Genomic DNA, 60,948 nt, shown 5'->3' on the forward strand with positions numbered 1-60,948 from the left:
GTGTTCAGTTTTGGTCTCCTAATCTGAGGAAGGACGTTCTTGCTATTGAGGGAGTGCAGCGAAGGTTCACCAGACTGATTCCCGGGATGGCAGGACTGACATATGAGGAGAGACTGGATCGTCTGGGCCTGTATTCACTGGAGTTTAGAAGGATGAGAGGGGATCTCATAGAAATATATAAGATTCTGACGGGACTGGGCAGGTTAGATGCAGGAAGAATGTTCCCGATGTTGGGGAAGTCCAGAACCAAGGGTCACAGTCTAAGGATAAGGGGTAAGCCATTTAGGACTGAGATGAGGAGAAACTTCTTCACTCAGAGAGTTGTTAACCTGTGGAATTCTCTACTGCAGAGAGTTGTTGATGCCAGTTCATTGGATATATTCAAGGGGGAGTTAGATATGGCCCTGACTGCTAAAGGATCAAGGGGTATGGAGAGAAAGCAGGAAAGGGGTACTGAGGTGAATGATCAGCCATGATCTTATTGAATGGTGGTGCAGGCTCGAAGGGCCAAATAGCCACTCCTGCACCTGTTTTCTATGTTTCTATCTGTGTGAGTCTATGTGTGTATCTGTGTGTGTGTACATCTGTGTGTGTGTGTGTGTATCTGTGTATGTATATCTGCATATAGCTGTGTGTGTATCTGTGTCTGTGTGTATATCTGTGTCTATGTATCTGTGTGTGTGTGTGTGTATGTGTGTGTGTGTGTGTATGTGCGTGTGTCTGTGTGTGCGTGTGTGTCTATGTGTCTGTGTCTGTGTGTGTATCTGTATCTATATCTCTGTAAATGTGTGTCTGTACCTATGTGTGTTTATATATAGAAAGTAGATGGTGGTCTTATAGAGGTATACACGATTGATAAGCATATACCCAGAATATTACTTTAAATTAAATTGTGGGATTAGAACTAGGGGACACGATTCAAACTAGTAAAAGATAATTTTAGGTCTGATATCTGGAAATTCTTCATCACACAAACAAACATAAACTTCATTGGCTGTAAAGTGCTTTGGGACATCCTAAGGTTGTGAAAAGCGCTATCGAAAAACAAATCTTACTTAAATGCAGAGTAAAACCCTTTAAACTCTGCCTCAGCAAACTGCTGCAAAGTCACCTCACTATCAGTGTGATATTTCTCACACCAATCACCCTGTGACTTCTCGGGTGAAGATTAGATTGCTAATTTACTGCCAGCTAACACTGAGTACGGGAAACTGCATTTCGAATTCACATGGGACCCTTTACAGCCAGAAAACTCTTAGCCCATCGCTCCAGGCTGGATTCCAACCTTGGTGCAGGAGGTAAAGATCGGGCTCTAAACCCCATAACATCCAGTCTCCAGTTTCCACCTTACACTTCTAATAAAAAATAGCAGTCAGTGTCCCATTGCATTGCACAGCATGATCCTGTCATCAGGTGAAGCAAGGGTTAGAGGTGGAGGATTAATTGGGCCAGCAAGAGTGGGAGTCTTCCATGATCAACCTCTACGTTACGATTCAAAAACAACATCACTTTGTTCATAGTACTTGTAGCAGCACTTGTGTGCTGAGAGATTTGCTTGGTATTGTCACTGGTGGCAATGAACACCTGGGCTATCACTATGGCCTTACTCAAGATTGGGGGCTCTACAGTCAAAAGTTTGCGAAGTATGGTTTCGTGGCCAATACCAAGTACAAAAAAGTCTCTGAGCATGTGCTCCAAATGTCCTTCAAATTCGCAATGTCCTGCAAGGCGTCTTAGCTCGGCGAAATAACTCACCACTTCCTGGTCTTCAGACCTTTTGTAGGGGTAGAACCGGTACCTCGCCATCAGAACGCTTTCCTTCGGGTTCAAATGCTCTCAGACCAGTGTGCATAAATCGTCATATGATTTCTCCGTGAGTTTCGCTGGAGTGAGCAGATTCTTCATGAGGCCATACGTTGGTTCCCCCACAGACGGTGAGGAGGATCGCCCATCATTTGGCAGCGCTCTCTTCCCCATCTAGCTCATTTACCATGAAGTATTTGTCGAGTCACTCCACAAATGTTTCCCAATCATCTCTCTCCGAGAATTTCTCCAGGATGCCCACTGTTCTCTGCATCTTTGGGTTCATTATCTGTATCTCGTCACCAGTTGTTGTGTATGGAGAAAGAGTCAGACTGAACACTGTGAGCTCAAAGTAAAGTGTGACCTTAGTCTTTTATTGCAGGTCTCCAGAGTGTCTCTCCAACTTGTGAAGTCTCCTTAAATACCTGTGCTCCCAAGGGATTATGGGATCCCTTGGGACTCTGGGAGATGAGCCCTCTGGTGGCTGTACAGAGTAAATACAAGTATACATATATAACAATTAGAATCAGATTATAATCCACTCAAGAGGGCAGAATTAGAGAAGCGCAGACATCTCAAGGGAGTTGTGGGGCCTGAGGAGATTACAGAGATAGGGAGGGGTGAGGGCCATGGAGAGATTTGAAAACAAGGATAAAAATTTTAAAATCGAGTCGTTGCTTAACGGGGAGCTAATGTAGGTCAGCGAGCACAGGAGGTGATGGGTGAGCAGGACTTGGTGCGAGTTCGGACATGGGCTGTCGAGTTTTGGATGACTTTAAGTTGACGTAGGGTAGAACGTGGGAGGTCGTTCAGGAGTGTATGAAACAGATGTTCAGAATTCCCTAACAGCACTAAATATTTATTCTGTTTCACTTATCAGCAGGAATTTCTATAAAGGCAACAGGCGTGTTTATTCTGCACGGGCGACATATGTCGAATTGATGCTGCATCACCTGTGAAATATGCAAATCTCTTTCACTAGCCATTCAAATGTCTACAGTAGAGTTGTAGGTTTTGGGAGGTTCTGGAATTCTACGCCTGTTCTCCTGTGTCCTGGGTCAAGTTCTGGACTCAACTTTAGCCGTGAGTTCAGATCCCATCGTGGGAAGTGAATCCAATAAATCTGGGGATTTGTGGTCTGGGCACCAGGCAAAATGAGCATGAAGGCGGCCGGATTGTCGTTAAAACCCAACGGGTTCAGTGATGTCCTTCAGGGAGGGGATCAGCTCCGCTGGGCAGGCCACATTGTCTGCATGCCAGACACGAGACTCCCAAAGCAAGCGCTCTAATTGGAACACCTTCACAGCAAGCGAGCCAAAAGGTGGGCAGAGGAAACGTTATGAGGACACCCTCAAAGCCTCCCTGATAAAGTACAACAGCCCCACCGACACCTGGGAGTCCCTGGCCAAAGACCGTCCAAAATGGAGGAAGAGCATCCAGGAGGGCGCTGAGCACCTCGCGTCTCATCTCCGAGAGCGTGCAGAAATCAAGTGCAGGCAGCGGAAAGAGTGTGTGGCAAACCAGTCCCACCCACCCCTTCCCTCAACGACTATCTGTGACAGGGACTGTGGCTCTCGTATTGGACTGTTCAGCCACCTAAGGACTCATTTTTAGAGTGGAAGCAAGTCTTCCTCGATCCCGAGGGACTGCCTATGATGATGATTCAGGGAAGGGAATCTGCCGTCCTTACCCGGTCTGGGTCTACACGTGACTCCCGTCCCACACAACATGGTTGAATTTCACTGCCCTCAGGGGCAACTAGAAATGGTTGTCAGTGACACCCACATTCTCAAAGCAAATAATAAAAATAAAAATGGCCAAATTGCAAACTCCAGCCCACAGTTTCCTGTCAGTTAGTATGAACGGGCGGAGAATCACAGGCTGGGGTCCCGCAGTGAGGAGCAACAGAAGCAGACTATTTTTGCCCTCTGGCTGTTAACTTAAACGTTCAACAATCTATCGGTTTGTCACTGTAATCCATTTCACAATGGTGTTGATGCAGAATCTTTGTGTTTAGCGATCGGGGAGGTGGGCACTGTTGACCAGTACGAAAGACTTGCATTTATATCGCGCCTTTCACCATCGTAGGACATTGCAAAATGCATTATAGCCAATGAAGGACTTTTTAAAGCGTAGTCAGTGTTGTAATGTCAAAAACGCGGCAGCCGACTTGCGCACTGCAAGCTCCCACAAACAGCACATAAGAAATAGAAGCAAGAGTAGACCATTTGGCCCCACGAGCCTGCTCCGCCATTTAATAAGATCGATCTGATCATGGACTCAGCTCCACTTCCCTGCCCGCTCCCCATAACCTTTTATACCCTTATCGCTCAAAAATCTACCTATCTCCGCCTTAAATATATTCAATGACCCAGCCTCCACAGCTCTCTGGGGCAGAGAATTCCATAGATTTACAAATCTCTGAGGGAAGAAATTTCTCCTCAACTCAGTTTTAAATGAGCGGCCTCTTATTCTGAGACGATGTCCCCTAGTTTTAGTTTCCCCTATGAGTGGAAATATCCTCTCTGCATCCACCCCTAATTATCTTATATGTTTCGATAAGATCACCTCTCATTCTTCTAAACTCCAATGTGTAGAGGCCCAACCTACTCAACCTAGCTTCATAAGTCAACCCCCTCATCACTCGAATCAACCTAGTGAACCTTCTCTGAACTGCCTCCAATGCAAGTATATCCCTCCTTAAATACGAAGACCAAAACTGTACGCAGTATTCTAGGTGTGGCCTCACCAATACCCTGTATAGTTGTCCGGATAATCTGCTTTAGTGATGTTGGTTGAGGGATAATTATTGGCCCCAGGACACCGGGGAGAACTCCCCTGCTCTTCTGCAAAATAGTGCCGTGGCACCTTTTACATCTACTTGAGAGGGCAGACTAACCTCGGTTTAATGTCTGATCTGAAAGACAGAATCTCCGACAGTGCGGCGCTCCCTCAGTACTGCCCCTCCGACAGTGCAGCATTCCCTCAGTACTGCCCCTCCGACAGTGCAGCGCTCCCTCAGTACTGCCCCTCCGACAGTGCAGCGCTCCCTCAGTACTGCCCCTCTGACAGTGCAGCGCTCCCTCAGTACTGCCCCTCTGACAGTGCAGCACTCCCTCAGTACTGCCCCTCCGACAGTGCAGCACTCCCTCAGTACTGCCCCTCTGACAGTGCAGCACTCCCTCAGTACTGCATCGAAGTGTCAGCCCAGACTTTTGTGCTCAAGTCTCTGGAGTGGGACTTAAACCCACAACCTTGTAACTCCGAGGTGAGGGTGCTACCCACTGAGCCATTGTTGAGCAGTTGAGAAACTTGCTAACTTGATTGTTGGGTGTAATTAACTAAAATCACATGTTGGCTAACTGATATCTGTCAACCTTTTTATAGTACTACAATCAACTGATCTGCCATAGTTTGTAAGGAGCCAGGAGAGGCAGAAGGACCTGGACAATGTTTGCAGGCAGGACAACGGCAGATGGAATTGAATACGGATAAGTGCAGGTTGTTGCACGTCAGGAATACACAGGAGCAGGAGAAAGCCATTCAGCCCCTTCAGCCTTTTCAGCCATTCAACTAAATCGTGGCTGATTTGGATATTAACTCCATTTATTCATTTTTGTTCCATATTCCTCGATACACTTGCCCAACAAAAATCTATCAAACTCGGTTTTGAAATTTTCAATTGACCCCCTGTCTCAGCAACATTTTGGGGGAGAGAGTTCCAGATTCCCACTACCCGTCGTGTGAAGTGATGCGTTCATAATAAAGAGTGGAACTGAGTACTGTGTGACCTTAGCTCCTTTAATAAGACTCCAGAGTGCAGGTACCTCGTGGGTGGCCTGATTATATAGCGTGCTCCCAAGGGATGCTGGGATCCTTTGGGACTCCAACAGGTAGGGCCTCTGGTGGTAGTGTAATACAGGTTGCCAGGGGTTAAATACATAACATGAAGAAGTGCATCCTGACATCACCCCTGAACGGCCTGGCTCTAATTTTAAGGTTCTGCCCCTTGTTCTGGACTCCCCTCACCAGAGGGAATAGTTTCTCTCGATCTACGTCATCAACTCCTTTAATCATCTTAAACACTTCGATTAGATCACCCCTTAATCTTCTAGACTCGAGGGAACACAACCCGAGTAATTAAATTGAGGGATGCGCTCATTACATTCCTGGTGTTCTTTGATAGATTTCACTGTAGCTATTTGTAGTTTCCGTGTGTCTGGGTGAGGAGGTTTGAGTCCTGTCTTTCCACTTGCTCCGATATCGCGGTAACTTCATGAAGCCCGCCCAGGAAACGCACGAAGAACATCTTCCCATGTATTTCAGCAGCGAGCTCTGTCCCGCACCCTCACACCAATCCTTCGGCTGGATTTTCCGGTCTTTTGCGCTCGGGGTTTTGCCCCGGAGCGGCGTGAAAGGCGGCGGTGAGGACTCCCGTGTCCCGCCGCGATCCTCGGGTCGGGTTTTAGCGGCGGCGCGGAGCAGGAGCGGCGGGAAGAGCAGTGCCGGGTGTGCAACGCCCCTGGTTGGCCCCTGCCCGACCCGTCCGCCCGGAAGTGCGCCCGCAATAACCGCCTGGGACACCAGAGCGGTGCAGCCAAGCCGGCAGCGGAGAGTGAGGTAAAGTACTCCGACGGTATGTGCGAGCGCTTGTTCTTTTTAAATGTTTGTGCGCTTTGTGTTGTGGTGAGCATGGGCAATGCTTGGGAATATTTGTGTGTTTTTTTTTATAGATTCCCCCCGCCCTCTCTCGGAGCGCTCACGGCCCGGCACTTTAGCTCGGGAGTTTCCCACCCTTGCGCCCCGAGAGGTGTACAACGCCTCCCTTCACGCTGCGCCCCCAGACGCAGAGCCCACCTACTGTGGCGCAAGGTATTCCCGGACGCTAAACTTCCCGCCCCGCTGCCATTATCGCCCGAAAACAGAAACCCCAAAAATCCAGCAGTTGTCTTCTCAAGGCGGCAGAGTAACACAACTATAGATTTTGACTCACAATTTTAGCTGCAGAAGATATTTATTAAACGGTAATAAAACATATAGTAGTAACGCAGTAATATATTTTTACAGTAATTATTAAGCATAATAGTACAAAATAATATATACATTATAACTGCGTAATATTGCGGTGCACGGCTCGCTGCTATTTGGCCTGACTATCGCCCGTCAAAGGCTTCAGACAGAGTTTCAAAAGGGAATTGGATAAACACTTGAAGGGGGGGTAAAAAAATCACAGTGGGGGAAGAGCAGGGGGAGTGGGACTAATTGGGTCACTCTTTCACAGAGCCGGCACTGGCACGATGGGCCGAATGGCCTCCTGTGCTGATCATTCTACGATAAATACCTTCAAAAATGTGACTGATAGCCAAGCAGCTTTGAATAACAGCTAAGTTCAAAAAAGTACATATTTGAACAAATCCCACAAGGCACTTGCTGTTGAATTGAAAGGCATGGCCCCATAGACATCAGGCACAAAAGAAAATGACGGAAATTCATAATCATTGTGTCAGATTAGGCTGGGATATGATTTCTAATCATGAAGTTGCTTTTAACTCCTTATGTATCATCATCATCATCATCATAGGCAGTCCCACGGAATCGAGGAAGACTTGCTTCCACTCCAAAAGTGAGTTCTCAGGTGACTGAACAGTCCAATACGGGAATTACAGTCTCTGTCACAGGTGGGACAGATAGTCATTGAGGGAAGGGGTGGGCGGGACTGGTTTGCCGCATGCTCCTTCCGCTGCCTGAGCTTGATTTCTGCATGCTCTCGGCGATGAGGCTCGAGGTGCTCAGCGCCCTCCCGGATCCACTTCCTCCACTTAGGGCGGTCTCTGGCCAGGGACTCCCAGGTGTCAGTGGGGATGCACCTGAACTCCAAATCATAGTCAACATCTTCACCGAGGCATACGAAAGCATGGGCCTTACACTAAACATCTGTAAGACAAAGGTCCTCCACCAACCTGACCCCGCCACACAGCACTGCCCCCCGGTCATCAAGATCCACGGCACGGCCCTGGACAACGTGGACCATCTTCCGTACCTCGGGAGCCTATTATCAGCAAGGGCAGACATCGACAACGAGATTCAACACCACCTCCAGTGCTCCAGCGTTGCCTTCGGCCGTCCGAGGAAAAGAGTGTTCGAAGATCAGGCCCTCAGATCTGCCATCAAGCTCATGGCCTACAGGGCTGTAGTGATACTCCTTATGCACCATGGCAGAGTTAAACAAGCCAGTATCTCCTTATCTGAGGAAGGATATGCTTGTATTGGAGGTAGTGCAACAAAGGTTCGCTAGATTGATTCCTGGGATGAGAGGGCTGTCTTAAGATGAACGATTGAATAGAATGGGCCTGTACTCTGGAGTTTAGAGGAATGAAGTGATCTGATTGAAGCACATAAGATACTGAAGTGCAATGACAGGCTGAGAGGATGTTTCCCCGGGCTGGAGAGTCTAGAACCAGGAGTCACTGTCTCAGGATAAGGGGTCGGCCATTTAGGACTGAGATGAGGAGAAATTTCTTCACTCAGAGGGTGGTGAATCTTTGGAATTCTCTGCCCCAGAGGACTGTGGATGCCCTTCCTTTGAGTATATTCAAGGCTGAGATCAATAGATTTTTGGTGTCTAAGGGAATCAAGGGACATGGAGATCGGGCGGGAAAGTGGAGTTGAGGTCGAAGATCAGCCGTGATCTTATTGAATGGTGGAGCAGACTCGAGGGGCTGTATGTCCTAATCCTGCTCCTATTTCATATGTTCTTATCAGGCTAAATGTTAGATCACATTACCTACTTAATGAGTGGCGTGTGCCAGCTGGGAGAGGTCAAATGATATCTGAGTGAAAAACTCAAAATGAATCCTGTCTGAACACAGTAAACAGAAACCAGTCAAGTACGAATCTGAATCAGTCCAGTTTTCTTTCAATTCATTCTCGGGATGTGGGCGTTGCTGGCAAAGCCGGCACTTATTGCCCGTCCCAGAGGCCACTTCCGAGAGCAGCTGTGAGCCGTGGAATGCCCGGCCAGAGAACAGCGATCGGAGCGGCATCCGGGCTAAAAGGGAAGCCAGCAAATGTTTGAAAAAGACAAATGAAGAGGGAGTGGGTTCTGGGTGGAGGGTGGGGTGGATTGGGAGGAGGGGACTGGGCAGAGGAGCAGGGTGGATTGGGAGGAGGAGCACGGTTGGATTGGGAGAAGGAGCGATGGGCCGAATGGCCGGTTGTAGCAGGCAGAGCTACAAATTGATGAAAGGCACGGTGATCAATGCTTCAGCCCCACTCCCTGTCCCAGTGATCGTGCACCTTACCCTCAGACTGCTGTCCCCTGCTCGGGTGCCATGAAACATTCATCTTATTTGTTGTCACAGAAGCAGTGGCCAGTCTGAGCAAGGCAGTGAAATACAAAAGCATATTTTGTAACACAAAGGGTAAAAAAGTAACTCCCCCTGCACGGTGAGCTCACTCCACCCTTTTCCAGCCACTGGCATTTTTCCCAAACTTGTAGACCAATCGCCGCCCATCCACTCTCTCCAGAATTCCCTTTTGGTAGTAATACCTACACAAGTAAATTAAAAACAGTTAGGAATAGAGCAGTTCATCTTCCTGTGCACAAATTGGCTGCATTGCAACAGTGCCCACCAGTGTTCCCTTTAATCTTTATTTTCAAATCCCCCCATGGCCCTCGCCCCTCCCTATCTCTGTAATCCCCTCCAGCCCCACAACCCCTCGAGATGTCTGCGCTCCTCTAATTCTGCCTTCCTGAGCATCCCTGATTATAATCGCACCACCATCGGTGGCCGTGCCTTCAGCTGCCTGGGCCCCAAGCTCTGGAACTCCCTCCCTAAACCTCTCCGCCTCTCTACCTCTCTTTCCTCCTTCAACAGGCTCCTTAACACCTACTCTCTTTGACCAAGCTTTTGGTCACCTGTGCTAATTTCTTCTTATGTGGCTTGGTGTCAAAATTGTGTCATATAACACTCCTGTGAAGCGCCTTGGGACATTTCGCAACCTTAAAGGTGCTATATAAATACAAGTTGTTGTTGTTGCTTAGCTGTGCAGCCGTCTTTTAAATGGGAAAACCTGCGCATGCGGGACATTGGCGATCACACTTCGAAAGTGCTTCATTGGCTGTAAAGCACTTTGGGATGTTTTAAGGTCTTGAAAGGTGCTATAGAAATGCAAGTCTTTCTTTTTTTAATGATTTATCAGTTAAATTAAGGTTTCACAACAATTTGCATTTATATAGCAACTATAATGCAAGGCGCCTTACAGGAGCATTAGCAAGGAACATTTGACACCAAGCCATATAAGGAGATATTAGGGCAGGAAAGAGGTAGGTTTTAAGGAGTGTCTTGAAGGAGGAAAGAGAAACGTAAAGTTTGGGGAGGGAGTTCCAGAGCTTGGGGCCTCACAGGGTTTTGAGGTGCAGACTTTGAGAGGCGTATTATTTGAATTTAAATTAGAATGTAATGCTTTTTCTATACTGACCCTTTAATGGGACGTTCTCCCACAAACAGGGAGAATCTGACACATTCTACTGATAATTCCACATTGTTTTTTTGTCAGAAAAGAAGTTGTACTGTCCACTAATTCGGATTAACCAACTTTAAGAGGAGTAAGGTTGTAATGTTTTATCATCATCGATGGTCCCTCGTATCGAGGATGACTTGCTTCCACGCCAAAAAGGGATGAGTTCACAGGTGTTTCAATGAAGGACCTAATATTCCAGATCCCGAACTACATCCTGAAGGGTGGAAGATGCCTGTGCGTGGATTTTTTTAACATGTGGTGACCATTGCACACCAGCCACCACACGGGCTTGACAGAGCCAGGTCTTGGTCCAGTGGCAAGGATTAACCAAGGCGACTGGAGACCAGCTCTGCTGCACGGACCTAGTGCGCGCACATATCGCAGTGTGTGGGCTGGGCCCGTGCTGCCCCTGGGCCCTCGCCTCTTCTGGCCCCGAACTCACACCTCTCCTGGGCCCCGATCACGTCCCTTTACAGTCTCTCGTCACTCCTTCGCCCTGACCTCGCCGCTCCTGCTGTACCTGCCCACACTCCAATCACCAAACTGGACAGTGTGTAATGTTTTATGGCAGTGGGATGGGAACCAATTCAGGGAGACAGAGGGAATCAAAATGGAGACAAAAGCAAAAGACAAAAAGGAGATGAGTAAAAGTGGAGGGCAGAGAAACCCAAGGCAAAAAACAAAAAGGGCCACTGTACAGCAAAATTCTAAAGGGTCAAAGTGTAATAAAAAGGCAAGCATGAAAGCTCGGTGCCTCAATGCAAGGAGTATTCGGAATCCAGGAGAGGGCTCTGAGCTAGTTAGAGTAGGTGAGAGCTCAGATGAACAGGACCCCAAGAAAGAATGCAAAAGGCAGGAGGCAACAGGGCAGAGTAGCACTGGGGTAAGTGTAAACCACAAGGTGATAGGAAGGAACAATATGTATGAATATAAAGGGGCTGGAGGAGGGGTCAAAACTAAAAATCATGGTTTAAAAACTAGTATTAAAACACTCTACCTAAATGCACGCAGCATTTGAAATAAAATAAATGAGTTGACGGCACAAATCATTACAAATGGGTATGATTTGGTGGCCATTACAGAAACGTGGTTGCAGGGGGGCCAAGACTAGGAATTAAACATACAGGGGTATCTGACAATTCGGAAAGATAGACAAGGGAAAGGAGGTGGGGTAGCTCTGTTAATAAAAGATGAGATCAGGGCAGTTGTGAGAGATGATATTGGCTCTAATGAACAAAATGTTGAATCATTGTGGGTGGAGATTAGAGATAGTAAGGGGAAACAGTCACTGGTGGGCGTAGTTTATAGGCCCCCAAATAATAACTTCATGGTGGGGCGGGCAATAATCAAGGGAATAATGGAGGCATGTGAAAAAGGAACGGCAGTAATCATGGGGGATTTTAATCTACATATCGATTGGTCAAATCAAATCGCACGGGGTAGCCTTGAGGAGGAATTCATAGAATGCATACGGGATTGTTTCTTAGAACAGTATGTTATAGAACCTACAAGGGAGCAAGCTATCTTAGATCTGGTCCTGTGTAATGAGACAAGAATAATAAACGATCTCCTAGTAAAAGATCCTCTCGGAATGAGTGATCACAGTATGGTTGAATTTGTAATACAGATTGAGGGTGAGGAAGTAGTGTCTCAAACGAGCGTACTATGCTTAAACAAAGGGGACTACAGTGGGATGAGGGCAGAGTTGGCTAAAGTAGACTGGAAACACAGACTAAACGGTGGCACAATTGAGGAACAGTGGAGGACTTTTAAGGAGCTCTTTCACAGAGCTCAACAAAAATATATTCCAGTGAAAAAGAAGGGCGGTAAGAGAAGGGATAACCAGCCGTGGATAACCAAGGAAATAAAGGAGAGTATCAAATTAAAAACCAATGCGTATAAGGTGGCCAAGGTTAGTGGGAAACTAGAAGATTGGGAAAATTTTAAACAACAGCAAAGAATGACTAAGAAAGCAATAAAGAAAGGAAAGATAGATTACGAAAGTAAACTTGCGCAAAACATAAAAACAGATAGTAAAAGCTTTTGCCGATATATAAAACGGAAGAGAGTGACTAAAGTAAATGTTGGTCCCTTAGAAGATGAGAAGGGGGATTTAATAATGGGAAATGTGGAAATGGCTGAGACCTTATTTATTTTGCTTCGGTTTTCACAGTGGAAGACACAAAAACCATGCCAAAAATTGCTGGTCACGGGAATGTGGGAAGGGAGGACCTTGAGATAATCATTATCACTAGGGGGGTAGTGCTGGATAGGGTAATGGGACTCAAGGTAGACGAGTCCCCAGGTCTGGATGAAATGCATCCCAGGGTATTAAAAGAGATGGCGGAAGTTATAGCAGATGAATTCGTTATAATCTACCAAAATTCTCTGGACTCTGGGGAGGTACCAGCGGATTGGAAAGCAGCTAATGTAACGTCTCTGTTTAAGAAAGGGGGCAGACAAAAGGCAGGTAACTATAGGCCAGTTAGTTTAACATCTGTAGTGGGGAAAATGCTTGAAACTATCAAGGAAGAAATAGCGGGACATCTAGATAGGAATAGTGCAATCAAGCAGACGCAGCATGGATTCATGAAGGGGAAATCATGTTTAACTAAATTACTGGAATTCTTTGAGGATATAACGAGCATGGTGGATAGAGGTGTACCGATGGATGTGGTGTATTTAGATTTCCAAAAGGCATTCGATAAGGTGCCACACAAAAGGTTACTGCAGAAGATAAAGGTACGTGGAGTCAGAGGAAATGTATTAGCATGGATAGAGAATTGGCTGGCTAACAGAAAGCAGAGAGTTGGGATAAATGGGTCCTTTTCGGGTTGGAAATCGGTGGTTAATGGTGTGCCACAGGGATCGGTGCTGGGACCACAACTGTTTACAACTGTTTACAATATACATCCCAAAAAGTTAGTTTGCAGGTGCAGCAGGTAATCAGGAAGGCGAATGGAATGTTGGCCTTCATTGCGAGAGGGATGGAGTACAGAAGCAGGGAAGTCCTGCTGCAACTGTATAGGGTATTGGTGAGACCGCACCTGGAGTACTGCGTGCAGTTTTGGTCACCTTATTTAAGGAAGGATATACTAGCCTTGGAGGAGGTACAGAGACGATTCACTAGGCTGATTCCGGAGATGAGAGAGTTACCTTATGATGATAGATCGAGTAGACTGGGTCTTTACTCGTTGGAGTTCAGAAGGATGAGGGGTGATCTTATAGAAACATTTAAAATAATGAAAGGGATAGACAAGATAGAGGCAGAGAGGTTGTTTCCACTGGTCGGGGAGACTAGAACTAGGGGGCACAGCCTCAAAATACGGGGGAGCCAATTTAAAACCGAGTTGAGAAGGAATTTCTTCTCCCAGAGGGTTGTGAATCTGTGGAATTCTCTGCCCAAGGAAGCAGTTGAGGCTAGCTCATTGAATGTATTCAAATCACAGATAGATAGATTTTTAACCAATAAGGGAATTAAGGATTACGGGGAGCGGGCGGGTAAGTGGAGCTGAGTCCACGGCCAGATCAGCCATGATCTTGTTGAGTGGCGGAACAGGCTCGAGGGGCTAGATGGCCTACTCCTATTCCTAATTCTTATGTTCTTATGTTCTTATGTTATGTAGAACCCGACTATCTACTCTAGGGCCGTCAACCCTCCAGAATTGACCTGGAATGTCCAGGAATGAACGAAAAATCTCCGGGAGACATTACCGTGAGCAACACCTGGGTGTAATGTATGCTGGTAATGTGTAGTGTGATTATTAAACCTTTTGCTAATAAACCAACTAGTTTTTCATGGCAAAGTGTTGCTCTGAATTGTTAAGCAAAGAACCCATGAAGCAAATACATTACATAAATCACAGGGGCATATGCGCTTTCTCATTTTCTTTGACGGATTCCGTTGATCAGTTATAATACAGGTACAACGTCCAAAATCCGGAATCCTCGGGACCGAGTCTATTCCAGCTTTTGGGTTTTTACGGATTTCACACAAGAAAATCAATGGTCTGAAATCCGGAATCCTCAGGACCAAATCCGTTTCGGGTTTTGCCTCAAAAATGTCCAGTTTTCGGATAATAATTCCGGACGACTCTATCAGCTGTGCACAAAATGTCCGGTATTTGGACAAGTCCGTTTTTCGGAGTTCCGGATTCGGGACGTTGCACCTGTAGTATTGGAATTGGGCGGGGCGGTTAGAGTCGGGGGGCGGGGAGGTCATGTGATGGAACCACCAGGAGCATGCCCAACCGGAATTGGCCACCCTGATCATCCCGCCCCCATTGTGCGGCGGGTTCGATGCACGAGTTTCACCTCATGGCCCGACTCAGCTTGCTGTACGTCATGTTATTGTTGTTCTTCTTCTGCCCCCACAGCTGAGCCACGGCGTCAGACTGCAGGAACCTGAAGGTCCCTTCCATCCTGTCTTCCCACTTCAGCAATCCTGGGTTCCGATCCGGGTTTTGCAAGATGTTGAGAATGAATTTCCACAGGTGCATTCCACACGGACCTAGGAGCGGGAACATAAGAACATAAGAAATAGGAGCAGGAGTAGGCCATACGGCCCCTCGTGCCTGCTCCGCCATTCAATAAGATCATGGCTGATCCGATCATGGACTCAGCTCCATTTCCTTGCCCGCTCCCCGTAACCCCTTATCGTTTAAGAAACTGGCTATTTTGGTTTTAAATTTATTCAATATCCCAGCTTCCACAGATCTCTGAGGCAGCGACTTCCACAGATTTACAACCCTCAGAGAAGACATTTCTCCTCATCTTTGTTTTAAATGGGCGGCCCCTCATTCTAAGATCATGCTAGTTCTTGTCTCCCCCATCAGTGGAAACATCCTCTCTGCATCCACCTTGTCAAGCCCCCTCATAATCTTATACGTTTCGATAAGATCGCCTCTCACTCTTCTGAATTCCAATGTGTAGAGGCCCAACCTACTCAACCTTTCCTCATAAGTCAACCCCCTCATCCCCAGAATCAACCTAGTGAACCTTCTCTGAACTGCCTCCAAATCAAGTATATCCTTTCGTAAATATGGAAACCAAAACTGCATGCAGTATTCCAGGTGTGGCCTCACCAATACCTTATATAGCTGTAGCAAGACTTCCCTGCTTTTATACTCCATCCCCTTTGCAATAAAGGCCAAGATACCATTGGCCTTCCTGATCATTTGCTGTACCTGGATACTATCCTTTTGTGTTTCATGCACAAGTACCCCCATATTACAAAACGGATACAGAGGCACTGGGAAAGGTGCAGAATAAGATTTACTAGAATGGAGTCAGAGCTCAGAGGTTCTAACTATCAGGAAAGGCTGAACGGGCCGGGGCTCTTTTCTCAAGAAATGCGAAGGCTGAGAGGTGACCTGCTAGAGGTCAATAAAATTATGAAAGGTTTCGATATGGTAAACGTAGAGGAGATGTTTCCACTTGTCGGGAGACCAGAACTAGGGCCATAAATATGAGATAGTCACCAATAAATCCAATCGGGAATTCAGGAGAAACTTCTTTACCCAGAGAGTGGTGAGAATGTGGAACTCGCTGCCACAGGGAGTGGTTGAAGCGAATAGTATCGATACAATTAAGGGGAAACTCGATAAGCACATGAGGGAGAAAGGATAAAGTACCACATGAAAGGTCACTGCACAAGATAAAAGCTCACGGGGTTGGGGATAATATATTAGCATGGATAGAGGATTGACGAACTAACAGAGAACAGAGAGTCGGGATAAATGAGTCATTTTCCGGTTGGCAAACTGTAACTAGTGGGGTGCCGCAGGGATCGGTGCTGGGACCCCAACTATTTACAATCTATATTAATGACTTGGATGAAGGGACCGAGTGTAATGTAGCCAAGTTTGCTGATGATACAATTTACTTCCTCACCCATCTTTGTGAGGAGGACACAAACAATCTGCAAAAGGATATAAACAGGCTAAGTGAGTGGGCAAAAATTTGGAGCATAGTGTGGGAAAATGTGAGGTTATCCACTTTGGTAGAAAAAAGAAAAAAGAAAATGATTATTTAAATGGAGAAAATTTACAAAATGCTGCAATACAGGGGGACCTGGGGGTCCTTGTGCATGAAACACAAAAGTTAGTATGCAGGCACAGCAAATAATCAGGAAGGCAAATGGAATGTTAGCGTTTATTGCAAGGGGGATAGAGTATAAAAGCAGAGAAGTCCTGCTGCAACTGTACAGGGTATTGGTGAGACCACACCTGGAGTACTGCGTACAGTTTTGGTCTCCGTATTTAAGGAAGGATATACTTGCATTGGAGGCTGTTCAGAGAAGGTTCACTGGGTTGATTCCTGAGATGAGGGGGTTGATTTATGAAGATAGATTGAGTAGGTTGGGCCTTTACTCATTGGACGCAGAGAGAATGTTTCCACTGATAGGGGAGACTAGAACTAGGGGGCATAATCTTAGAATAAGGGACCACCCATTTAAAACTGAGATGAGGAGGGATTTCTTCTCTCAGAGGGTTGTAAATCTGTGGAATTCGCTGCCTCAAAGAGTTGTGGCAGCTGGGTTATTGAATAAATTTAAGACAGAGAGAGACAGCTTCTTAAACGATAAGGGAATAAGGGGTTATAAGAACATAAGAACATAAGAATTAGGAACATGAGTAGGCCATCTAGCTCCTCGAGCCTGCTCTGCCACTCAACAAGATCATGGCTGATCTGGCCGTGGACTCAGCTCCACTTACCCGCCCGCTCCCCATAACCCTTAATTCCCTTATTGGTTAAAAATCTATCTATGTGTGATTTGAATACATTCAATGAGCTAGCCTCAACTGCTTTCGTGGACAGAGAATTCCACAGATTCACAACCCTCTGGGAGAAGAAATTCCTTCTCAACTCGGTTTTAAATTGGCTCCCCCGTATTTTGAGGCTGTGCCCCCTAGTTCTAGTCTCCCCGACCAGTGGAAACAACCTCTCTGCCTCTATCTTGTCTATCCCTTTCATTATTTTAAATGTTTCTATCCTTTGAACTCCAACGAGTAAAGACCCAGTCTACTCAATCTATCATCATAAGGTAATCCCCTCATCTCCGGAATCAGCCTAGTGAATCGTCTCTGTACCCCCTCCAAAGCTAGTATATCCTTCCTTAAGTAAGGTGACCAAAACTGTACGCAGTACTCCAGGTGCGGCCTCATCAATACCCTATACAGTTGCAGCAGGACCTCCCTGCTTTTGTACTCCATCCCTCTCGCAATGAAGGCCAACATTCCATTCGCCTTCCTGATTACCTGCTGCACCTGCAAACTAACTTTTTGGGATTCATGCATAAGGACCCCCAGGTCCCTCTGCACCGCAGCATGTTGTTATGGGGAATGGGCGGGGAATTAGACCTGAGTCCATGATCAAATCAGCCATGATCTTATTAAATGTTGGAGCAGGCTCGAGGGGCCGTAAGGCCTACTCCTGATTCTATTTCTTATGTTCTTATGTTCAGAAGAATGAGAGGTGATCTTATTGAAACATATAACATAATGAGGAGACTCGACAAGGCGGATGCAGAGAGGATATTTCCATTCATAGGGGAATCTAGAACTAGGGGGCATAGTTTCAGAATAAGGGGTCGCACATTTAAAACTGAGATGAGGAGGAATTTCTTCTCTCAGAGGGTTGTAAATCTGTGGAATTCTCTGCCCAAGAGAGCTGTGGAGACTGGGTCATTGAATATATTTAAGGCGGATAAGATTTTTGAGCGATAAGGAAGTAAAGAGTTATGGGGAGCGGGCAGGGAAGTGGAGCTGAGTCCATGATCAGATCAGCCATGACATTATTGAATGGCGGAGCAGGCTCGAGGGGCCAAATAGCCTACTCCTGCTACTATTCCTTATGTATTTATGTTCTTATGAATAGAAGGATATGGTGATGGGGTGAGATGAAGTGGGGTGGGAGGAGGCTCGTGTGGAGCATAAACACCGGCACGGACCGGTTGGGCCAAATGGTCTGTTTCTGTGCTGTACGTTCAATGTAATATGCATCAGTCATCATTTAATTGGAATATCACAGTTGAATTTGGAGTGTAGCAGGATCTCTGCAACATCGACACTTGGTAATGGAGGGATGTCTGACACAGCCTGAAATATGACTTCACCCATCTCTGGCCTTCTCCTTATTCCAGCTAAAGAAGATTAGGGGCAGATGACAGTCTTTGAGGAAGGAATTACGAAACAAAGTGTGAAGGAAAATGTTTACCTTCTCATTGGGTAGCACTCTCGTCTCTGAGTCAGAAGGTCAAATCTCTTTCACATAATCTAGGCTGACACTCCCATTGCAGTACAGAGGGAGGGCTGCACTGTCGGAGGGGCAGTACTGAGGGACTGCTGCACCGTCGGAGGGACAGTACTGAGGGAGTGCTGCACCGTCGGAGGGGCAGTACTGAGGGAGTGCTGCACTGTCGGAGGGGCAGTACTGAGGGAGCGCCGCACTGTCAGAGGGACAGTACTGAGGGAGTGCTGCACCGTCGGAGGGGCAGTACTGAGGGAGCGCTGCACTGTCGGAGGGGCAGTAATGAGGGAGTGCTGCACTGTCGGAGGAGCAGTACTGAGGGAGTGCTGCACTGTCGGAGGAGCAGTACTGAGGGAGCACTGCACTGTCGGAGGGGCAGTAATGAGGGAGTGCTGCACTGTCGGAGGGGCAGTAATGAGGGAGTGCTGCACCGTCAGAAGGGCAATACTGAGGGAGCACTGCACTGTTGGAGCTGCCATCTTTCAGAACAGACGTTAAACCAATGCCCCATCGGTACTCTTAGGTGGATGTAAAAGAACGCATGGCCTTATTTGAAGTAGAGCAGGGGAGTTATCGCCAGTGTCCAGGACATATATTTACCCTCAATAAACATCTCAAAACAAATGATTTGGACATTTATCTGACGAAGGGTCACCAACTTGAAACATTAACTCTGTTTATCTCTCCACAGACACTGCCTGACCCGCTGAGAGTTTCCAGCATTTCCTGCATCCGGAGTATTTTGCTTTTGCATTTGATCATTTATCTCATTGGCTGCCGTGTTTCCCACATTACAACAGTGACTACACTTCAAATCTATTTCATTGGCTGTAAAGTGCTTTGGAACATCCTGAGGTCATGAAAGGCGCTATATAAATAATATTTAATTAATTTTAATTTTCCTTTCTTCCTCTTTCTTTATCTCTCTCTTTCTCTCATTCTTTCTCTCATTCTTTATTTCTCTTTCTCTCTCTTTCATTCTCATTCTCTTTCTCTTTCCAAACATCATTGTAAAACACTAAACAATTGTAACAAAACTTGGCAAACAAAATTTTGTCACTGATTTAATTACATTCTCTCATCCATAATCCAAATACATTTCGTGGTGATGATGTGGTTTTGGGTGAGCACTGAGGACAGTGTCAGTCCGTCATAAATAGAGCACAGAAAGAGCTGTGGGTTTAAGACCAAATGCTGGCTTCAGCTCAGTCCACACTGTAGGGCTGCACAGCTAAGTTCCTCAGCAACCACCTTATAATACTCTGGAGGTGGGACTAAGCAGAGTGTGACGGTGTGGAGCATTGATGGTGCCCTGAGGGCAAGGTATACCTGACAGGATATATACTTGAAGTCATCCATTACTCGGCTGTCCTAACTCGCACCAAGTCCCATACCCCCTGGGCTCGCTGACCTACATTGGCTCCCAGTTAAGCAACGGCTCGATTTAAAAATTCTCATCCTAGTTTTCAAATCCCTCCATGGCCTCACCCCTCTCTATCTCTGTAATCTCCTCCAGCCCCACAACACCCCCCGCACCACCCCCCCTCCCCCCGCCCCCCCACCGACCCCGAGATCTCTGCGCTCCTCAAATTCAGCCCTTTTAAGCATCCCTGATTATAATCGCTCAACCATTGACGGCTGTGCCTTCAGTTGCCTGGGCCCTAAACTCTGGAACTCCCTCCCTAAACCTCTCCGCCTCTCTACCACTCTTTCCCCCTCATTGACGCTCCTTAAAACGTACCTCTTTGATCAAGCTTTTGGTCATCTGCTGTAATTTCTTCTTATGTGGGGTTGAGTGACAAATTTATCTGTTTTGCCTTTTCAAACTGCTGTGACGTTTTACTACATTAAAGGCGCTATGTAAATGAAAGTTGTTGTTGTTGTTGACAATGAGCGCAGGGAAGAGACACTTGATCCAATTGATGGTATTGATTCCCACCTGTGTTCGGACATTTACTGCACTTGCCTCTGGCAGGTTTTACGCCATCGTTGTGTTCACAGTGTTGCTTCCGCCTTCTGCCTCTGGTCCGTCGTCCCGGTTTTGACATATTTCTGAATGTTGACTCTACCAAACCGAGACCAAAATAGTTTATTTCCACGAGGTTGGACACTTGCACTGAAAACTAAATCCCCACGGTTCATTAATCTTGACTTACATTTCGATAATCGGTCATCAAAATTGGACAACTTTTCACTTCTACCCTCCATTCTCCATCTCACCCCCACCCAATCAAATCCCACTCCCCCTTCACTCCCCGTACCCTGTAATATCCCATCCAGTCTAATCCCACTCTCCCCTCACTCCCCACACCCTGTAATATCCCACCCAGTCTAATCATACTCTCCCCTCACCCTTTAATATCCCACCCAGTCTAATCCCACTCCCCCTTCACTCCCCGTACCCTGTAATATCCCACCCAGTCTAATCACACTCTCCCCTCAACCTGTAATATCCCACCCAGTCTAATCCCACTCTCCCCTCACTCCCCACACCCTGTAATATCCCACCCAGTCTAATCCCACTCTCCCCTCACTCCCCACACCCTGTAATATCCCACTCAGTCTAATCCCACTCTTCCCCCTCACTGCTCACACCCTTTAATATCCCACCCAGTCAAATCCCACTCCCCCTCACTCCCTGCACCCTTTAATATCCCATCCTGTCTAATCCCACTCTCTCCTCACTCCCCGCACCCTTTAATATCCCACCTAGTTTGAGGCTTCAGGAAATGAATGACTTTCAGAAGGTCAGTGGTTCAAACTCAACACATGAGCTGAAAATTCAGGCCGACACTCCCAGTGTAGTACTGAGGGAGCGCTGCACTGTCGGAAGGGCAGTACTGAGGGAGCGCTGCACTGTCGGAGGGGCAGTACTGAGGGAGCGCCACGCTGTAGGAGGATCAGTACTGAGGGAGCGCCGCACAGTCAGAGGGTCAGTACTGAGGGAGTGCCGCACTGTTGGAGGGGCAGTACTGAGGGAGCGCCGCACTGTCGGAGGGGCAGTACTGAGGGAGCGCCGCACTGTCGGAGGGGCAGTACTGAGGGAGCGGCGCACTGTCGGAGGGGCAGTACTGAGGGAGCGCCGCACTGTCGGAGGGGCAGTACTGAGAGAGCGCCGCACTGTCGGAGGGGCAGTACCGAGGGAGTGCCGCACTGTCGGAGGTGCCATCCTTCGGATGAGACAATAAACCTGCTTTCTCAGATGGTGTTGTGTATGCATGCCTGTTTACTGTGTGATGTCTGTAACACTGTTATGCAACACTGAATGTACCCTTCTACTGTACACACCTTGCCTGTACACCAGAGGGTGCTGCTGCTGGAGACCTAAGGGTTACCAGCACACGGCAGGTAACCCAGTATAAACAGGAACACACAGCTTGTTGTCGGCACTCAGGAGCTGCAAATAAAGGACTACAGGTCGACACAGTTTAAGTATCATACCCTGCCTCGTGGAGTCATTACTAAAGGTGTCTACAGACGCATAAGGTGGACATAAAAGATCCCATGGCACTGTCTTGAGGAGGAGCAAGGGGTGCTCTCCCCGGTGTCCTGGGCCAATATTTATGATATGATCTGCTCCAATCACACTGTCTAACTGATTTGTCGGATGAACCAATCAGAAGGCCTGTTTCAGGGATGCGAATAGAAAACAAATGACCTTTGCAGAAGTTGGGGCTGACGTTGCCGGACTGCTTCAGGTGATTATTAGAAGTTGCACGTTCCATTCTCCCCAGAGACACACCTGAAAAAGGGAACAGTGGCTCTGTGCCAAAGGTAGAACAGGTTCAGTAACAACACACAACAACATCGGGATTATACACACTGGGGGCTGCCTTTCCCTCCGATACAACAGTCACCACACGTCAGACCGGCAAAGAGAAAAGTAAAGAAAAACTTGCATTTTGATAGCGCCTGTCACAGCCTCGATACATCCCAAAGAGCCTTACAGCCAATGAAGTTCTTTTTGGAATGTGGTCACTGTTGTACGTCGGGAACTCGGCACCAATTTGTGCACAGCAAGCTCCCACAAACATCAATGAGAGAATGACTAGATAATCTGTTTACTGGTGATGTTGGTTGAGGAATAAATATTGGCCAGGACACCGGGGATAATTTCCCTGCTCTTCTTCAAAATAGTGGCCATAGGATCTTATACGTCCACCTGAGAGAGCAGACAGGGCCTCGGTTTAATGTCTCATCCAAAATCGGCACCTCCGACAGTGCAACGCTCCCTCAGCACTGCACTGGAGTGTCAGTCTAGATTTAAGAACATAAGAAATAGGAGCAGGAGTAGGCCATCTGACCCCTCGAGCCTGCACCACTATTCAGTAAGATCATGGCTGATCTGATCATGGACTCAGCTCCACTTCCCTGCCCGTTCCCCATATCCCTTTATTCCCTTATCACTCAAAAATCTGTCTATCTCCACCTTAAATATATTCAATGACTCAGCCTCCACAGCTCTCTGGGGCAGAGAATGCCATAGATTTACAACCCTCTGAAAGAAGAAATTCCTCCTCATCTCAGTTTTAAATGGGCGGCCCCTTATTCTGAGACTATGTCCCCTAGTTTTAGTTTCCCCTATGAGTGGAAATATCCTCTCTGCATCCAATTTGTCCAGCCCCTCATTATCTTATATGTTTCGATAAGATCACCCCTCATTCTTCTGACCTCCAATGTGTATAGGCCCAACCTATGCAACCTATTTTCACAAGTCAACTCCCCCATCTCCGGAATCAACCTAGTAAACCTTCTCCGAACTGCCTCCAATGCAAGTATATCCTTCCTTAAATACAGAGACCAAAACTGTACGCAGTACTCCAGGTATGGCCTCACCAATACACAGTACAATTGTAGCAGGACTTCTCTGCTTTTATACTCTATCCCCCTTGCAATAAAGGGTAACATTCCATTTGCCTTCCTGATTACTTGCTGTACCTGCATTCTAACTTTTTGTGTTTCATGCACAAGGACCCCCAGGTCCCTCTGTACTGCAGCACTTTGCAATTTTTCTACATTTAAATTATAATTTGCTTTTCTATTTTTTCTGCCAAAGTGGATAACCTCACATTTTCCCACATTATGCTCCATCTGTCAATTTCTTGCCCACTCACTTAGCCTGTCTATATCCCTTTGCAGATTTTTTTGTGTCTTCCTCACATTTAACATTTAGGAAGGATAGACAGAAAGGAAAAGGAGGCAGGGTGGCGTTGCTGGTTAAAGAGGAAATTAATGCAATAATAAGGAAGGACATTGGTTTGGATGATGTGGAATCAGTATGGGTGGAGCTACGGAATACCAAAGGGCAGAAAACGCTGGTGGGAGTTGTGTACAGGCCACCAAACAGTAGTAGTGAGGTTGGGGACAGCATCAAACAAGAAATAAGGAATGTGTGCAATAAAGGTACAGCAGTTATCATGGGCGACTTTAATTTACATAAAGATTGGGCTAACCAAACTGGTAGCAATGCGGTGGAGGAGAATTTCCTGGAGTGTATTAGGGATGGTTTTCTTGACCAATATGTCGAGGAACCAACTAGAGAGCTGGCCATTCTAGACTGGGTGATGTGTAATGAGAAGGGACTAATTAGCAATCTTGTTGTGCGAGGCCCCTAGGGAAAGGGTGACCATAATATGGTAGAATTCTTTATTAAGATGGAGAATGACACAGTTAAATCAGAAACTAGGGTCCTGAACTTAAGGAAAGCTAACTTCGACGGCATGAGGCGTGAATTGGCTAGAATAGATTGGCGAGTGATACTTAAAGGGTTGGTGGTGGATAGGCAATGGCAAACATTTATAGATCACATGGATGAACTTCAAAAATTGTACATCCCTGTATGTAGTAAAAATAAAACGGGGAAGGTGGCTCAACCGTGGTTAACAAGGGAACTTAAGGATAGTGTTAGATCTAAAGAAGAGGCATATAAATTGGCCAGAAAAAGCAGCAAACCAGAGGACTGGGAGAAATTTAGAATTCAGCAGAGGAGGACAAAGGGTTTAATTAGGAGGGGGAAAATAGAGTACGAGAGGAAGCTTGCCAGGAACATAAAAACTGACTGCAAAAGCTTCTATAGATATGTGAAGAGAAAAAGATTAGTGAAGACAAACGTAGGTCCCTTGCAATCGGACTCGGGTGAATTTATAATGGGGAACAAAGAAATGGCAGACCAATTGAACAAATATTTTGGTTCTGTCTTCATGAAGAAAGACACAAATAACCTTTCGGATGTACTAGGGGACCGAGGGTTTAGTGAGAACGAGGAATTGAAGGATATCCTAATTAGATGGAAAATTGTGTTGGGGAAATTGATGGGATTGAAGGCCGATAAATCCCTGGGACCTGATTGTCTGCATCCCAGAATACTTAAGGAAGTGGCCCTAGAAATAGTGGATGCATTGGTGATCATTTTCCAACAGTCTATTGACTCTGGATCAGTTCCTATGGACCGGAGGGTAGCTAATGTAACACCACTTTTTAAAAAAGGAGGGAGAGAGAAAACAGGTAATTATAAACCGGTTAGCCTGACATCAGTAGTGGGGAAAATGTTGGAATCAATTATTAAGGATGAAATAGCAGCGCTTTTGGAAAGCAGTGACAGGATCTGTCCAAGTCAGCATGGATTTATGAAAGGGAAATTATGCTTGACAAATCTTCTGGAATTTTTTGAGGATGTAATTAGTAGAGTGGACAAGGGAGAACCAGTGGATGTGGTGTATTTGGACTTTCAAAAGGCCTTTGACAAGGTCCCACATAAGAGATTGGTGTGCAAAATCAAAGCACATGATATTGGGGGTAATGTACTGGCATGAATAGAGAATTGGTTGGCAGATGGCAGACAGGAAGCAGAGAGTCGGGATAAACGGGTCCTTTTCGGAATGGGAGGCAGTGACTAGTGGAGTGCCGCAGGGCTCAGTGCTGGGACCCCAGCTCTTTACAATATACATCAATGATTTAGATGAAGTAATTGAGTGTAATATCTCCAAGTTTGCAGATAACACTAAACTGGGTGGCGGTGTGAGCTGTGAGAAGGACGCTAAGAGGCTACAGGGTGACTTGGACAGGTTAGGTGAGTGGGCAAATACATGGCAGATGCAGTATAATGTGGATAAATGTGAGGTTATCCACTTTGGTGGCAAAAACACGAAGGCAGAATATTATCTGAATGACGGCAGATTAGGAAAAGGGGAGGTGCAACGAGACCTGGGTGTCATGGTTCATCAGTCATTGAAAGTTAGCATGCAGGTACAGCAGCGGTGAAAAAGGCAAATGGCATGTTGGCCTTCATAGCTAAGGGATTTGAGTATAGGAACAGGGAGGTCTTACTGCAATTGTACAGGGCCTTGGTGAGGCGTCACCTGGAATATTATGTTCAGTTTTGGTCTCCTAATCTGAGGAAGGACGTTCTTGCTATTGAAGGAGTGCAGCGAAGGTTCACCAGACTGATTCCAGGGATGGCTGGACTGACATATGAGGAGAGACTGGATCAACTGGGCCTTGATACACTGGAGTTTAGAAGGATGAGAGGGGATCTCATAGAAACGTATACGATTCTGACGGGACTGGACAGGTTAAATGCGGGAAGAATGTTCCCGATGTTGGGGAAGTCCAGAACCAGGGGACACAGTCTTAGGATAAGGGGTAGGCCATTTAGGACTGAGATGAGGAGAAACTTCTTCACTCAGAGAGTTGTTAACCTATGGAATTCCCTGCCGCAGAGAGTTGTTGTTGCCAGTTCATTGGATGTATTCAAGGGGGAGTTAGATATGGCCCTTACAGCTAAAGGGATCAAGGGGTATGGAGAGAAAGCAGAAAAGAGGTACTGAGGTGAAGGATCAGCCATGATCTTATTAAATGGTGGTGCAGGCTCGAAGGGTCGAATGGCCTACTCCTGCACCTATTTTCTATGTTTCTATGTTTCTTTGCTTTCCCACCCATCTTTGTATCATCAGCAAACTTGATTACATTAAACTCGGTCCCTTCATTCAAGTTATTAATATAGATTGTAAATAGTTGAGGCCCCAGCATCGATCCCTGCATTACCCCAGTAGTCATTGTTTGCCAACCGGAAAATGACCCATTTATCCCAACTCTCTGTTTTCTGTTAGTTAACCAATCCTCTATCATGCTGACTCTGCCTGACTAAATTATGCTTTTCCAAATGTCCTGCTACTGCTTCCTTAATAATGGACTCCAGCATTTTCCCAATGACAGATGTTAGGCTAACTGGTCTATAGTTTCCTGCTTTTTGTCTGCCTCCTCTTTTAAATAGGGGTGTTACATTTGCGGTTTTCCAATCTGCTGGGACCACCCCTGAATCCAGAGAATTTTGGTAGATTGCAACCAATGCATCCACTATCTCTGCAGCAGCTTCTTTTAAAGACCCTAGGATGTAAGCCATCAGGTCCAGGGGACTTGTCCGCCTTTAATCCCATTATTTTACCGAGTACTACTTCATTAGTGATAGTGATTATATTAAGTTCCTCCCTCTCTATAGCCCGTTGATTATCCAGGGTTGGGATGTTTTTAGTGTCTTCTACCGTGAAGACTGATACAAAATATTTGTTCAATGTCCCTGCCATTTCCCTGTTCTCTATTATTAATTCCCCAGTCTCATCCTCTAGGGGACCAACATTTACTTTAGCCACTCTTTTCCTTTTTATGTACCTGTAGAAACTCTTACTATCTGATTTTATATTTCGTGCTAGTTTACTTTCATAATCTATCTTCCCTCTCTATCATTTTTTTAGTCGTTCTTTGCTGGCTTTTAAAAGTTTCCCAATCCTCAGGCCTCCCACTAGGCTTGGCCACATTGTATGCCCTTGTTTTCAATTTGATACCATCCCTTATTTCCTTAGCTAGCCACAGATGGTTATCCCTTCTCGTAGTATTTCCTTCTCATTGGGTTATATTTTTGTTACAAGTTATGAAATATTTCCTTCAATGTCTGCCACTGCTCATCAACCGTCCCACACTTTAATCTATTTTCCCCGTCCACTTTAGCCAACTCTGCCCTCATACCTTTGTAGTCTCCTTTATTTAAGTTTGAGAACCAATTTTCTCACCCTCCAACTGAATTTGAAATTCAACCATGTTATGGTCACTCATTTCTAGAGGATCCTTTACTATGAGATCATTTATTAATCCTGCCTCATTACACAGTACCAGATCTAAGATAGCCTGCTCCCTGGTTGGTTCCGCAACGTACTGTTCAAGGAAACTATCCCGGATACACTCTGAACTCTTCCTCAAGGTTACTCTGGCCAATTTGTTTTCTCCAATCAATATGAAGATTAAAATCGCCCATGATTATTGCCGTTCCTTTTTTACAAGCCTCCATTATTTCTTGAATACACTCCGTCTAACAGTGTAGCTACTGTTAGGGGGCCTATAAACTACACCCATCAGCGACTTTTTCCCCTTATTATTCCTTATCTCCACCCAAACTGATTCAACATCTTGATCTTCTGAGCCAATATCGTTTCTCACTAACGCACTGATCTCATCCTTTATTAACAGAGATACCCACCTCCTTTCCTTTCTGTCTGTCCCTTCCGAATTGGCAAATACCCCTGAATATTTAGTTCCCAGTCCTGATCATCTTGCAATCACGTCTCTGTAATGACTATCAAATCATACCCATTTGTATCTATTTGTGCCGTTAACTCATCTATTTTGTTACGAATGTTACGTGCATTCAGATAAAGAGCTTTTAAATTTGTTCTTTGTTTACCATTTTTTCAACTTTGACCCCACTTTCTGATTCACCTTTATGTTTATACATTCTGTCCCTTCCTGGCATGCTCTGGTTTTCATTTCCCCAAGTGCTATCCTGCTCTATTAAACATAAGAACATAAGAAATAGGAACAGAGTAGGCCATATGGCCCCTCGAGCCTGCTCCGCTATTCAATAAGATCATGGCTGATCTGATCATGGACTCAGCTCCACTTCCCTGCCCGCTCCCCATAACCCTTATCCCCTTATAGGTGAAGAAACTATTTCTGTCTTAAATTTATTCAAAGTCCCAGCATCCACAGCTCTCTGAGGCAGCAAATTCCACAGATTTACAACCCTGAGAAGACATTTCTCTTCATCTCAGTTTTAAATGGGCGGCCCCTTATTCTAAGATCGTGCCCTCTAGTTCTAGTCTCCCCCATCAGTGGAAACATCCTCTCTGCATCCACCTTGTCAAGCCCCCTCATAATCTTATACGTTTCGATAAGATCACCTCTCATTCTTCTGAACTCCAATAAGTAGAGGCCCAACCTATCCTCATAAGTCGACCCCCTCATCCCCGGAATCAACCTAGTGAACCTTCTCTGAACTGCCTCCAAAGCAACTATATCCTTTCGTAAATATGGAAACCAAAACTGCACGCAGTATTCCAGGTGTGGCCTCACCAATACCTTAGGTAGCTGTAGCAAGACTTCCCTGCTTTTATACTCCATCTCCTTTGCAATAAAGGCCAAGATACCTTGGCCTTCCTGATCACTTGCTGTACCTGCATACTATCCTTGTGTGTTTCATGCACAATAACCCTAGGTCCCACTGTACTGCAGCATTTTGCAATCTTTCTCCATTTAAATAATAACTTGCTCTTTGATTTTTTTCTGCCAAGGTGCATGACCTCACACTTTCCAACATTATACTTCATCTGCCAATTTTTGCCCACTCACTTAGCCTGTCTATGTCCTTTTGCAGATTTTTTGTGTCCTCCTCACACATTACTTTTCCTCCCATCTTTGTATCGTCAGCAAACTTGGCTACGTTACACTCAGTCCCTTCTCCCAAGTCGTTAATATAGATTGTAAATAGTTGGGGTCCCAGCACTGATCCCTGCGGCACCCCACTAGTTACTGGTTGCCAACCAGAGCATGAACCATTTATCCCGACTCTCTGTTCTCTGTTAGTTAGCCAATCCTCTATCCAACCTAATATATTACCCCCAACCCCGTGAACGTTTATCTTGTGCAGTAACCTTTTATGTGACACCTTGTCAAATGCCTTCTGGAAGTCCAAATACACCACATCGCCTGAATCCTCCCTGTTTGTTACATCCACAGAGAATTCCAGCAATTTAATTAATTAGATTTAGTTATTAATCTCAGCCCCTAATCTAAGGCCTTTAATTTGTGCTCAAGTCCCTGGAGTGGGGATTGAACCCACGACCTTCTTGATTTAGGAGACGAGAGTGCTGCCCACTGAGCCACAGCTGACACATTTACAACCAGGGCTGAAATGTCTGGGTTCTGAAGGCTAATGCTACGTCAATGGGGCCACGTGTGGAACGCCTGATGTACTGGATTCAGAATTCATTGAATGTGGAGAACTAGACAATTACCATACAAATCTCAATTGTAGCTTTTAAAACTTATGAGGAATGTTGTTATGCACGGTCACTTAGACAACAGGAAATACAAGCAAGGCAACCAGAAGTCCTTTAAATCAAAAGCAACAACTTGTATTTATATAGAGCCTTTAACATAATACAACGTCCCAAGGTGCTTCACACGAGTATAATCAGACAAAATTTGAGAGGTGTGTGGGGGGGGGGGAGGGAGAAGAGGCGTGGGGGGGGGAGGGAGAAGAGGCGTGGGGGGGGGAGGGAGAAGAGGCGTGGGGGGGGGAGGGAGAAGAGGCGTGGGGGGGGGAGGGAGAAGAGGCGTGGGGGGGGGGAGGGAGAAGAGGCGTGGGGGGGGGAGGGAGAAGAGGCGTGGGGGGGGGAGGGAGAAGAGGCGTGGGGGGGGAGGGAGAAGAGGCGTGGGGGGGGGAGGGAGAAGAGGCGTGGGGGGGGGAGGGAGAAGAGGCGTGGGGGGGGGAGGGAGAAGAGGCGTGGGGGGGGGAGGGAGAAGAGGCGTGGGGGGGGAGGGAGAAGAGGCGTGGGGGGGGAGGGAGAAGAGGCGTGGGGGGGGAGGGAGAAGAGGCGTGGGGGGGGGAGGGAGAAGAGGCGTGGGGGGGGGAGGGAGAAGAGGCGTGGGGGGGGGAGGGAGAAGAGGCGTGGGGGGGGGAGGGAGAAGAGGCGTGGGGGGGGGAGGGAGAAGAGGCGTGGGGGGGGGAGGGAGAAGAGGCGTGGGGGGGGAGGGAGAAGAGGCGTGGGGGGGGGGAGGGAGAAGAGGCGTGGGGGGGGAGGGAGAAGAGGCGTGGGGGGGGGAGGGAGAAGAGGCGTGGGGGGGGGAGGGAGAAGAGGCGTGGGGGGGGGAGGGAGAAGAGGCGTGGGGGGGGAGGGAGAAGAGGCGTGGGGGGGGGAGGGAGAAGAGGCGTGGGGGGGGGAGGGAGAAGAGGCGTGGGGGGGGGAGGGAGAAGAGGCGTGGGGGGGGGAGGGAGAAGAGGCGTGGGGGGGGGAGGGAGAAGAGGCGTGGGGGGGGGAGGGAGAAGAGGCGTGGGGGGGGGAGGGAGAAGAGGCGTGGGGGGGGGAGGGAGAAGAGGCGTGGGGGGGGGAGGGAGAAGAGGCGTGGGGGGGGGAGGGAGAAGAGGCGTGGGGGGGGGAGGGAGAAGAGGCGTGGGGGGGGGAGGGAGAAGAGGCGTGGGGGGGGGAGGGAGAAGAGGCGTGGGGGGGGGGAGGGAGAAGAGGCGTGGGGGGGGGGAGGGAGAAGAGGCGTGGGGGGGGGAGGGAGAAGAGGCGTGGGGGGGGGAGGGAGAAGAGGCGTGGGGGGGGGAGGGAGAAGAGGCGTGGGGGGGGGAGGGAGAAGAGGCGTGGGGGGGGGAGGGAGAAGAGGCGTGGGGGGGGGAGGGAGAAGAGGCGTGGGGGGGGGAGGGAGAAGAGGCGTGGGGGGGGGAGGGAGAAGAGGCGTGGGGGGGGGAGGGAGAAGAGGCGTGGGGGGGGGAGGGAGAAGAGGCGTGGGGGGGGGAGGGAGAAGAGGCGTGGGGGGGGGAGGGAGAAGAGGCGTGGGGGGGGGAGGGAGAAGAGGCGTGGGGGGGGGAGGGAGAAGAGGCGTGGGGGGGGGAGGGAGAAGAGGCGTGGGGGGGGGAGGGAGAAGAGGCGTGGGGGGGGGAGGGAGAAGAGGCGTGGGGGGGGGAGGGAGAAGAGGCGTGTGGGGGGGAGGGAGAAGAGGCGTGGGGGGGGGAGGGAGAAGAGGCGTGGGGGGGGGAGGGAGAAGAGGCGTGGGGGGGGGAGGGAGAAGAGGCGTGGGGGGGGAGGGAGAAGAGGCGTGGGGGGGGGAGGGAGAAGAGGCGTGGGGGGGGGAGGGAGAAGAGGCGTGGGGGGGGGAGGGAGAAGAGGCGTGGGGGGGGGAGGGAGAAGAGGCGTGGGGGGGGGGAGGGAGAAGAGGCGTGGGGGGGGGAGGGAGAAGAGGCGTGGGGGGGGGAGGGAGAAGAGGCGTGGGGGGGGGAGGGAGAAGAGGCGTGGGGGGGGGAGGGAGAAGAGGCGTGGGGGGGGGAGGGAGAAGAGGCGTGGGGGGGGGAGGGAGAAGAGGCGTGGGGGGGGAGGGAGAAGAGGCGTGGGGGGGGGAGGGAGAAGAGGCGTGGGGGGGGGAGGGAGAAGAGGCGTGGGGGGGGGAGGGAGAAGAGGCGTGGGGGGGGGAGGGAGAAGAGGCGTGAGGGGGGGAGGGAGAAGACGCGTGGGGGGGGAGGGAGAAGAGGCGTGGGGGGGGGAGAAGAGGCGTGGGGGGGGGAGAAGAGGCGTGGGGGGGGGAGAAGAGGCGTGGGGGGGGAGAAGAGGCTTGGGGGGGGAGAAGAGGTTTGGGGGGGGAGAAGAGGTTTGGGGGGGGAGAAGAGGTTTGGGGGGGGAGAAGAGGTTTGGGGGGGGAGAAGAGGTTTGGGGGGGGAGAAGAGGTTTGGGGGGGGAGAAGAGGTTTGGGGGGGGAGAAGAGGTTTGGGGGGGGAGAAGAGGTTTGGGGGGGGAGAAGAGGTTTGGGGGGGGAGAAGAGGTTTGGGGGGGGAGAAGAGGTTTGGGGGGGGAGAAGAGGTTTGGGGGGGGAGAAGAGGTTTGGGGGGGGAGAAGAGGTTTGGGGGGGGAGAAGAGGTTTGGGGGGGGAGAAGAGGTTTGGGGGGGGAGAAGAGGTTTGGGGGGGGAGAAGAGGTTTGGGGGGGGAGAAGAGGTTTGGGGGGGGAGAAGAGGTTTGGGGGGGGAGAAGAGGTTTGGGGGGGGAGAAGAGGTTTGGGGGGGGAGAAGAGGTTTGGGGGGGGAGAAGAGGTTTGGGGGGGGAGAAGAGGTTTGGGGGGGGAGAAGAGGTTTGGGGGGGGAGAAGAGGTTTGGGGGGGGAGAAGAGGTTTGGGGGGGGAGAAGAGGTTTGGGGGGGGAGAAGAGGTTTGGGGGGGGAGAAGAGGTTTGGGGGGGGAGAAGAGGTTTGGGGGGGGAGAAGAGGTTTGGGGGGGGAGAAGAGGTTTGGGGGGGGAGAAGAGGTTTGGGGGGGGAGAAGAGGTTTGGGGGGGGAGAAGAGGTTTGGGGGGGGAGAAGAGGTTTGCGGGGGGGAGAAGAGGTTTGGGGGGGGAGAAGAGGTTTGGGGGGGGAGAAGAGGTTTGGGGGGGGAGAAGAGGTTTGGGGGGGGAGAAGAGGTTTGGGGGGGGAGAAGAGGTTTGGGGGGGGAGAAGAGGTTGGGGGGGGGAGAAGAGGTTGGGGGGGGAGAAGAGGTTTGGGGGGGGAGAGGTTTAGGCGGGGGAGAGGTTTATTGGGGGGGGGGAGAGGTGTGGGGGGGGAGGTTTAGGCGGGGGAGAGGTTTGGGGGGGGGAGAGGTTTGGGGCGGGGGGAGGTTTATTGGGGGGGGGGGGAGGTGTGGGGGGGGGTTTAGGCGGGGGAGAGGTTTGGGGTGGGGGGGGGAGAGGTTTGGGGGGGGGGGGGGAGAGGTTTGGGGGGGGGGGGGAGAGGTTTGGGGCTGGGGGGGAGGTTTAGGTGGGGGAGAGGTTTATTGGGGGGAATTGCAGAGTTTAGGGCCGAGAGGAACGGCTGGAGGTACTTACCATGTTCCTCTCCGGTGGGTGGAAAGCGGGATTCTGCATCTTCCAGTCCGTTGGGCAACTCAAACTCAAACTCTGTCCAAATCAACAGATAAAAGAGGTTTTACACGGTTGTGGCAGAGGGTGAAGATCAGCACGCGTCTCACACAAGGGACACAAGGACAGTGGGGCAGAGCGAAAGCTGACTGTGACAGGAGTGCCCAGCGACACTTGATACCTCGCTGATCCCGGTGTGAGCAGAGCTGACTCCGGAGGCTCCCCTCGTGCAGCCAGTGAACCCTTTGCGATTTACCCGCAACCAGTTTCCATTCGCAAAGACCCCATTTGTACCTGAGCTGCTGCCACAAGTCTCACACAATTTGTGGTCTGATCGAACAGCGATTGGGCCAGCAATACGGAGGTCGCGAGTTCAAATCCCACAAATTGAACCCAGTAAATTTGCTAATCCGTGCGCTGGCACCAGAGAAAGTCACTGTGAAATCAGCCGGGTTGTCGTAAAAAACCCAACCAGTTCACTAAAGCCCTTCAGGGACGGGAACCTGCCGACCTTACCCGGTCTGGGCCTAAACGTGACTCCAGTCCCAGACTGTGTGGCTGATTCTTAATGCCCTCAGGGGCAACCAGGGATGGGCAATAAATGCTGCCTTGCCAGCCTACATCCCAAGAATGAACCATTCTTTTAAGAATTTTAAAAGGCGAAGATCATTGTTAAAATTATAACCCAAGTCAACCATTAGCGGCCGTGCCTTCTGTTGCCTGGGCCCCAAGCTCTGGAACTCCCTCCCTAAACCTCTCCACTTCTCTTTCCACCTTCAAGACGCTCCTTAAAACCTATCTCTTTAACCAAGCTTTTGGTCACCTGCGCTAATTTCTACTCATGCGGCTCGGTGTCAAATTTTTATCGCATAGTGCTCCTGTGAAGTGTCTTGGGCAAGGCGTTGGAAAAATTACCCCTCAGGCCAATACTCCAGTTATATTGGCCCGGAATTTATAATGGCGTACGCCGACATAAGTGCTGCGAATGACCCCAATCGATGCACAGGCCCGAAAACCCGGAACTTGCAATCTGACAAGTTTCTCCTCGACAGGACGTACACATCGATCGGCCTAGAAATCCCGGTTTCTCCTTCCCGCGGGCGTTCGACTAGATTCTAGATAAAAGAAGCGCACCGACCTGAAACTGCTGCGCCCACGCGAGATCCCGGTCTGGAAGCCTCCCCTAACTGCGTGTCGCAACACGTGCACGTCAGGACGTGCGCAGGCCTGGAGCTGGAGTCACATGGCTCTGGGCAGCCAATCAGGTAACATATGGTCTCATTCACAATAATAGGAGCTGCGGACTTACGAAACTCCTATTACTATGAATGAGAAACACCCCCAAACACTACATAAAACATTTTTTTTAAAAACACCTCATATAAATACACTACAGAAATTAAAGTTGATAGAAATGTTTTTGAAAAAAATATTTGCCGATTTTCTAAAAAAGTTTTAATTATGGTTTAAAATAAAATGACCTGAGTGGGCAGAGTTTTTAACATAAATATGTATTTTTAAATTTTATTTTACTATGTTTTTGATATGTTTTTAAACACTTACGCTGGTCAAAGTAGGCTATGCGCTTGCTTTTACCAGGCGCAAGAGTTTTAAGGACATTCGCTGGGCCAGAGACGGGCAAATAGCCCAATTCTCTGCCGTGGGATTGCCCTCGTTACCGATCTGCAGGAGATCCCTCAAGCCAGAAACTTGACAGATCGGAAAAGCCGGTTTTCAGCGCATGCGCATTGCGCGCCGAAAATCGGCTTTTCTGATGCCTTCCCGGGTCCGTACACACTCCGTAAGGACGCGGGGAGGCCCCAATTTCCGGGCAATCTCTGTAAATTCACTTTCGCTGGCTATTTACCCCAATACTGGCCAGCATATCCTGACCAAACCCTAGCGCCTCATAAAAGCAGGCCTTTTATCAGTGCAAGGGTTAAAATACATTTTTTTTTTTTTTTAAATGATTTAAACATTCACTTACATTTAAAATTAGTTTTGGTTATTCCTGTCCCATTTAAAAATGTTTACATTTATTTTTCAAAAAAAATTATTTTTATTTTAAATGTTTAATTAAAGGGTATTTTAATTAATTTTGAACCTGTGATCATTTATTTTTATTTCAGTGTTATGAAACTTTATTTATTAGGTGATTCCTATAATGTTTATGGGGATTCTGTACGTAAATGGAATCTCCATAAACATAATGGGAATCCCCCTTTGTGATTGGTTGGGCCGGCCCATGTGATCCCAGGGACGCTTGCGAACTGCGTGCGCCCCGGGATACATGGGCCTTTACCCAGGCCTGCAGACTCTGGACCGCAACAGTCCAAAGCTCCAGAAACACAAGGTATATCAGCTGTGGCTCAGTGGTCAGCTCTTTCACCTCGGAGTCAGAAGGTTGTGTGTTCAAGTTCCACTCCAGAGACTTGAACACAAAAATCTAGGCTGACACTCCCAGTGCAGTACTGAGGGAGCGCTGCACTATCAAAGGGGCAGTACTGAGGGAGTGCTGCACTGTCGGAGGGACAATACTGAGGGAGTGCCGCACTGTCAGAGGGGCAGTACTGAGGGAGTGCTGCACTGTCGGAGGGGCAGTACTGAGGGAGTGCTGCACTGTTGGAGGGACAGTGCTGAGGGAGTGCTGCACTGTTGGAGGGGCAGTACTGAGGGAGTGCTGCACTGTCGGAGGGACAGTGCTGAGGGAGTGCTGTACTGTCGGAGGGACAGTACTGAGGGAGTGTTGCACTGTCGGAGGGGCAGTACTGAGGGAGTGCTGCCCTGTCGGAGGGGCAGTACTGAGGGAGTGCTGCACTATCGGAGGGATAGTACTGAGGGAGTGCTGCACTGTCGGAGGGACAGTGCTGAGGGAGTGCTGCACTGTCGGAGGGACAGTGCTGAGGGAGTGCTGCACTGTCGGAGGGACAGTGCTGAGAGAATGCTGTACTGTCGGAGGGACAGTACTGAGGGAGTGCCGCACTGTCAGAGGTGCCGTCATTTGGATGAGAAGTTAAACCGAGGCCCCGTCTACCCTCGCAGGTCGACGTAAAAGATCCCGTGGTACTATTTTGAAGAAGAACAGGGGAGTTCTCCTCAGTGTCCCGGGGCCAATATTTATCTCTCGATCAACATCGAAAAACAGATGATCTGGTCATTATCACATTGCTGTTTGTGGGACCTTGCTGTGTGAAAATTGACTGCCATGTTTCCTACATCACAACAATGACTACACTTCAAAAAGTACTTCATTGGCTGTAACGTGCTTTGGGACGTCCTGAGGTTGTGAAACGCGCTGTAGAAATGTAAGACTTTCTTAAGTATGGAGTTTTCATCGTGGTTTGGAGGCGTGCTCAGGCCGTTATATCGCCAGGGAGCTGACAACTGACAGTTAGCGAGTAAGAAACATTTCACACACTTTGGATAAAGTGTATCATCAGTGAACGGCTGGCAGCGGTAACTAAAATAAAACCCGCGTGGCCAGAAATATTGACAGGATCTGACAGGGTTGACACAGAGAACCTATTCCCTCTGGTAGGGAAGAGTCTAGAACGAGGGGGCGTGACCTTAAAATTAGAGCCAGGCCGTTCAGGGGTGATGTCAGGAAGCACGTCTTCACACAAAGGGTGGTGGGGATCTGGAACTCTCTCTCCCAAGTGGTTGTGGTTGCTGGGGGGCAATTGGAGCTTTCAAGACTAAGCAAGTCATAGCGAGGGGATTTGCGTACAGGGGCAGGGAGGTGTTGCTACAGTTGTACAGGGCCTTGGTGAGGCCACACCTGGAGTATTGTGTACAGTTTTGGTCTCCTAACCTGAGGAAGGACATTCTTGCTATTGAGGGAGTGCAGCGAAGGTTCACCAGACTGATTCCCGGGATGGCGGGACTGACCTATCAAGACAGACTGGATCAACTGGGCTTGTATTCACTGGAGTTCAGAAGAATGAGAGGGGACCTCATAGAAACGTTTAAAATTCTGACGGGGTTAGACAGGTTAGATGCAGGAAGAATGTTCCCAATGTTGGGGAAGTCCAGAACCAGGGGACACAGTCTAAGGATAAGGGGTAAGCCATTTAGGACCGAGATGAGGAGGAATTTCTTCACCCAGAGAGTGGTGAACCTGTGGAATTCTCTACCACAGAAAGTTGTTGAGGCCAATTCACTAACTATATTCAAAAAGGAGTTAGATGGAGTCCTTACTACTAGGGGGATCAAGGGGTATGGCGAGAAAGCAGGAATGGGGTACTGAAGTTGCATGTTCAGCCATGAACTCATTGAATGGCGGTGCAGGCTGGAAGGGCCGAATTGCCTGCTCCTGCACCTATTTTCTATGTTTCTATGTTTCTATGGATAGATTTTTGTTGGGTAAGGGTATGGAGGGTTATGGAGCAAAGGCAGGTGGATGGAGTTGGGGTGCAGATCAGCCAGGATCTGATTGAATGGCGGAGCAGGGTGGAGGGGCTAAATGGTCCCTCTGTTCCTGAACTAAAAAAGAACATTTTGCAATTTCCTCGCATCGCCTTACACTGAGGTGGGGCCTTTACTAGTAAACAGAAGGAAGTAACTGATCGTTACCTCCAGGCTCGACTATTCCAACGCTCTCCTGGCCGGCCTCCCACCTTGCACCCTCCGCGAAGTTGAGCTCAACTAGGAACTGAAGTTGGCTGGCAGCCCACACACAAAGCCCATCGCCGAGCGCTGCGTGACACCACTGCGCTCAAGCACGCTTCCCACTCACCGTACTTCTCCCTCAGCTCTCGCAGGCTCCGGTACAGATCTTCGCCCAGGTACCCAAACGTCCGAATGAATCTCTCCAACGACATTGCGCACAACTGCTTGCCGCTGGCGTCACACGGGGCCAAGAAGATGGAAGATGAGTCCCACCGGTTTCTTGCCACATAGTAGTTCAGCCATTGCAGGACCTCCTCCTCTCCCCAGAACTGCGGGTCCGTGTCGAACCAGTTACAGGGCCCTGAAACAAACAGGTGTGGAGTGTGAGCTGCAGGGGTGGGAGTCTTTTTTCTGTTAACCGGAGCTTTCGATTTGTAACTTGAAGCCATGGAATGCTGCTATGCTTCTTCCTGCATGAATACATTTCATAGAATCACAGAAATTTACGGCACGGAAGGAGGCCATTTCGGCCCATCGTGTCCGCACCGGCCAACAGAAGGCTATCCAGCCTAATCCCACTTTCCAGCTCTCGGTCCGTAGCCCTGTAGTTTACGGCACTTCAAGTGCACATCCAAGTACTTTTTAAATGTGGTGAGGGTTTCTGCCTCTACCACCTTTTCAGGCAGTGAGTTCCAGACCCCCATCACCCTCTGGGTGAAGACATTTCCCCTCAAATCCCCTCGAAACCTTCTACCAATTACTTTAAATCTGTGTCCCCTGGTTGTTGACCCCTCTGCGAAGGGAAATAGGTCCGTCCTATCCACTCTATCCAGGCCCCTCATAATTTTTATACACCTCAATAAAGGTCTCCCCTCAGCTTCCTCTGTTCCAAGGAAAACAAACCCTGCCTATCCAATCTGTCCTCATAGTTAAAATTCTCCAGTCCAGGCAACATCCTCGTAAATCTCCTCTGTTCCCTGTCTAGTGCAAACACATCTTTCCTGTAATGTGGTGACCAGAACTGCACGCAGTACTCCAGCTGTGGCCTAATCAGTGTTTTATACAGTTCAAGCATAACCTCCCTGCTCTTGTATTCTATGCCTTGGCTAAAACAATTCATTCTCGGGATGTGGGGGCCGATGGACATTGATTGGTCATCCCTGGTTGCCCTCAGGAGATGGTGGGCCTTCATCTTGATACAACTGAGGGGCCATTTCAGGGGCAGTTAAGAGTCGACCATATAGGCCCAGGTCGGGTAAGGATGGCAGGTTTCCTTCCCTAAAGGGACATTAGTGAACCGGTTGGGTTTTTACAACAATCTGACAAATTCATGGTCACCATTACTGAGACCAGCTTTTTATTTCTAGAGATCTGAAACCGAATTCCAATTCTCAAACTGCCCTGGTGGGATTTCTGGATCCTGGATTATTAGTCCAGTAACAGAACCGCTTTCATAATTTAAGGTGAACTAATTGGTTATGGCTCTATATGTGATATTTTAATATAACTTCTAATTTAATATAACATCTGTAAAACAGATTATCTGGGTCATTATCACATTGCTGTTTGTGGGAGCTTGCTATGCGTAAATTGGCTGCCCCGTTTCCCACAATACAACAGTGACTACACTCCAAAAATTACTTCATTGGCTGTAAACTGGTACTGAGGTTGAATGATCAGCCTCGATCTTATTGAATGGCGGTGCAGGCTCAAAGGACCGAATGGCCTACTCCAGCACCTAATTTCTATGTTTCTAAACATCCGATGGTCGTGAAAGGCGCTATATAAATGCAAGTCTTCCTTTTTTTAATACAATATCCTGCGAATGCTAAGAACAATGTTTTTAAAACAAATTCTAGCCTGTGGCTACACTCTCAGATATACCCTTAACTTGGAGATTGCCCAGCCGTGAGTGATAGCGGAGTGTAATCCAATGTATATCTGCCGCTTTCTGACTTCACACAACAGGAGATCTACTTCATGCATACAATTTTGGTCTCCGTATTTAAGGAAGGATATACTTGCGTTGGAGGCTGTTCAGAGAAGGTTCACTCGGTTGATTCCGGAGATGAGGGGGTTGACTTATGAGGATAGGTTTAGTAGGTTGGGTTTATACACATTGGAGTTCAGAGGAATGAGAGGTGATCTTATCGAAACATATAAGATAATGAGGGGGCTCGACAATGTGGATGTAGAGAGGATAGCTCCACTCATAGGGGAAACTAAAACTAGAGGACATAGTCTCAGAATAAGGGGTCGCCCATTTAAAACTGAAATGGAGGAATTTCTTCTCTCAGAGGTTGTAAATCTGTGGAATTATCTGCCCCAGTGAGCTGTGGAGGCTAGGTCATTGAATAAATTTAAGGCGGAGATAGACAGATTTTTGAGCGCTAATGCAATAAAGAGTTATGGGGAGCGGGCAGGGAAGTGGAGCTGAGTCCATGATCAGATCAGCCATGATCTTATTGAATGGCGGAGCAGGCCTTGAGGTGCCAGGTATTCTACTCCTGCTCCTATTTCTTATGTTCTTAAATCTATGCTGACACTCCAGTTAAACCAAGGCCCTGTCTGCCCTCTCTGGTGGATGTATAAGATCCTATGGCCACTATTTTGAAGAAGAGCAGGGAAATTATCCCCGGTGTCCTGGCCAATAATTATCACTCAACCAACATCACCAATAAACAGATTATCTAGTCATTCTCTCATTGATGTTTGTGGGAGCTTGCTGTGCACAAATTGGTGCCGAGTTCCCGACGTACAACAGTGACCACATTCCAAAAAGAACTTCATTGGCTGTAAGGCTCTTTGGGATGTCCCGCGGCTGTGACAGGCGCTATCAAAATGCAAGTTTTTCTTTACTTTTCTCTTTGCCGGTCTGACGTGTGGTGACTGTTGTATCGGAGGGAAAGGCAGCCCCCAGTGTGTATAATCCCGAGGTTGTTGTGTGTTGTTACTGAACCTGTTCTACCTTTGGCACAGAGCCACTGTTCCCTTTTCCAGGTGTGTCTCTGGGGAGAATGGAACGTGCAACTTCTAATAATCACCTGAAGCAGTCCGGCAACGTCAGCCCCAACTTCTGCAAAGGTCATTTGTTTTCTATTCGCATCCCTGAAACAGGCCTTCTGATTGGTTCATCCGACAAATCAGTTAGACAGTGTGATTGGAGCAGATCATATCATAAATATTGGCCCAGGACACCGGGGAGAACACCCCTTGCTCCTCCTCAAGACAGTGCCATGGGATCTTTTATGTCCACCTGAGAAAGCAAGTTTATTGTCTCATCCGAGGGACGGCACCTCCGACAGTGCGGCACTCCCGCAGTACTGCCCCTCCGACAGCGCAGCGCTCCCTCAGTACTGCCCCTCCAACAGTGCGGCGCTCCCACAGTACTGCCCCTCCGACAGTGCGCCATTCCCTCAGTACTGCCCCTCCAACAGTGCGGCGCTCCCTCAGTACTGCCCCTCCGACAGTGCGGCGCTCCCTCAGTACTGCCCCTCCGACAGTGCGGCGCTCCCTCAGTACCGCCCCTCCGACAGTGCGGCGCTCCCTCAGTACCGCCCCTCCGACAGTGCTGCACTCCCTCAGTACTGCCCCTCCGACAGTGCGGCGTTCCCTCAGTACCGCCCCTCCGACAGTGCGGCGCTCCCTCAGTACCGCCCCTCCGACAGTGCTGCACTCCCTCAGTACTGCCCTCCGACAGTGCAGCGTTCCCTCAGTACCGCCCCTCCGACAGTGCGGCGCTCCCTCAGTACTGCCCCTGCGACAGTGCTGCACTCCCTCTGTACTGCCCCTCCGACAGTGCGGCGCTCCCTCAGTACCGCTCCTCCGACAGTGCGGCGCTCCCTCAGTACTGCCCCTCCGACAGTGCGCCGCTCCCTCAGTACTGCCCCTGCGACAGTGCTGCACTCCCTCTGTACTGCCCCTCCGACAGTGCGGCGCTCCCTCAGTACCGCTCCTCCGACAGTGCGGCGCTCCCTCAGTACTGCCCCTCCGATAGTGCAGCACTCCCTTTCAGTACTGCACTGGAAATGTGAGCCAGGATTGGACACCGGGGAAAACTCCCCTGGTAGTGGTTCTGGCACTAGACCACCTACCCCAGTCATCAGTTCAAATCCCACTCTGTCCAGTTATGAAATTGAATTCAATAATTGTGGGAACTTGCAAGAACTAAAAAAATGAACTTGTCATTAAAAACCCAAGCTGCTCACTAAGCAAAAGAAGCCTGCTGCTGACCACGGAACTTAACAGCGTAGAAGGGGCCATTCAGCCCACTGTGCCAAAGCTGGCTGTTTGCTAGAGTAATCCCAAACGAATTCTATTGCACGTCTCACCCCCGATAGCCCCGCATCTGATTTGAGTATTTTCCCCTCATGGATGCAATGGTCTCTGCCTTAATTTCTCCCCGTGACAAAATATTCGAGCTCCATCAACCCTCTGTGTAAAGAAATCCTAAGGTTGTGAAAGGCGCTCTATAAATGCAAGTCTTTCTTCACTCTCAGAGTAATGAGGTTCATTTGTTGAACTTCCATTGCTGATTCCCCAAACGGAAGAAATAGCTTCCCCCAGGTGACTCTAATAAAACCAGTCATAATTTATACATAGCCTTCATAGTATTTACAGCGCAGAAACAAGCCAAGCAGCCCAACCGGTCCGTGCCGGTGTTTATACTCCACATGAACCTCCTCCCACCCCTCTTCATCTCACCCCATCAACATATCCTTTCCTTTCCCCTTCTTGCAGTTATCGAGCCTTCCCTTAAATGCATCGATACTATTCGCCTCAACCCCTCCCTGTGGCAGCGAGTTCCACATTCTCACCACTCTCTGGGTAAAGAAGTTTCTCCTGAATTCCCCATTGGATTTATTAGTGACTATCTTATATTGATGGCCCCTAGTTCTGGTCTCCCCCACAAGTGGAAACATCAACTCTACGTCTACCCCATCGAACCCCTTCATAATCTTAAACACCTCTCTCAGCTCACCCTTTCTGATCGTTATAACCTCTCAGTTCTGGTATCATCCTAGTAAATCTTTTTTGCACAATGTCCTGTGTCTCGGTGCTTTTCATAATATGGAGACCAGACCCGCTCACGGTGCTCCGTGTGGTCTGAAGCTGTTAAATCGGCTTCTCAACTCCAGTGCAAATAATCCCAGTGTCTCAAGTTTCTCAATAATGATGGGATCCCATCCCTGGTGAATTTACTTTTACATTCTCTGTGGTTTAAAGTCCTTTCATAAAGAGGAAAATCCATGAACTGCCTTTCAACTGCAACTAATCAAAGTTTTGCATAAATTTATCATTAATTCTTCACTCTGTGCCCCTATTTATCAAACCAAAACTCTGTCGGCCTTTTTATGACCTTATTGAGTGAGGTGTGCTTCGAATTATGTGTTTGCATCCCAAGGTCTTCCTGCAACGTTCACTCTAGTCTTTCTCTTGGGCCGTGTGGTCCCTTTAACGGGCTGCGTGGCCCATTCACAATTCCCCGCAGGCACGGTTTTACCATTAACGAGCCGGTGAGCCGTTGGCGGGGTCACATGGTCCAGTCACCGTCTTTCCAGTGAGTGCTCCTTTTTACCGCCCAACATGTATTGCCTCACACTGATTCGCATTAAGCTGCCCCTGCCCCCACCCCTACTCTGCCCCTACTCCTCCTCTGCTCCTGCCCCCACCCCACACGACCTCTGCCCCCGCCCCCACCCCCACCCCTCCTCTGCCCCTACCTTACTCTGCCCCCTCCCCTCCTCTGGGTTGCCTGTCCTGCGAGCCGACTCCCATCCTCAAGGCATCTATTTCGAAGAAGAGCAGGGGAGTTCTCCCCGGTTTCCTGGGGCCAATATTTAGCCCTCAATCAACATCATTAAAACAGATTATTTGGGTCATTATCACATTGCTGTTTGTGGGAGCTTGCGGTGCGCAAATTGGCAGCCGCGTTTCCAACATTACAACAGTGACTGCACTTCGAAAGTACGTCATTGGCTGTAAAGCGTTTTGGGACGTCCAGTGATCGTGAACAGCGCTATAGCAATGCAAATCTTTCTTTCTGTCTACGATCCTCCTTTCTGTCTGCCAAACCCCTGCCCAATCTGGCCGACTCGCCCCTCCGGCTTAGCTCTTGCTGCCCCCTTGGCGTGCCGTGCCAAGCAGCGTGGGTGACACAGCAAGTATGGGTGTGTGCGATAACTGGGGGGGGGGCCATGGATAGAGCTGTCCACATTCCCAGAACAAGTGGGAGTCTGAGCTGGGTGGCGGTGAATCCGCCTTCGGCCAATAAACAGACAGCGCACGACGGGGTCGTGAGTTTTCGGCGGCGGACCCACGGTGGAGCTTTGCGGTTGTGGCCACCAGCTTACCTTGGCTGTCGGGCGGAGGCACTGCTGGTCGGTGCTGGGGTAACCCGGGCTGGTCAGGGTCCGCGCCGATGGAGTTTGCCGGGACGAGGCTGTCTTCGAGCTGGTAGACCGAGCGCAGCACACTCCCAATATCGCTGATGTTCATTCCGACGAGGTTTCTGCCGACAAACTGCAGATGTAGAAAAATAAATCAGAAGCAGCCAGAGGTGCCGGTGCGACCGATCAGAATAATAGTAAACGTGGAGAGAGTAAAGTGCTTAACAGTAAGCCCCAGAAATTAATCCAAACACGTCAACCAACGGAACTCAACACGTGGAATTAAACTCACTGAAGTTGGGAATGAAGGTCCCGAGTTGATCAAACGGTGCAACCACTAACATCGACAGTCCAACCCACTACCTTCCAATGTGCTAAAAACGTCTTAATGACAGCCTTTCAGCTCTCCACAGAACTGGAAGTGTCTGCGCTCTTGGCTGCTGTGCCAAGACGTACTTTTATTTAAGTGTCGTGATAACTGTGGTGGGGGCAGTGCCTCGGTTCTGGAGATTGATTTTAGTGCCCCAAAAAAAAAAAAAAAAAAGGGCCTTGTAAATGTCTTGTGTGTGTCATCCAGGTCGGGTGGCACGGATACATGTTTTATGTTTTGCAGGTTAACTCAAAAGAGTTTCAGACACCACTCCGCTCAGAGACATATTGGCTCCTGCTTTTGGAACATTTGCATAAAATTATTTGCATATATCCACCGAGCACCGAGAGTCGGCCAGCGTCGACAGAACAAAAAGAATCCACCCACAGGCACCTTCCACCCTTCAACATGTAGTTCGGGACCTAGAATACCAGCTCCCTCATTGAAACACCTGTGAACTCATCCCTTTTTGGTGTGGAAGTGGATCATCCTCAATACGAGGGACCGCCTAATACTAATACATAACAATCCCAAACTGCAACATCACTGACTTTTCTGTCTCAAAACCAATTACTAATCGTTAACTTTATTGGAGGTGGGTCACAAAGCAAAGGTTTCCAATTTAAACAGCTCACAATGCTAAATTAGTTTGCACTTTATTAAACACGCAGCTCGATAATGATCAAACAGGAACAGCCCATTGCTAAAATGCATGTAAGTGCTTTAAAATCAGTCACTTGCCGATGAAAACTTTGTTATGTCTCTTAATTAGCTGTGGCTCGTGGGCAGCACTCTCGCTTCTGAGTCAGCAAGTCTGAGGTTCATGTCCCACTCCACGAACTTGCGCACAAGAATCTAGGCTGACATTCCCAGTGCAGTGCTGAGGGAGTGCTGCACTGTCGGAGGTGCCGTCTTTCAAATGAGACGTTAAACCGAGGCCCCGTCTGCTCTCTCAGGTGGATGTAAAAGATCCCGTGGCTCTATTTTTAAAGAAGAGCGGGGGAGATCTACCCAGTGTCCTGAGCCAATATTTATCCCTCAATCAATATCACTAAAGACAACAGATTTATCTGGTCATTATCACAATGATGTTTGTGGGAGCTTGCTGTGTGAAAATTAGCTGGTTGCGTTTCCTATCTTACAACAGTGACTACACTTCAAAAAGTACTTCATTCGCTGTAAAGCGCTTTGAGATGTCTGGTGGTCGTGAAAGGCGCTATATAAATGCAAGTCCTGCTCACCTGTCATCCCCTACATTGGCCACCACTCCGGCAACGCCTCGCATTTATAATTCTCATCCCTCCATGGCCTCGCCCTTCCCTATCTCTGTAACCTCCTCCAGCCCTACACCCCTCCCTATCTCTGTAACCTCCTACACCCCGCTCTATCTCTGTAACCTCCTACACCTCTCCCTATCTCTGTAACCTCCTCCAGCCCTACACCTCTCCCTATCTCTGTAACCTCCTCCAGCCCCTACACCCCTCCCTATCTCTGTAACCTCCTATACCCCTCCCTATCCCTGTAACCTCCTCCAGCCCCTACAACTCTCCCTATCTCTGTAACCTCCTACACCCCTCTCTATCTCTGTAACCTCCTCCAGCCCCTACACCCCTCTCTATCTCTGTAACCTCCTCCAGCCCTAGACCCCCCCTATCTCTGTAACCTCCTCCAGCCCTACAACCCTCCCCCCCACCCACCCCGCGATCACTGTGCTCCTCCAATCTGGCATCTTGGGCAACCCCCCCCCGATTTCCATCGCTCCACCATTGGCGGCCGTGCCTGGGCCCCAAGCTCTGAAATTCCTTCTCTAAACCTCTCCGCCTCTCTATCCCTTGTTCCTCCTTTAAGATGCTCCTTAAAACCTCCTTCTCTGGCCAAGCTTTTGGTCACCTGTTCCTGATATGTCCTTATGTGTGCCAGTATCAAATTATGTTTGATAATCACCTTGAGATGTTTTATAACATTAAAGGCACTATATAAATGCACGTTGTCATTGTTGTTTATATTTCGATGCCTTTACTCTGCTCCACGCTCGAGGCCTTTACTCTGCTCCACGCTCCTGGCCTGGATGGGACAGAATAGAAGCGGGAAATGAGGTAAAGTGAGAACCACTGCCCCATCATCTCTCCCACCTTCATTCCCTCCCTCTGCTCCTGCTGGTACTGCATTGGTTCCACATCACTGCCACACCCACCACATGCATATGCCAGTAATGGGGCAGGGCCCAATTCTAGGCAGACATGCCCAGTGCAGTACTGAGGGAGCGCCGCACTGTCGGAGGGGCAATACAGAGTGAGTGCTGCACTGTCAGAGGGGCAGTTCAGAGGGAGCGCTCCTGTATGGCTCAGAGACATGGACCATGTACAGCAGACACCTCAGGTCGCTGGAGAAATACCACCAATGATGTCTCCAGAAGATCCTGCAAGTCCCCTGGGAGGACAGACGTACCGACGTTAGCGTCCTTGTCCAGGTCAACATCCCCAGCATTGAAGCACTGACCACAATTGATCAGCTCTGCTGGGAGGGCCACATTGTTCGCATGCCAAACACGAGACTTCCAAAGCAAGTGCTCTACTCGGAACTCCTTCCCGGCAAATGAGCCAAAGGTGGGCAGAGGAAATGTTACAAGGACACCCTCAAAGCCTCCCTGATAAAGTGCGACATCCCCACTGACAACTGGGAGACCCCAGCCAAAGACCGCCCTAAGTGGAGGAAGTGCATCCGAGAGGGCGCTGAGCACCTCGAGTCTCGTCACCAAGAGCATGCAGAATCAAGCGCAGGCAGCGGAAAGAGCTTGCGGCAAATCAGTCCCACCCATCCCTTCCCTCAACGACTATTTGTCCCACCTGTGACAGAGTCTGTGGTTCTCGTATTGGACTGTAACAGCCACCTGAGAACTCATGCTAAGAGTGGAAGCAAGTCTTCCTTGATTCCGAGGGACTGCCTATGATGATGACTGAGGGAGCGCTGCACTGTCGGAGGGGCAGTACTGAGGGAGCGCTGCACTGTCGGAGGGGCAGTACTGAGGGAGCGCTGCACTGTCGGAGGGGCAGTACTGAGGGAGCGCTGCACTGTCGGAGGGGCAGTACTGAGGGAGCGCTGCACTGTCGGAGGGGCAGTACTGAGGGAGCGCTGCACTGTCGGAGGGGCAGTACTGAGGAAGCGCTGCACTGTGGGAGGGGCAGTACTGAGGGAGCGCTGCACTGTGGGAGGGGCAGTACTGAGGGAGCGCCGCACTGTCGGAGGGGCCGTCTTTCGGAGGGGATGTTAAACCGAGGCCCCGTTTGCTCTCTCAGGTGAAACATAGAAACATAGAAACATAGAAAATAGGTGCAGGAGTAGGCCATTCGGCCCTTCGAGCCTGCACCACCATTCGATAAGATCATGGCTGATCATTCCCTCAGTGCCCCTTTCCTGCTTTCTCTCCATATCCCTTGATCCCTTTAGCCATAAGGGCCATATCTAACTCCCTCTTGAATATATCCAATGAACTGGCATCAACAACTCTCTGCGGCAGGGAATTCCACAGGTTAACAACTCTCTGAGTGAAGAAGTTTCTCCTCATCTCTGTCCTAAATGGCCTACCCCTTATCCTAAGACTGTGTCCCCTGGTTCTGGACGTCCCCAACATCGGGAACAATCTACCTGCATCTAACCTGTCCCGATCCGTCAGATGTTTCTATGAGATCCCCTCTCATCCTTCTAAACTCCAGTGTATAAAGGCCCAGTTGATCCAGTCTCTCCTCATATGTCAGTCCGGCCATCCCGGGAATCAGTCTGGTTTTCGCTGCACTCCTTCAATAGCAAGAACGTCCTTCATCAGATTAGGAGACCAAAACTGAACACAATATTCCAGGTGAGGCCTCACCAAGGCCCTGTACAACTGCAGTAAGACCTCCCTGCTCCTATACTCAAATCCCCTAGCTATGAAGGCCAACATACCATTTGCCTTCTTTACCGCCTGCTGTATCTGTATGCCAACTTTCAATGACTGATGTACCATGACACCCAGGTCTCGTTGCACCTCCCCTTTTCCTAATCTGCTACCATTCAGATAATATTCTGTCTTCGCATTTTTGCTCCCAAAGTGGATAACCTCACATTTATCCACATTATACTGCATCTGCCATGTATTTGCCCACTCACCTAACCTGTCTAAGTCACCCTGCAGCCTCTTAGCGTCCTCCTGGCAGCTCACACCGCTACCCAGTTTAGTGTCATCTGCAAACTTGGAGATATTACACTCAATTCCTTCATCCAAATCATTGATGTATAAGAGCTGGGGTCCCAGCACTGAGCCGTGCGGCACTCCACTAGTCATTGCCTGCCATTCAGAAAAGGACCCGTTTATCCCGACTCTCTGCTTCCTGTCTGCCAACCAGTTCTCTATCCACGTCAGTACATTACCCCCAATACCATGTGCTTTGATTTTGCACACCAATCTCTTGTGTGGGACCTTGTCAAAAGCCTTTTGAAAGTCCAAATACACCCCATCCACTGGTTCTTCCTTGTCCACTCTACTAGTTACATCCTCAAAAAATTCCAGAAGATTTGTCAAGCATGATTTTCCCTCCATAAATCCATGCTGACTTGGACCGATCCTGTCACTGCTTTCCAAATGCGCTGCTATTTCATTCTTAATGATTGATTCCAGCATTTTCCCCACCACCGATGTCAGGCTAACTGGTCGATAATTTCTCACTCCCTCCCTTTTTTAAAAGTGGTGTTACATTAGCTACCCTCCAGTCCATAGGAACTGATCCCGAGTCCATAGACTGTTGGAAAATGATCACCAATGCATCCACTATTTCTAGGGCCACTTCCTTAAGTACTCTGGGATGCAGACTATCAGGCCCCGTGGATTTATCGGCCTTCAATCCCATCAATTTCCCCAACACAATTTCCCGCCTAATAAGGATATCTTTCAGTTCCTCCTGCTCACTAGACCCTCGGTCCCCTAGTACTTTTGGAAGGTTATTTGTGCCTTCCTTCGTGAAGACAGAACCAAAGTATTTGTTCAATTAGTCTGCCATTTCTTTGTTCCCCATTATAAATTCACCTGAATCTGACAGCAAGGGACCTACGTTTGTCTTCACTAATCTTTTTCTCTTCACGTATCTAGCGAAGCTTTTGCGGTCAGTTTTTATGTTCCCAGCAAGCTTCTTCTCGTACTCTATTTTCCCCTTCTTAATTAAACCCTTTGTCCTCCTCTGCTGAATTCTAAATTTCTCCCAGTCCTCTGGTTTGCTGCTTTTTCTGGCCAATTTATATACCTCTTCCTTGGATCTAACACTATCCTTAAGTTCCCTTGTTAACCACGGTTGAGCCACCTTCCCCGTTTTATTTTTACTCCAGACAGGGATGTACAATTGCTGAAGTTTATCCATGTGATCTTTAAATGTTTGCCATTGCCTATCCACCATCAATGGTTTAAGTACCATTTGCCAGTCTACTCTAGCCAATTCACGCCTCAAACCATCAAAGTTACCTTTCCTTAAGTTCAGGACCCTAGTTTCTGAATTAACTGTGTCACTCTCCATCCTAATAAAGAATTCTACCATGTTATGGTCACTCTTCCCCAAGGGGTCTCGCACAACAAGATTGCTAATTAGTCCTTTCTCATTACACATCACCCAGTCTAGGATGGCCAGCTCCCTGGTTGGTTCCTCGACATATTGGTCTAGAAAACCATCCCTAATACACTCCAGGAAATCCTCCTCCACCGCATTGCTACCAGTTTGGTTAGCCCAATCAATATGTAGATTAAAGTCGCCCATGATAACTGCTGTACCTTTATTGCATGCATCCCTTATTTCTTGTTTGATGCTGTCCGCAACCTTACTACTACTGTTATCCCTGGTGGCCTGGCCAATATTTATCCTTCAATCAACATAAAAAAACAGATTCTCTGGTCATTATCACATTGCTGTTTGTGGGAGCTTGCTGTGTGCACATTGGCTGCCGCATTTCCCACATTACAACAGTGACTACACTTCAAGAGTACTTGGTTGTAAAGTGCTTTTGGGACGTCCGATGGTCATGAAAGGCGCTATAGAAATGCAAGTCTTTCTTTCTTTCACAGTGCAGCTATACTCAGAACTGCCAGGTTACGTGCTGAAACAGTCGCTGGTGTTACAGTGACAGGAGGATGATTGGTGGCAGAATGCAGAATCAGACGTTCTGTGCACAGTGATGTTCTGGGACTGCAACCCTGCCAAGGTTGATCTTCACCTGCTCTTTCTGGTTTGTACTCAGTCCCCAGGCATTGGGCGGGTGTTCTCCCGGTGAAGGGATTACGGCAGTTCCAGACGTTATAGCTACTGCAGTTCAAATATTTTTAATGTTTTTTTTTCAGGCTATCATTGGTTTTTCTTTTTTTCATCATCATCATAGGCAGTCCCTCAGAATCGAGGAAGACTAGCTTCCACTCCTGAAGTGAGTTCTTTGGTGGCTGAACAGTCCAATACTTTTATGTATATAATGACTCAAAAGACTTGTTACTGTAAACTCACTCAGGTGTAAACCTGGCCCACTTTATTCGCGCCAAAGTGACTACAAGACATGGTACCAGCACTTATATACCAGGGCCCGCTTACACGCGCGTACAGCCCGATGACCTCCGACAGTGGCGCCCCCTGGTGTCTAGTGACCCCAAGCATCCATACATGACAACATCCCCCTTCAAGACCTTAGTATCAGTCTCTTTACAAATTAAGATGGTCTGGGGCTTTACGCTCACGAGTTGATCGTCTCAGTTCAACTCCAGTTCTGGGCGAGCGTTCTGAGTCAGTTATGATCTGATGGGAGTGGTAATGACCATGTCAGAGACTGAAAGTCCGGGTTCGGTAATAACAGCAAAGTCCTCTGATGAATGACCATTGGTTGGTTGGTCACTGACGGCATCTTCCTCAAGCGGTTCCAGTTCATCCGTGTGCCGCAGTTTCACTTGATCAACATGTTTCCTGCATGTTTGCCCGTTCTTGAGCACGACAATAAACACTCCGTTACCCTCCTTGGTTGTGACAGTACCGGTGATCCACTTTGGACTTTGACCATAGCTCAATACATAAACCGGATCATGGACAGAAATATCACATGACACAGCATCACGATCATGATACCACTCTGACTCTGATGTCTGTTTTCAACACGATCATTCAAATCGGGATGAACAAGAGAGAGCTTGGTCTTGAGACTTCTCTTCATCAGTAGTTCAGCAGGGGAGACTCCAGTCAGTGTGTGAGGTCCTGTCCTGTAACTAAGCAATATGCGTGACAAACGAGTCTGCAGTGAACCCGGAGTCACACATTTCATGCTCTGCTTGATGGTTTGAATAAATGGTGACAGATTAGGAAAAGGGAAGGTGCAACGAGACCTGGGTGTCATGGTACATCAGTCATTGAAGGTTGGCAAGCAGGTACAGCCGGCGGTTAAGAAAGCAAATGGCATGTTGGCCTTCATAGCGAGGGGATTTGAGTACAGGGGCAGGGAGGTGTTGCTACAGTTGTACAGGGCCTTGGTGAGGCCACACCTGGAGTATTGTGTACAGTTTTGGTCTCCTAACTTGAGGAAGGACATTCTTGCTATTGAGGGAGTGCAGCGAAGATTCACCAGACTGATTCCCGGGATGGTGGGACTGACCTATCAAGAAAGACTGGATCAACTGGGCTTGTATTCACTGGAGTTCAGAAGAGTGAGAGGGGACCTCATAGAAACGTTTAAAATTCTGACGGATTTGGACAGGTTGGATGCAGGAAGAATGTTCCCAATGTTGGGGAAGTCCAGAACCAGAGGTCACAGTCTAAGGATAAGGGGTAAGCCATTTAGGACCGAGATAAGGAGAAACTTCTTCACCCAGAGAGTGGTGAACCTGTGGAATTCTCTACCACAGAAAGTAGTTGAGGCCAATTCACTAAATATATTCAAAAGGGAGTTAGATGAAGTCCTTACTACTCGGGGGATCAAGGGGTATGGCGTGAAAGCAGGAAGGGGGTACTGAAGTTGCATGTTCAGCCATGAACTCATTGAATGGCGGTGCAGGCTAGAAGGGCTGAATGGCCTGCTCCTGCACCTATTTTCTATGTTTCTATGTTTCTATGATCCATATGAAAGATCATGAACCATACCATCAGATGACACCTTGACGAATGCACTGACAATCTCTGGTATGAGTTCCTTAGTGTAAGTATGCAACTTGGCATTGACTGAACTCAGCTTCACCGCCTCAGTGTCCCACAGCTTGCCGAATGTCCTTTGTCTCTTTATCGACTGACTCGCACCCGTATCCAACTCCATCGATACCGGCACACCATTCAGTTTCACATTAACCATTATCGGCTGGCTTTTGCTCAGAAACGAATGCAGACCATACACTTTCTCCTCGGGTTGTGCATCCGGGCCAGCATTAGACTGGTCATCATCACCACCAATGTGATGAGCGGCAGCACGCTTGCTCAGTTGTGGGTACATTCTCTGAAGATGCCCCATTTTGGAACAGCCGTTACAGATGTACTGCCTAAACCGACACTGATGAGGCCGATGATTGCCCCCACAACGCCAACAGGATGAAATAGTATTCATACCAGTTGGCGGATTTTGAGCAGCTACAGGTTTCACATAAGCAGTCAAGTAAGCCCTGCCATAAGCAGCTCTGCCAGACAACGACACAATCTTGCCGTGGAGCTCCGACTTTTCGATGATATCTGCCTCAAATTATCATCAGTCGTCGTGCATGCCTGGGCAGTCGCGATGGCCTTGCTCAAATCCAGCGTCTCTGCAGCCAATAACTTCCGGAGAATCACATCATGGTTGATGCCTATCACGAAGAAATCTCGCAGCATGTCTTCCAACACGGTCCCGAACTTACACGGCTCAGCAAGAGGTCGTAGGTCGGCAACGAATCCGGACACATCCTGGCCCTCAGCATGAACATGTGTGTAGAAGCGATAGCGTGATATGATGATCCCCTCGTTTGGCTTACGATGGTTACGTACCAAAGCACACAAATCCTTGTATTCTTTGTTCGTTAAACGTGCAGGCGAGAGCAGATTCTTCATGAGGCCATATATTCCTGAACCACAAACAGTGAGGGAAACTGCCCGGCGCCTAACTGCATCATCGTCTCCCGCCATGTTGTTGGCCACAAAATACTGATCCAGGCGGTCGATAAAATCTGCCCAATCCTCGCCATCCATGAATCTCTCCAGAATTCCAATAGTGCCCATTGTGCATGCGAAGGTTCTTAAGTTACCTCGTTGCCAAATGTTATGTATATAATGACTCAAAAGACTTGATACTGTAAACTCACTCAGGTGTAAACCTGGTCCATTTTATTCGCGCCCAAACTGACTACAAGACATGGTACCAGCACTTATATACCAGGGCCCACGCACACACGCGCATACAGCCCAATGACTTCTGACAGTGGCTTGGTGTCTAATGACCCCAAGCATCAAAACATGACAAATACGAGAGCCACAGACTCTGTCACAGGTGGGACAGATAGTCGTTGATGGAAAGGGTGGGTGGGACTGGTTTGCCGCACGCTCTTTCTGCTGTCTGCGCTTGATTTCTGCACGCTCTCGGCGATGAACTCGAGATGCTCAGTTCCCTCCCGGATGCACTTTCTCCACTTAGGGCGGTCTTTGGCCAGGGACTCCCAGGTGTCAGTGGGGATGTCGCACTTCATCAGGGAGGCTTTGAGGGTGTCCTTTTTCCGCTGCCCACCTTTGGCTCATTTGCCGTGAAGGAGCTCCACATAGAGCACTTGCTTTGGGAGTCTCGTGTCTGGCATGCGAACTATGTGGCCTGCCCAGCGGAGCTGATCGAGTGTGGTCAGTTCTTCAATGCTGAGGATGTTAGCCTGGACGAGGACACTGATGTTGGTGCACCTGTCCTCCTAGGAGATTTGTGGGATCTTGCAGAGACATTGTTGGTGATATATCTCCAGCAACTTAAGGTTTCTACTGTACATGGTCGATGTCTCTGAGCTATACAGGAGGCCGGGTAACCAGCCCTTATCCATGTCCTTTTTTGATCTTACAAAGGCCTTTGACACTGTCAACCGTGAGGGTCTATGGAGCATCCTCCTCCATTTCGGATGCCTCCAAAAGTTTGTCAACATCCTTTGCCTGCTCCACGATGACATGCAGGCCGTGATCCTTACCAACGGATCCATCACAGACCCAATCCACGACCGGACCGAGGTCAAACAGGGCTGCGTCATCGCTCCAACCCTCTTCTCAATCTTCCTCACCGCCATGCTCCACCTCACAGTCAACAAGCTCCCCGCTGGAGTGGAACTAAACTACAGAACCAGTGGGAAGCTGTTTAACCTTCGCTGCCTCCAGGCCAGGTCCAAGATCACCCCAACCTCTGTCGTTGAGCTGCAGCACACATTCAGAGTCTGAACTCCAGGATATAATCAATGTATTCACTGAGGCGTACGAAAGAATGGGCCTTACGCTAAACATCTGTAAGGCAAAGGTCCTCCACCAGCCTGTCCTCGCCGCACAGCACTGCCCCCCAGTCATCAAGATCCACGCCGCAGCCCTGGACACCGTGGACCACTTCCCATATCTCGGGAGCCACAAATTAACAATTTAAAACTTTAATGAAAACCTTTAATCAAATCAGAATTTCTACAAACCTGTGAGCATACATTACAGTAGGATTGTTCTTTCAGACTCCCATTAAAAAAAAGATTTGAGGGCGTGGTCTTCGAACACTCTTTTCCTCAACAAGAGCAGACATTGATGACGAGGTTCAACACCGCCTCCAGTGCGCCAGTGCAGCCTTCGGCCGCCTGGGAGGCTGAAAGAACAATGCTGTTGCATTGTGAGTGGTTTAGCCAGTCTCGCTTCCTGACATCACCACTGACAGGCCTGGCTCTAATTTTAAGTTGATACAACTTGTCCTGGACTCCCCCCACCAGAGGAAACAGTTTCTCTCTCTCTTTATCCCAACGAATGCTTTAATCATCTTAAACACCTCAATTAGATCACCCCTAAATCTTCTAAACTCGAGCGAATACAAGTCTACTTTGTGCAACCTCATAATTTACCCCAGGTGCTACTGCTGCTCCGAGGCCGATATATCCTCCCTGAGGGGCGGGGCCCAGAACTGGGAAGACAGATTGATGTTTGTGGTGGGGGCTCTTGATGGTGTTGTGGAGTATTTAAAATAAACACTTAACACCAGGTCTGGGTTCGAAGACTCAAGTAGTCTTTATTTGCACCGGTGGGGAGCCTGGCTGCTGGTTGTCTGTAGCCAGGCCTCGCCGATGATACAAAGTTCCAAGCAACCCGTTATACACTTAATGATGCATGTCAGCCTCATGCATGTGTACGTGGTTTTGCCCGTGGTGGTTTCGAATGACCCCGCTTACAATAGTTCCAGACACCGGAATTATAGTGGTGAACAGAAGTACACAATTATAGCCAGATCGTTCGGTCTCAACTGACCAATCTTCTTGATCTCTCACTGATTACAAGGCAAAGGGCCTCCCCATCAACCATCTTCTTGCCATTTCAGCCATTGATTCCTGCCCACCTGATGTGTATTCTTGTGGGACTTGTTTGGACCTGTCCCACATTAGGCTGCCTGCCTTTGTGCAGTAACAGCCAAGTTCCAAAACTTAAAGTCCAAAGGCATAAGTCCAAAAGTTGATGCTTTTGCTGTCAATGTTTTCACTGAATTCTTACACATGTCCCCCCCGCCATGCCATTTAATTGGCCCAAAGCCCTCGTGCACAATTGCTGATTGACCAAACCCCTTTCGTGTCACACAATCATTGGCCTATGTCTCACACCAGATGGAGTTTCTCCAACGTGTCACTTCTGACACCTTGCCCCGTTTAGCTGCCCCTCTTGGGGAGGGGGCGGGGGAGAGACGAGGCAGAGAGACGAGGGGGAGGGGGAGGAGTGGAGGATGACGAGGGGGCGGGGGCAGAAGGGAAGAGATGGAAGTGTTGGCTCTGCCTCAAAGCCGGTGAGAGGGTTTTAAAGCAACAAAGGACTCTTGTGAAAGCTGGACGGAGATTGGGTGGATTTCCAGACACAGATCATCTCAGCGAAAATGCATCAAGCCATCCAATCAGTGAGGAGCGACATTCAGAGGGAGAATGGGCTGGAGCGTTGAGCACTGTAACCTCCTCCCTCTGACCTGCGGACCCTCCGAATGTGGGTCCACATTGAGGTACCAGTGAAAGTAACCGAGAAACGGTTGGATTGTCGTTAAAAACTTAACTGGCTCACTGATGTCCCTTCAGGGAAGGTAATCTGCCATCCTTACCCGGTCTGGGCCTATAGGTGACTCCAGACCCACACCAACATGGTTGACTCTGAACTGCCTTCTGAAATGGCCCAGCAAGTTACTCAGTTGTATCAAAACTGCTAGAAAGAATAAGAAGTCCCTCCTTAATAGCACTGTGGGAGCACCTTCACCACACGGACTGCAGCGGTTCAAGAAGGCGGCTCACCACCATTTTCTCCAGGGCAATTAGGGATGGGCAATAAATGCCGGCCTTGCCAGCGACGCCCACAGCCCAAGAATTATTTTTAAATGGGAGGAGCAAGATTGCAAACAGTAAATGTTGGGGTAGGTTTTTAACTTCATAAAACTGGTGTTGGGGATAAGGTGCACATATCAAAGAGTCACTAATAAATCCAATGGGGAATTCAGGAGAAACTTCTTTACCCAGAGAGTGGTGAGAATGTGGACCTCGCTACCACAGGGAGTGGTTGAGACGAATAGTATCGATGCATTTAAGGGAAAGCTGGATAAACACATATGGGAGAAAGGAATAGAAGGATATGTTGATGGGGTGAGATTAAGGGAGTGGGGGGAGGCTCGTGTGGAGCATAAACACCGGCACGGACCTGTTGGGCTGAATGGCCGGTTTCTGTGCGGTACATTCTATGTAATCATAGAAACAGCCTGTTTTCTTTTATGCAATGGAAAAGCGGACGGTTTCTACAATCGTGGATCATCTGAAAGGCCAGAGTTTACCCGGGCAGAACGTTTAAAATCTCTCCTGATGCAACTCACCACCGATCCAAAACTGGACCAATGTCGCCTCCTGCTGGTGCCAGGGGATAACTGCAACTTTCTCGAAAGCTCCAAGAATTGCCTTTCGCAGTAATCGGGGGATAGCTCGGGGAATTAACCCTTTAATGACCACAATGGTGCTTCTGCAGAAAAAGAGAAATTGGCAAAGCACGATTAAGGAGCCAGTGAATGCCAACGTCTGGGGTCTGGCATTGTGGAGACGCCCCCCCGGGGTAGAGGCGCACATTCTGGTTGGGCGTATTCATGGGGGTATCGTCACATTACCTCCTTCCTCCAATCATCCCGCCCCCTCACCCTCCCGCCATTGGTCGCCCGACACATCCATCCTCCCGAAGCCCCGCCTTCCCACAGCCTATTGCAAAGCAAACAGACGATTGGATAATTCTTGATTATCCGTCAAATGACCTTATTCCCACACCTCCAATATTTTTATAATTAATAAACAAGTGTTCAAATTAAATTTGAAAACACTTTTTTTCAATGCCCCTATGATCCTTCTAAGTTTTTTTTTCAATCACAGGATGTGGGTGTCGCTGGCAAGGGCAGCATTTATTGCCCATCCCTAATTGCCCTTGAGAAGGTGGTGGTGAGCCGCCTTCTTGAACCGCTGCAGTCCGTGTGGTGAAGGTGCTCCCACAGTGCTGTTAGGGAGAGAGTTCCGAGATTTTGACCCAGCGACGATGAAGGAATGGCCGATATATTTCCAAGTCAGGCTGGTGTGTGACTGGGAGGGGAACGTGGAGGTGGTGGTGTTCCCATGTGCCTGCTGCTCTTGTCCTTCTAGGCGGTAGAGGTCGCGGGTTTGGGAGGTGCTGCCGAAGAAGCCTTGGCGAGTTGCTGCAGTGCATCTTGTAGATGGTGCACACTGCAGCCACGGTGCGCCGGTGGTGGAGGGAGTGAGTGTTGAAGGTGGTGGGTAGCGTGTCGATCAAGCGGGCTGCTTTGTCCTGGATGGTGTCGAATTTCTTGAATGTTGTTGGAGCTGCACTCATCCAGGCAAGTGGCGAGTATTCCATCACACTCCTGACTTGTGTCTTGTAGATGGTGGAAAGGCTTTGGGGAGTCAGGAGGTGAGACACTTGCCGCAGAATACCCAGCCTCTGACCTGCTTCTGGTCAATGGTGATCCCCAGGATGTTGATGATGGGGGATTCGGCGATGGTAATGCTGTTGAATGTCAAGGGGAGGTGGTTAGACTCTCGCTTGTTGGAGATGGTCATTGCCTGGCACTTGTGGCACGAATGTTACTTGCCACTTATCAGCAGAAGCCTGAATGTTGTCCAGGTCTTGCTGCATGCGGGCATGGACTGTTTCATTATCTGAGAAGCTGCGAATGGAACGGAATACTACTTGCAGCAGTGTCTGAAAATGAATCTTCAATCTCTCGATACTCAAGGCCAATCCTGGACTGTTGGCAACCCTTACCCTGGGGTGTGAGACCAATGCAACATTCCATTGTTCCTTGCCTTTATTGTTTTATGGCGGAAGAGGCGAATGAATTTTGTGCTTACCGAGCTGATTGATGTGAAGTGGTGGAGAGTCCAATTTGCAAACGCAAACGTTAAACGCTTCCTTGTTAGGTATAGTACAACAACAACAAATTGTATTTATATAGCACCTTTAACGTGGTGAAACGTCCCAAGGCGCTTCACAGGAGTATTCTGCGATAACATTTCTGACACCGAACCGCAGAAGTAGAAATTAACACAGGTGACCAAAAGCTTGGTCAAAGCGGTAGGTTTTAGGGAGCACCTTGAAGGAGGAGAGATAGAGAGGTGGAGAGGTTTAGGGAGGGAGTTCCAGAGCTTGGGGCCCAGGCAGCTGAAGGCACGGCCACCGATGGTTGAGCGATTATAATCAGGGATGCTGAAGAGGCCAGAATTAGAGGAGCGCAGACATCTCGGGGGGGGGGGGTTGTGGGGCTGGAGGAGATTACAGAGATAGGATCAGGTGCAGAGTGCAGATCCCGATATTTATACCACAGTGGTCCTTGCTCCTCCAGTGATTCAAACATCCCATTCTACACAACCTTCCATCTTCCCACACCATCATTGCAAGACTCGAGGTCGATTTCACTCCTGTGAAGCACCGTGGGACATTTTGCTATGTTAGAGTCGCTATATAAATGCAGGATGTCGTTGCAGTCTGTCAATCTCTCTTGACACTCTGTTGATCATGTTGCCATCGTGCAGAGACAAAGGCACAAGTCACTTCTTGATTCTTGCCCTGCGGTTTGAGGAAACGAAGGTCTGAAGAACAGAATAGAAGAAAATGAACTTGCATTTATATAACATCTTCACGGTCTCAAAGTTCCTCACAGCCGCTGAATGACTATTTGAAGTAGTTTCAGAAATGGGCAATTTTCACACAGTGACGTTTCACAGACAGCAACCATCTAATCATAGAATGGTTACAGCATAGAATGCTATATATGTACACTTATATTTACTCTGTACAGCCACCAGAGGGCTCATCCCCTGGAGTCCCAAGGGATCCCATAATCCCTTGGGGGCACAGGTATTTAAGGAGGCCTCACAGGTTGGAGAGAGAGGCACTCTGGAGACCTGAAATAAAAGACTAAGGTCACACTTTACTTTAAGCTCACAGTGTTCAGTCTGACTCTTTCTCCATGCATAACACAGAAGGAGGCCAGTCGGCCCGTCGAACCCGTGCCGGCTCTCTGCAAGAGCACCTCAGCCAGTCCCACTCTCTTGCCCTTTCCCCGTAGCCCAACACATTTTTTTTCCTTCAGGTTCTTATTCAATTCCCTTTTGAAAGCCACGATTGAGTCTGCCTCCACCGCCCTTTCAGGCCGTGAATTCCAGATCCTAACCACTCGCTGTGTGAAAATGTTTTCCCTCATGTCGCCTTTGCTTCTTCTGCCAATCACCTTAAATCTGTGTCCTCTGGTTCTCCACCCTTCCGCCAATGAGAACAGTTTCTCTCTCTCTTCTCTGTCCAGACCCCTCATGATTTTGAGCACCTCGATCAAATCTCCTCTCAACCTTC

At 48.7% G+C, this 60,948-nt stretch overlaps 1 protein-coding gene across 1 annotated transcript; it reads right to left on the minus strand.

Annotated features, from left to right (window-relative positions):
* Positions 1-9,255: 9,255 nt before the first annotated feature.
* On the minus strand, positions 9,256-53,203 carry LOC139281349 (ETS-related transcription factor Elf-5-like). The gene is made up of 6 exons (XM_070901504.1): positions 53,030-53,203; positions 44,467-44,635; positions 38,241-38,474; positions 33,473-33,544; positions 14,641-14,836; positions 9,256-9,352 (listed from the first exon to the last, which is right to left on the minus strand). The coding sequence occupies exons 1-6, from the start codon at positions 53,201-53,203 to the stop codon at positions 9,256-9,258; spliced, it is 942 nt and encodes a 313-aa protein (XP_070757605.1).
* Positions 53,204-60,948: the final 7,745 nt, after the last annotated feature.

This window comes from Pristiophorus japonicus, chromosome 15 (genome assembly GCF_044704955.1).
Source record: "Pristiophorus japonicus isolate sPriJap1 chromosome 15, sPriJap1.hap1, whole genome shotgun sequence".
Taxonomy (NCBI): Eukaryota; Metazoa; Chordata; class Chondrichthyes; family Pristiophoridae; genus Pristiophorus; species Pristiophorus japonicus.

What these genes read in the sequence shown, in the direction of transcription:
- LOC139281349 (XM_070901504.1), bottom strand. Translation starts at nt 53,203, where the DNA reads ATGGTTAATGTGAAACTGAATGGTGTGCCGGTATCGATGGAGTTGGAT. An exon ending in GCCTCCGCCCGACAGCCAAG is followed by an intron (nt 38,475 to 44,466) that starts GTAAGCTGGTGG and finishes TGTTTGTTTCAG; the next exon opens with GGCCCTGTAACTGGTTCGAC. An exon ending in AAGCTGAGTCGGGCCATGAG is followed by an intron (nt 9,353 to 14,640) that starts GTGAAACTCGTG and finishes TTACTTGTGTAG; the next exon opens with GTATTACTACCAAAAGGGAA.